Source organism: Styela clava, chromosome 5 (assembly GCF_964204865.1).
Source record: "Styela clava chromosome 5, kaStyClav1.hap1.2, whole genome shotgun sequence".
NCBI lineage: Eukaryota > Metazoa > Chordata > Ascidiacea > Stolidobranchia > Styelidae > Styela > Styela clava.
The window spans coordinates 16,668,308-16,726,311 of record NC_135254.1 but is presented as its reverse complement, the minus strand read 5'-3'; the positions used below and the strand labels follow the sequence as shown (position 1 = coordinate 16,726,311).

The 58,004-nt window shown below is 33.9% G+C and overlaps 5 protein-coding genes across 6 annotated transcripts; 2 read left to right on the top strand and 3 right to left on the bottom strand.

Annotated features, from left to right (window-relative positions):
* Positions 1–3,995: 3,995 nt before the first annotated feature.
* LOC144423006 (macrophage mannose receptor 1-like) lies at positions 3,996–12,793 on the top strand. The gene is made up of 15 exons (XM_078113156.1): positions 3,996–4,101; positions 5,424–5,590; positions 5,979–6,100; positions 6,662–6,801; positions 7,004–7,106; positions 7,581–7,689; positions 8,737–8,816; positions 8,970–9,082; positions 9,334–9,469; positions 9,661–9,833; positions 10,729–10,863; positions 11,101–11,274; positions 11,930–12,133; positions 12,605–12,643; positions 12,720–12,793. Exons 1-15 carry the CDS (start codon positions 3,996–3,998, stop codon positions 12,791–12,793), a joined length of 1,875 nt encoding a protein of 624 aa, XP_077969282.1.
* Positions 12,718–50,198, top strand: LOC120344806 (macrophage mannose receptor 1-like). The gene is made up of 42 exons (XM_039414117.2): positions 12,718–12,787; positions 13,002–13,110; positions 13,586–13,732; positions 14,641–14,824; positions 15,530–15,660; positions 15,867–15,982; positions 16,287–16,424; positions 16,876–17,017; positions 17,548–17,649; positions 17,846–17,963; positions 18,237–18,370; positions 18,957–19,036; positions 19,511–19,627; positions 20,245–20,407; positions 20,987–21,093; positions 21,200–21,333; positions 21,844–21,884; positions 22,435–22,614; positions 23,121–23,239; positions 23,768–23,933; positions 24,478–24,605; positions 26,121–26,262; positions 26,860–27,048; positions 27,452–27,606; positions 27,839–28,052; positions 37,081–37,177; positions 37,441–37,570; positions 37,790–37,990; positions 38,451–38,547; positions 39,168–39,311; positions 39,407–39,534; positions 40,181–40,330; positions 40,701–40,941; positions 43,055–43,173; positions 43,716–43,849; positions 44,453–44,618; positions 45,269–45,443; positions 45,647–45,817; positions 46,396–46,542; positions 47,536–47,668; positions 48,657–48,765; positions 49,380–50,198. Exons 2-42 carry the CDS (start codon positions 13,077–13,079, stop codon positions 49,395–49,397), a joined length of 5,541 nt encoding a protein of 1,846 aa, XP_039270051.2. The 5' UTR covers positions 12,718–12,787; positions 13,002–13,076; the 3' UTR covers positions 49,398–50,198.
* LOC120344976 (uncharacterized) lies at positions 28,939–32,103 on the bottom strand. Of its 2 annotated transcripts, none has more exons than XM_039414327.2 (5): positions 31,930–32,103; positions 31,399–31,481; positions 30,579–30,752; positions 29,918–30,106; positions 28,939–29,315 (listed from the first exon to the last, which is right to left on the bottom strand). In XM_039414327.2, exons 1-5 carry the CDS (start codon positions 32,024–32,026, stop codon positions 29,061–29,063), a joined length of 798 nt encoding a protein of 265 aa, XP_039270261.2. In that variant the 5' UTR covers positions 32,027–32,103; the 3' UTR covers positions 28,939–29,060. The 2 variants fall into 2 exon arrangements, with proteins under 2 accessions (XP_039270261.2, XP_039270262.2); XM_039414328.2 differs by having other exon boundaries at positions 31,408–31,481.
* On the bottom strand, positions 33,823–35,768 carry LOC120344977 (uncharacterized). Its single transcript, XM_039414329.2, has 3 exons — positions 35,385–35,768; positions 34,674–34,862; positions 33,823–34,077 (listed from the first exon to the last, which is right to left on the bottom strand). Exons 1-3 carry the CDS (start codon positions 35,727–35,729, stop codon positions 33,823–33,825), a joined length of 789 nt encoding a protein of 262 aa, XP_039270263.2. The 5' UTR covers positions 35,730–35,768.
* Positions 50,199–50,245: 47 nt separating the features above from the next.
* Positions 50,246–56,875, bottom strand: LOC120344978 (uncharacterized). Its single transcript, XM_039414330.2, has 6 exons — positions 56,562–56,875; positions 52,406–52,539; positions 52,238–52,311; positions 51,767–51,835; positions 51,144–51,221; positions 50,246–50,802 (listed from the first exon to the last, which is right to left on the bottom strand). The coding sequence occupies exons 1-6, from the start codon at positions 56,694–56,696 to the stop codon at positions 50,666–50,668; spliced, it is 627 nt and encodes a 208-aa protein (XP_039270264.2). The 5' UTR covers positions 56,697–56,875; the 3' UTR covers positions 50,246–50,665.
* Between the last annotated feature and the right edge of the window lie 1,129 nt (positions 56,876–58,004).

Sequence of the window (58,004 nt, the reverse complement as noted above, 5' to 3'; positions counted from 1 at the left end):
TAACCAGAAAAATCTTTTGACATACTGTTACATCACCAATCTTACTGAATTGACTAGTGTTATGGCTGAGGCAACTTGCGTAGTTGAATTATGTGCTTGGCAGTCTAAGTTGTTATCTGACTTCCTATCATTTTGATCGGGAATATATGCTAATAATGTTGGCATCATAGAAAACTAAAAATTGAATGCGGATTCCATCAGGTTGGCTATGCCTGATTAATAAATTTTAATGGTGTGTCCTAACGAGGTTATTCATTCCAGGTGTTTTTTGCAACCAACCCAAACGGTATTACAAAAAATGCTGACTATCATGTGTCAGAAAATTCAGTAATCACCCTTAAGTATATAACATTTGGTAATCAATCAATCTGCAGTCATTTGTAAATTATTTTGTAAACATGAGTTTGGAAAAAAAGCTGACGAATTCAAACAGATTTTTAACTGGATGTGAGAGGGAAAATACCACAATGATTGCTTGATATCTCGTCAACCTATGTCGTGACATAAGAATACAATTTGAAATCGCAATTTAGAATCTTGTGAGTAATTAGCAATTTCGAAAGTTAAGATTTTGCTTTGAAATTCTTATCGATGACCGAAATCACTTATATTTGCGAAAGCCCTTTTTCCGTTATGAAGAGTTTAGAATCTCACACTAAATGTAAATATAGAAAGACTTTTACAGGCTTTAGTAGGTTTTTTGGTGGTTTTTGCATGTTTCAGCTTGATAAATGACAAATACTGATCAATCTATTAGCACAATCAAAGCGTTTGTTTAGTATCGCACTGTTTACATATTCTTGGCATTATTGTTGCCCGCGAGCAATGCAAAAATAATTTTTGTGGCCCCCGAAATAATTATTAGTATTTTCAAGACGTAAAAAACGAGGCAACAAAACGATTTGATAATAATATCTATAAATAACAATTTTGGAAAACAATAAAATCACCGAATATATATTACAAACTTTTTATAAAGCACACTGAGTAAGACATGTCTGCATTTATTTATGAAATAAAAATGAAAATATAGACAGTTATTCATCCATACTGACATACTCACACAATTTTTTTTTAGGTATTCATCCTTCTGTTAGTTTTTAATTTGGTATTAATACTGAGATGCTAATATTAAAATTGTAGGCTGTAAAGTAATCTGGTGTTAAAAGTTTTATTTTGTAATGATCAATAGATCATATTGTAAAATTCTTTTGAGAATTGGAAATAATATTATCCGTTGATCAAAGTTTATATTTGACGCCAAAGATCTACGGTTTGTCACAATACCATTGAGGGATGGGACAAAATAAACATTACTTTAATTACCAACATGTAGCAGTAGCAGTGTAAGTTTCAAATGATTGAAAATTGAATTTATATTTCCATCCTTTCAAGACATTTAAATTAAGGCATATACAGATATACTGTATCAGATTGAATTAGTCATCAATACTGTAGCTTGAGTGTTTTAAAAGTATAACAGCCCGAAAGTTCAATACAGTCGCATATCTTTTGTTTGGTCATTCCTGGCCCAAGCCTCGTTAACTAGGATTGTGTGTGCTAGGGGCCGGGCACATGATATTTCTCATCTTTTAAACTTTTTTAAAGGTTTTGCCCTTTCTCTTCTGCCTATTCTCCATTTTTCAATCTGTATGTTTTATGGATTTTTCAAAATATACCATTTATCTAGGTAAGTTCACCAAGTCTGTAAAAATTTCAGTAGAGTCTGCGCTTTGAAAAGACGTATAGTATCATTATATTTAGGTTCGACAGACTGATGACGCAACTAAACAACTTTCTTATACGGCAAAAATACACGGATTGAACAGATAAACAGAGATCTACGAAAACAGGACCAATCTCTATGACGGTCAGACAAAGAAAGAGATGGCGCAGACCTGAAGTGGGAAGAGTAGTTACGAGCCGACAAGAATAGTGGAATCTTTTCCGCGTACTCCTGTGAACGACCGATAACATAAAACAAAACGATAGAAATCGAATCTTGTCATAGCAGCCACCTTATTGGACACGCAAAATCGTTTTGTTGTTGTTATCGTTTTTTTCTATAACTGCCAATTGCTTCGAAATTTTCTATAGTTATAGGTCGTTTGTCGCCAGGAGGCTAAATGAGGAGGTGTGTACAACTCTGTTCGTGCTCTCATGACCCAGGTATTCAATCCATTTAAACGTACGTTTATTGTTAGCACGTGTACTGCATACATACATGTCATATTTTACTAATAGTTATTTCGCGTCATTGCGTTTCGGAAGATCTCACCGATGTCGCCTTAAACATTGAGCAAACAATGCAGTTTAATATTATATTGACGTGTCAACAATCCCCAAGGTTTCTCCATTTCGGATCGCGTTAAGGGCACAGCTGTAACGCGGACCTTGCTCAGGTGATAATTTTTGTTAGATCATTTTTAATCACAAATCCTCGGACATTTATCATACATATGGTAGGACTTGGGTACAAATGTTATGAAGCCAAACCGAATCAAGCCAAAACCATTATGTAGAATGCATACATTTCATAATACATTCTCGTCATACTGATAATGCATAGAGACTGGTGGCGCCAAACAAGAAATTACTTATTAATTAATCATCTCCTAATCAGGTGAATAAATTCTTTGGCAATCGGGCAATCTTAATTAATAGAATACATGCGGAAAGGTTCTTCACACGCGAATGGTGTGTTCTGCAGGTTCACTGATTGCTGTGGAGAGCCGCATATTTGTTAAAAAACTTTTTGAGATTAAACACAAAAGTACTGTAACTAGAAAAAAAAAGTTGATAATTAGAGAAATGAGAACATTAAGTGTTAGTAATGAATATAAGGCGACAGCGATGGACAAAAAGGCTGGGTTAGCAAAAGTAGAATATTGAGATTGGGGATAGCAGTCTGTCGCAGACCATTGAGTGTTAATGCAATGTGACTGAAGTGCGCGGTGCCCGGTGGGCAATGCAACGGCATCTGCGCAATGAAAAAGCAGAAACGGTATCCCCCCTATCAGAAGACAGAATTACGAAAATGCATGCTTAAAAGAATAATATACATAATATATATTCACATAATATCAAATGGGAATACAACAATACACAAACTTACGTATGGAATATTTAAGAACATGCAAAACATTGGATTTTGTACTTGCATAGCTCTAATTAAATTTTTTCGCGCAACCAATTTTGTTGTACACGTGTAATGAAGTCAAGGTTACACCCTCTATTTGGTTACGCTTCTGAAATTTGCTTATATTTCTATATTTTTTTGAAACAAGTAAAAGAAGAGCTCGGTTTCAACAAAAAAATGGTGAATGCCAGTGCTCTTAGCAAAAATATTATTGATATTTTGTGGAAAGAAGTCGATACTTAAATTCGGAGCTCCAGAAGTATGTGCACCAGGATGGCGCACAACCTGCACATAGTACGAGTAACAGGTTAGGGTTCAGGTTGTGCGCCATCTTCGTGCACACACTACGTGAGCGCCTTAAATTCTTCTCTGGATATGGCTATCAAACCCATAAAATAGTACCAGATGCAAAAAAAAACATTTTCAAAAATTTTACCTATTTGATTTATGAAAAGTATTTGATTATAATTTTATTATCATTGTAAATATTTTTAGATGATATTACAAAGTCTTCGTGCCTTCACAAAAAGCAAACCATAAACTTTTTACCAGCTTAAAGGAAACAGTAGCTGCTAATTCTCAAACATTGCATGGTATAATTTTATCTGTCAAATTATCATTTCAAATAAAATGTACACAAATACTTTGAGGAAAGTTTTGTTAGAGAGTTCAGAAGTTCAATTAACTTCCTATTAGTGCAACATCAGGCCAGCTATTCTTAATTATAAACGTTCAAAATTTATCTAACAAAAGCAAACACCTCAACTAGACAAGTACTTCAAAATACTATGCGCAAATAGTGTAGGTCAAATCCACACGTTACCGCGCTATCCTATGCTCGTGTGTTCAGAACACAATGCCCCATTTTCAAGAAATGTCATCAACATATGAAATAGAATTATGTGCCTTATCTCTATTCCTACTTTGCAGGAAAACAACTCAAACCTTGCTAGAAATGAGTGGTATAATCTTATTTGGTATCACTCGATACCATGCTATCCAGAGAACTCCCGATGTCACGCTACATTTTATTTTGTATGGCATATTTTAGGGACCATAAGGTACACCGTATTATAGGGCGCACTGTCTTTAAATTGCTCAGATTGGATTTTAATTCATACATAAGGCGCATCGGACTATAAGACGCAACGGTTTGTTAAACCAATACCGTATTAGTTTTGAATGTAGACAATGAAGCACTGCCTGATCCATACATTAGGCGCAACGGATGATAAGGCGCAGGAACAATTTTCAATATAAAAATGAATTTATAAAGTGCGCCTTATGGTCTCTAAAATACGGTACATATACTTGTTTTTAATATACCAGTGTATTTATTAATATTTCTCCAAATTTCAATTTAGTTAGTTCTGTAATATAACAATACTTTTCCAAAAGAAAACGACATAGCACTTCCAAGGATTGTGCCGGATCTTTGATGATCATGGGGAGAATATCCTGCATTTTTACATCCATATTTATTGTACTTGCATATAGTCCCTACGGTAATATTATTTACATTTTTGACTATTACTAATGTAATTATTACATCTATAATAAAGGTGGAAAAGAACTTTGTGTTTAGAACTAGTTTACGGTGCGCTAATGGCTCGTATAAACGGGGTAAATCAACTTACATTGGCGCCTTGGGCTCAAATGCTGGAGTGGACTCAGATGTTTCAGTTAGCACCAGACTAACACGCTAGGAATTTATGTCATAATGAGACGTTTATATATTTTCAATAAAAATAGTTGCATGCCTAACGAGAATTTACTGTCAAATGTCTTTCAGACGTCGTTGTTTATAGATATATTATCTTTGGAATGTATCTTAATTAATATTTATTTTTTTACTTTTTTCTTCAAGACAGTAGTGTTTTGTCAAGCTTGCAATGGGCAGTCCTTCGATTCTAATTTTCTGCGAGTCTTCATTAATACACCCGATATTTTTGTGAACATAGGTCATAGCTCTACAATTCATTTTTTGTCTATAACATTATGTATAAGAAAGCCTGATTATTTCATTAAATGAAAAAGGTTGAGTGGCGTTGTGCAATCCTAAACAATTCTAAAATATTTTACGCATTTGTGTATACTTAACAAAAGGACATTGAAATGTCAAAATAAAAGGATTTGTTGAGTACACAATTTATTTTGGTATAAACAAATGAACTAATACGGGCAATGTGACAAAGTTACTTTGGCTTTTAATACACTTAAAAATAGCTTCTGCCTTCTGCTTTTACTAGATAAATATTAAAGCATGTTATGTTTTTTTTTTCAGTTGCGCCTCAGTCATGTCCTACAGGTTGGGATTCATTCAATGGTTTTTGCTGGTATTTTTCTAAGGCGGTAAATGGACTCGACAGACGCGACACATTCACATTCGCTTCATCTTTCTGCCAGGAAAATGGCGGTACACTTGCTATTTTCACCACAGTGGAAGAAAGAGTAAGCAGATCTTTTGCATACACGATAATAAATTTAATTCTTTTTGGGTCCACAATGCAAACTCTTTCCCATTGCAGAAATGTGGCTGTGTTTATTTTATATATTTCGGAAATTGTTCAGCCGTCGTAATCCTCGGTCGGCTGTGAGGTCTTATCGGTTTATTGTCGTGTTTTCTGGGATAGTCTATCCTGACATGGGTGAACTACGGCCCGCGGGCCGAATCCGGCTCATTGGGTGATTCAATCTGCCCCCATGATGCTGCCACAACCAAATCAAACTCAAATTTTAATTTTTTAGATAAAAAATAGATCGAGGAATTTGTTTAGACTAATTTGTTTAGACTGTGATTAAATTTTACCATTATATTATTTGCAATTTGTTTTTCTAGGATTACGCGTACAGCAAAATTCAAGTATTTCAAGATACAGACTGGTGGATTGGATTAAATGATTTTCAACATGAACAGACTTTTACGTGGATTGACGGCTCGGCGTTAGATCCCGCAGTTGCGTAAGTATATGGAATACCACAAATAGCTGTTGACGTTATCAGTGCTTGTGTCTTCCTCGGATCAAAGATCGGATCATCTCAACAAAAATTACAATTGAATTCCCCTTTCTTCCATGATTCTTTAACAAAATCTGCATCCATACCCTATGAATTCTTGAAATTATGACTGTATATATATAACTTCGAAACCACTACGTGGGGAAATATATTAATTATCATGAATTCGATTCAAAAAGTGTATATTTTCAATTTAAGCAATATCAATAAAAACACGATCAATAATCTTTTTTTAAGAGTGTAGCCTGCGATTTCGGTGCAATTGAGTCTGACGCTTTAATAGTGCACGTTTCGTAACTCAGAAAAATAGTCATTGAAAACTAGATACACATAAATTTCCTCTTTTGCATTTTCGTAAAATTTTGCTTGTATAGCGAGAAAGCATTTTAAATTGATATTACCACGCAGTAAACAAATTCATTCAATCATTAATTTCACACTTTATCATGTACGAAAATAAAATATTATATAATGGAGATAATTTTCAAAATTATATAACTTTAGAAATTGGAAATTTGGAGAGCCCAGTAACACAAACGGTGAAGATTGTGTTGAAATGTGGGTAAATTTACCGTTGTATCGAGGAGAATGGAACGATAAGAGTTGTGACGCCAAAGATAACTTCATTTGTAAACGGGCACCTGGTAGGTCAAGTTAATCACAAAACTCACTATTCAGTAAACATATAGTAGGAACCACAAAGAGAGCAACTTTAAAAAACGCGATAGTGTGTTTTCATCAATGAAATTTACTTTTATACTCTTTTCATCAATATTCAGTAACAGATTTTGAAAGCTGAATAATTCCGTGTTTTTCCAATTGTATTTCTTTATTTTTATATCTCAGGAACAATTGACAGCTGTGAACAAGGCTGGATAGACGGTGGCTCAAGCTGTTATTACGTATTCAATACAGAACTACAGTGGTTTGAAGGAGAAGCATACTGCAAGTACGATTGTCTGTCTAGCTAGTTCATTCTGTTGTGGGTTGATGACGATGTTATTTACGCGAACTTTAAACTCTGGATAATATTCACATCTCTGTCAGCCCTACAACTCCATCCAAGCATTTGTTTTAATAGTTAACTCTGAATAAGTTTTTTGTGCAAGCATACACGGCTATATAAAACTACTATTTTTAAAATATTTTTGGTACTCCTGATGTATGTACACCAAGATGTCGCATAACCTAAACCCTAACCTGGTACACGACCTGAGTTCAGGCTGTGCGCCATCTTGGTGCTCATACTTCAAGAGGTCCATATTTTTAATGACTCTTTTTATCCATGAAACGTTGATTTTTCTGTTTTATTTTTCAATCGAAATTACAAACCGCCTCATGTAAGGGTAAACTTACAGTAAACAAAAATTAAATCATAAGACATCAATTTCTCAATTCGCTCCAATGTTTTCAATTACAACAGAGCGTCGGGTGCAGAACTGGTTTCCATAACTTCATCAAGTGAACAACAGTTAGTGCAAAGTCTCGTAGAACCATTTTTTAAAGACTTTTGGATAGGATTAAGCGATACGGTATGTAAATTTTCGGCTTTTGATAATTTGAATTAATGAACCAATTAAGTCAAAGCTGAATAAATATCATTAACACGAACCATGCGCACATGTATGTATTCAATGTAAACCCACGGAATCGTATAACAAATTTAGTTTCCGAAGGAATTGCAATATATATCGAAGCATTGAAAAAAATATATTTAAAATGCCTTCCGAAACGAAACTGCACGTCTAACTCATTTTGTATATTCCGCTACAATGAGCTATGTGATAACCGATAATTCTTTTGGGGTTCTGATTATAAATTTTAAGACATAGTTCAAATTTGGTACATTGCAGTGTTTTATTTTGTTTGATGGAGCATTGCTCTCCTAACTTATGGATCGCCTGGAAACCTTTATGGGGCATTTGTTTTTTTCAACGAAAACATAAATGTTACATACCGTATTTTATTTTTCAGTAAATTTTATTGTATATTTTATATTTAGTATTGAGGTGCTCATTAGTAATTGAATAGCGCAAAAACATGGCAGCATCTATTTTGCTTAAGTAAGGCCACGCCACGATTTCAAAAGCTCGGTGGTGGCAAACAGGCCCAACTATCTCACTTTGAAGTATTTTCTGAAAAAGAATTCTTATATAAAAATTTATGTGAAAATAAGTATTAATTTCGCGTCCATAGTAACAGCACATGCGATCAATGTATTTGAAAATATTCTTGGGTCGTGGGATTTTACAAAATTTATTGAAATTTTATTCATTGACCATTTTAAAATGCACCTGCCCCTGTATGTTTTTGTGTTGTGTGTGTTTACAGTAACGCTACATTATATTATTCTCCTTTTACCTTTTGTTAAAAATAACTGTGAAGTGAAGTTTTTAAGTAAATATTAAACACACATATCCGAATAAAATTATGTGTATGCTGTTTTCAGACAGTTACAGTTTTCGAATTGTCAATGTAGCTTTTCAACTCTTCCATTAATAAATTTGCATAAAACGATTAAGGTCAGTAATTATATGTGTGGGTATTAAATTAATAATAACCGTTATTTCATTATATAGGATAATCCTGGTACTCTACAATGGACGACACACGATCCTGTCAGCTACAACAATCTGGCGACGGGACAAGTTATCTCACCGTAAGTGCAATATTCTTATCTTATATCGCGTTTAGTGTGCGATTAATAAATGATTGATTGAATGCATACGTTACGCCACCCTTAAGTAATGTTGTACTATCGAATAATGTAGTCCCGTATAATCTACGTTACAAAACTTTTTTCTATCTTCAGAACACTGTACACCGGAAGTACGTGTGTCGCCATGACACTTTCAAAACAATACCAATGGGATTCAGTCAAGTGTTCAAGCGAAAGAGCTTTTGTTTGTGAAAAGGGATACAAGGGTAATTATAGACTAAGGAATTACATTTTCTCCATGCATCTGAAACAAATAACTGGCTAACTTACCCCATGCCCGGCATGAACTGGTAACCGGACGAGAGGCCGTGGGTCGCCATATGAATCTACCTTATCGGCTTTCCTCTCCTCTTGGATGTGTATGTTATTCTTCTTATTATTTGTAACTTCAGTCATCGAATTTGGCGCAAGAAGTTTTGTTTGACTTTTTTAACTCGAATATTTTTCTTTTTTTCAGCAACTTGTCCTCCATCATGGATATACTTGGCAGGAAAGTGTTATGAATTGGTTGTAAATCCCAACAGAGCAGCTACGTGGACAACAGCTATGGAAAAATGCCAAGCTCTCGGAGCAGGATTACTCAAAATTGAAACGTCAGTGCGGAATTTTTTTTTACATAATATAAGATATAGTTTCAGTACACGGGGTGGGAACGAAAAAGTAGGATAAGAGTTATGTCCCATCCCATTTTGTTTATGCAATTCTATCGTCAATTTTTTTTAGGTAGAATACATAGAACATGTAAATTTAACATGGATGTATTATATTTCACTATTATTTTCAGGCCAGACCAGCAAAAATATTTGGCAACTGCATTAGAACAATACTACAATTCCGGTGCGCACGAGATATGGATCGGGGGTTCAGATGTAGGACACGATGAAGAATTCAGATGGTGGGATAACACAGAAATAAAAACTGCATATTGGGATACTAACATGCCTCGATCTACACCTGGTGAGGCGGTTGTATTATTGAAAATGCTTTTAACAGTTACAAGGTACAAAGTCCTTTAATAGGTAGGCTTCTGTTTGCAAAGTCTTACCGCAGTGTTGTCGCGGTGGAAAAGTAAATACGCAACCACTATAATATGCAATACTATGCACATAACTTATATGTAGTCGTCTCGCAAATTTGAGACTGCTCGAACATTATTAATTTGCATTCTCGACGTTGTAAGTGGGAGATCTTTTAAAGGCAAAAACAAACCGGATAAGGTATCGCAAGCTCGAACCTAATACAAGTTGAATGTTGTAGTCACACCATAATCGAACAACTTGAAATCATAATTCAATTAATAAATGGATATCGTTACATCAATTTTGACAATGTGCAGTTATCGATGATGACTTGATTATGTGAAAAGATTGCATGTTCAATTTAAACTAAAGCCAAAACGGGAATAAAACCAAACACGAATTATTTTCAAATACGTGCCTCAGCGTATAGTTTACCACAGGGGTTTGCAACCTTTAATACAGAAGGGCTAGATGAAAATAACTGGGTGAAACCGCGAGTCGCACCTTTATTTAATAGATAGATAATAAATAGGCATAGATAATAAATTGGAGTCGGGTATAGGCATCGCAACGCCCAAAGGGATTGGAATTACTTGCACGTACCGAATTAAATTAAATAAAAAACTCGTCTCGCAGACCGCACATCATTCAAAATTGGCACTTCTCTGTGGGCCCTACAATTTTTCTTTTAGGGCCGCATTTGGCCCGCAGGTTTCACGCCCTGTTTTCTGATTTGTCTGATTCTTGCATGTTTTGAAACTTCGAACATGTCAAATATTTTTATTTATACAAATATCAATTAACATATTGCGCATATTGGTTTTTGTTTATAGGCAGATACGACTGCATGGCAATGTATTCAGGAAATAAGAACACAAATTGGGAAACTTCAAGTTGCTTTCACGAGCGACAATATATTTGCGAGCTACCTGAGGGGGCAACTCTCCCTTCAGTTCCTGTTGTAACAAGTAAGTACAATTGTGAAACATTTTTGTGTTGTTCTCTCGTGGCCGAGTGAATTATTAGCAGTGTCTGTTACGAATCTAGTCTTGGGCATTTGCGGGAGCTTTAAACGAGAGCTCACAATGAGGATTTTCTTTCACTTTTCGCCCAATTTAGTTCAAGTTTAAATATAAAATATCAAAAGTTAATGACTTAGTTGAGCACGAGTTATCAATAAATTCGATAACATCAATCAATTTTAGTTGATGGTAAATGCAATGATGGTTGGAGATGGATGAAAAACAACTGTTATTACTTCGGAAATGCAGAGAAAACTCAAACATCAGCAGCAGGATATTGTACCTCCTTATCAAAAGACGGACACCCATCAGTACTCGCTAGTGTACTATCTGCTGATGAGATGTCATTTGTACACGGTGGGTCAGATATGTTTTTTTTGTCATTATTACATTAATTTTGTTGCTTCTGGTTGTACAGCAATTCGGGACTGTCACTGTACTATATTCACATCGCGCGTTGAAGATATTTTGTCCGATCCCTCCACGGTCCATGTTCGGGTGTATATTGTACATAATTGGCTCGGAGACGGCGTAATGAATAGGCTCGCCACCGCACCTATGATTACCCTGCATGGGTACGAGGGTTCGAATCCCGTGAGGGGATAATTATGTGCCGGAGTATTTCTGGACTCCTCGTCGCCATATGGTGGTTCACGTAACAGCTGGTCGGTTAAGGCTTACTCAACCGTCAAGTCCATGCATTTGAAACAAGTAACTACCTACAACTAACCCCATACCCAACATGGGCTGGTAACCGGGCGAAATGCAACGATTTGCCATATGCTTAATCCATCTTATCGGCTTCCCCCCCCCCCCCCCCCCCCCGAGATAAATATGTAAATTCTTTTCTGAATCCTAACATTGGTCATACATAATAAATTGAGTACGCTTTCAGCTATCTACCTACCACGTGCATAAATGCTTACATGTAGTTTGGAACTAAGACTCAATATTTATTCTAGTCATAACAGAGATTTATATTCTTCGTTTAACTTGGATGATATTTGTTAAGGCCATATACAGCAAGAAAGTTGGATTGGATTGAGAAAAGTTGGTAGTTCATATGAATGGATTGACGGAGAAACGGTAGAATTCGAAAATTGGTCGAATAGTGCATCAAAAACACAAGATTGTGTTTATATGTCGGAAAATTCTGGAACATGGAGAGATGATTCGTGCACAATTTCCAGAGTATTTGTTTGCAAAAGTCCAGAAAGTAAGAATCTCTATCATTTCAAATTTAACACTATCCATAGTGTTCCAAGACTAAGTGATATAATAAGATCATTGTTGCACACTAACACAAAAATATTTTTGTAACGTTTCAGTGATAGTGTTAGACCATGCATAAACGCATGTTAAAGAAACAACAGAATCAGCAATTGCTTAATTAATTAATTACAATTAGCAATTGCTCAATTGATTAATTACAATTAATAAATGCTTAATTGATTAATTGCAATTACTAATTGCTTAGTTAATTGGATACAATTGGTAATTAGTTAATTAATTAATTACAGTTGATAACTAGTTAATTTCGCTCGAATGTTGAATGTGACGATTAAGGTCAAAGATAATCTATGGTATTCATGTCCGTTTTGTTATCTGTTTATTGGTCACTGTGTGGGTTATCCAATTTAAATACCATTGTTCTGAGGCGATTTCAATACAATATTTTTTCTTACAGTCAAAGTTACACCCTACACTCCAACACCACCCGTTATCGGTGAGAATTTTCAGTATTTTTGTTGTATGATTTAAATTTCTAATATTTAATTAACATAATATTATTGTTTTTATAGATGGTGATTACGAGAAATGTGGCGGAAATGGATGGTTTTCAAACCCAGCTAACGAAAAGTGTTACAAGGTTTGACACATTGACTTTCCACACAATTTAATTGCAATTTGTGTTGGAAAGAGAATTTTTTTTCGAAATATATTTCAGTTTTTTAACTTTTTCTTTTTTTTGAGTTTTTGAATATATTCATTAATGTATTTCACCGGCAAACCGGTATATTGTATGAAAAGTTGTTGCACTCCCGATAGATTGTATCTTCTTAATTAACAAACGTCATATTTAGATTGATATAGACAGAACTAGGAGTTGGAACGATGCCAGATTCAAATGTCAACAGGAAGGTGGAGATTTGGTTGCTATGAACTCACCAGATGAAAACAGCTTTTTGGCAGGTCGTTTGTTATATATTTTACATAAGTAGCATACAATAAAATACTATTGAAATGCTATATACATCACAACAGACTTGAACTGATACCTGTTTACTATTTTGATTTGGAGAATAATAAAAAATTAAAACCAGGTTCAGGTTTAACTCCATAGTTGTTCATGTGTAACTCCTTTATACCTCATTTTTTTACTTACGTTAACAGTAAAGAGCGCAAGATTGGCATCTAAGATGTGGGGGTCCTAGTTGGAAGCAGAAAGATATTTCAACACTCGAGATAATAACAAAAACTTTAGATAATTACTTTAAATTCGACTGTAGTTTTTTTTATGTTTGTATACGTTTTAAAAATCTACAGAGGGTTTTAAATTTAAAATCGATACTCAAGTACACTAAGTTTGATACGCGGAAATTTGAATATTTATTCACAAGGTGATGCTTATTTTATTTTAATCGTTTTTGGCATTTACTTGTTTCAGGCATTGGTCAAGGTCTTCCGTTTGCTGCAAACTTGTGGATTGGTGCTTCTGACAAAATGTCTTTCCAGGATGACGTATTAGATGTCGTAGATGGAGGATGGTCATGGTCTGATGGGTCTCCATTCTCATATGTCAATTGGAATTCAGGTAACCTCATAGTCATATGTTGTCATCATCATGATGTAACTAACTGAATGTCTTTATGCGCCATGGTTACTTTGACGTACGTAAGCAAAGTACGAAAACAATATACTAGGGAAAACATGCTCCATCCAAAATATTTTAACAACACATTTTCATCAGTTTCAAAATTTGCCCATCCACCATTGAGATACTATATATACATTATATAGTATATATATATATATATATACAGGGTGTCTCAAAAGTAAGTAACACTTATAATTTTGATTTGCTTTTCAGGTACTCATCATAGAGCGTTCATTTATTTGGAAAACATAGTATGGATATGTAGTAAAATTTAGGTATTGTTTGCATTTTTATCAACCCACAGAATGAAAAGGTGATAAACCCAAAAAATGAGGTGCAAAATTGCTGTTTGGCACGAAGCGTATAATCGGTAAGGCAGAATCATCGCCTCTTTAACGGAGAATTTGGTATTAATTCGGCTCCTTCCCCAAGAACAATTTATGCAATTCATCGTAAATTTATGGAAACTGTGTCTGTAGTTGATGCACAAAGATCAGGAAGATCAAGCAGCAGACGCGCTAAGGAAAACTATCCGAGCCGAATTAATTCCAAATTCTCTGTTAAAGAGACGCTGAGTTTTTCTTACTGATTTATATGCTTCTTGCCAAACAGCAATTTTGCACCTCATTTCTTGGGTTTATCTCCTTGTCATTCTGTGGGTTAATAAAAAATGCAAACACAACCTATGTTTTCTGAGAAAATGAACGCTCTATGATGAGTACCTGAAAAGCAAATCAAAATTAAAAGTGTTACTTATTTTTGAGACACCCTGCATATATACTGACTACAATCGTTTCAAGTTTGGCTAGAATTATTCGGTAGATTCAGACCGAATTATCTTCCAGGCGAACCAAACAACGTTGGAGGAGAAGACTGTGCAGAACTTTATCTTGAAAATGGGAGATGGAATGATCTTGATTGTTCTGCGTTCAGACATTTTGCATGTGAAAAGTTGGGAGTCACCGATAATATTGTGGGAATTGATGTCGCACAATCAGAGTGCAGAAGTAACGAAGCTTGTTGTTTCAAGTAAGCAAACTTGTACGAAATTTTGCAGATTGATCAAGTATTTTTAGCTCCATCGGTGAATATTTTTGGATATTTTGTTGAGGGTTCAGGTATTAGTTTATCCGTTGCTATCATATTCTCTTCTTAATTAAGTTTTGCGGGTTATTTTCGTAAAGTGTTTGAAAATTACTTATGAAATTTGTTAAGATGCAATTTGTCGGAGTCTCTGTGGTTGCACGCATTAACTATTTTGAAAAATGCACTTCTCAGGTAAAAATTGCCAAATTTGTATTCATGCTTTATATATTTCATCAATAACTTTGTAAACAGCATAAGCGGTTTATTTTCTGTTTCATTTTTGAGGACGAGCAAAACCAGCATAGAAAATCTTTGCTTCTTATATTTTGAGTTACGACTGTCCCACAAAACCCATATTTCACCATAAACTCGGCACTCAGCAATAATTAAAAAATGCGCCAACGTGGACATAACTAATTTAATTAGATAACATTTTCAATCTTTGATAGCATGTGACAATCTGTTTTGCACAGGCAATATTGTATTGCATAGAAATACTTATTTTATTTTAAGTTATATCTAAACCCGACCTGAATCCGACATACAATTCTATACTAATGATGGAAAACATTTTGAAATGATTCAATGAGCCAACAGTGTTTATGTACGTCATGTCCTGATGTGAATTCATTCTTTCATACTTTTCAGACATCTTGGAGTTGAAAAGGGAGGAATTGTTCCAGACTCGGCATTGAGTGCTTCTTCGATAAGAAATCAAAACTACAACGAGACAAGAGGGAGACTCAATACGCAAGAAACTATTTTAATTACAAGTATCGGTAGGTATACCTGTTGAAAAACTTGTCATTATTTCGTGGTACATTTTGGATAAACTCTCATGACCTCTAAGAGTCTGTTTGGTTGAAAATCACGACCAAATTTGCGATAAAATTTACCATGCTGGACACGAAAAAAAACTTCAATTCACAATGTCAAATATCGAAGCAACACGATTAACAAAGATAATATTTTAAAATTTACACAGGTGACGTCAGAATTGGATATCATGGAGGATGGATGCCAGATTCAAATGATCAAGAAACATCTTGGTATCAAGTTGATTTTCAAGTTCATACGGAATTCAAAGGAATAATAACACAAGTCAGTTCTTGAATTATTCATACCTCGCAATTTAAAAAAAAAGCAAAAGAGCTGTTTCGTATTAAAACATGATATATATACAATCTTCCGTTTATTCTTATTATAAAATTTTTTATGAGGAATTATAGTCTAAATCCACAATTACGCGTTAGAAAATACCTTGAAACGAAACTTTAATTAAGCATCTTTTTTTTTGCCATGTATATGTACTCTAACTGTAAATGGTCGAGAGTTGAATTTAACAACTGAAGTTTTATTTTTATTCTTTACAAAAACATTCAAATTGGTTAATGTTGTTTTACAGGGTCGAAACGGTTATGAACTTAACAACGAAAGACAGTGGGTCAAAAGCTTTAAAGTGTCCTACAGTCAAGATCCATACAATACAAAAGATGATGTCACTAACTGGGAATTTATATCCGATAGTAGCGGGAATCCGATTGTAAGTTGGAAGATGATTTAATTTACAATAATCGTATCTATTTACGATAAAGAATTTCTGCAGCAATTGTATTAATACGTACGAGTTTGGTTTCAGCAGTTGCAAGTAGTCGAAAGTAGCCATTCCAGATTGCTGAAAACAAAACATTTTACCATTACACAAATATTTTGTATTTTAAATAATTCATTTTTCAGAGATTTAAAAGTACCTAATTCAAAAACATTGGCGTGCACCCTGTGACCTAGCATCTGCAATAGTTTTGTTTTCATTTTTATCAAAGTAAAATTACATGAAACAAAATACGATGAATTATTGGTCTTATGCTACTAAATATATCTTCTATTATTCAAAATATCTAGGAGTTTATCGTGGATTATACTTTAAAAATAATTCCAGTCAACTAAAATTCCACTTTGAATTGAGCAACAATTTGTTATGTTTTATTTTGTAGATATTCCAAGGAAACCGAGACCAGGACACACAAGTAACAAATTTATTCCCACGTCCAATAATAGCCCGTCATATGCGTTGTCATCCACTAACTTATTACGATCGTGTTTCGATGAGATTAGAATATATTGGATGCAGAGCAAGTATGAGTTTTATCGATCAATATGTATTATTTATTTAGCATTTGACAGAATACAAAATCACATATAGTTTTATGGGAATAAATCCTAGCTCACATTTGTTGAACTTAAAGTGGTTGAACTTGGAGTAGCCACCGGAAAATCATTCATTCCAATTGTTTTATCACCTTTCAAACTTTGGACTTTCATGTCGCTTGTAGATCAAGAATAATTGTGTATGAGATTGTTCTTATAGCATTTTTAGTACAAGATCGAGCAATTGGGGTTCATTACCTCAACGGCCAGATAACTTCGCAATTCGGCAAAATATTATACCTGGGTTAAGTAATGAGGAATATAAATATATATGTTTAACTTCTCAATCACCAACCTGGCTCTGGAATAAATGTCTGATTTTATTCGGCATATTCCGACCCTCGAAGTTATTGTCGTTTTCTCAACATAAATAAATGTGTTGATTAATTCCCTAATTGATGGGTGCAATTGAACATTGATTATAGAAAACAGTTGATTGTTTTTCTATTTATATACAGCATGCCTTAACAAAATTGGAATGAACTCTGGTTACATATCAGATGAACGTATAACAGCATCACAAGGTGATGCCAAACAAGCAAGACCGGCGGTAGACTCAGGTATGTTGTTCTTTGTTGTACATTGTACATTTTTCATAAATTGGAATATAGCAATTTAAACATAGGTGCATCGCTTTGTACATTTAAATACTGAAATTACCAATCAGGCTGGCACATCTTGTTTCCATAAAATATTTTAATTTGTATACATTCAGGGTACAATACATTGATGTAGCATTTTATACGTTATATTCAGATGAATGCAGAGCAGATTCTTCTGATACTGGTGCTGATTACAGAGGGTGGTTGTCAAAAACAAAAGACGGCATTGACTGTCAGCCTTGGTCGTCTCAGACTCCTCAAGCTCACGACAAGTAAGTTTATATCTAACAATGCATAGACCGTTGGGAAGTGAAAGCGTATTTTTTTTCTTTTATACCCCCATATCATTAACAATTCATTCTCAATAAAATTTTGCATAACTGTAAGGTGGCTAACTTTTGTATATCAATACTGGCATTTGAGCATAATCTATTCAAGACTTGTGGTAAAACAAACTTATATTGAGTCTCAATTTATAATCCACGAGCTAATTATTGCTAAACTTTGAGAATTGATTATTTTTTTTAAAAACTACTTATTTTTAGAACACCTCAAAACTACCCAGATTCTGGCTTAGTCGGAAACTACTGCAGAAATCCCGATGGTGAACCCCGGCCATGGTGCTTCACAATGGATCCCAAAGTAAGATGGGACTTCTGTAGTGTTCCGATTTGCCCAGGTGAGTTGCAATTTCTTGGCATTCAATTTTTGTCTATTCATAAGTGTTGCACAAATTCATGAATCTCGCCATTTGTTATAACATGAAGATGTATCATTAAACCAAATTTTATCTAGCTTATTTTGTAAAATGTCTATGCACCAAACCACCCTGCTAAAAGGAGTACAACCAGACTAGTTTTCCAATATTTTCTTGAAGCGTTTTTAAACCTTATCAAACCTATGTACAATGAGTCAATGATTGGTAGGCATATACTACTCTTTCTGATTTTTCACTTGTTTGTCATTGCTCGTCTAATTTAATACACTCTGGGTGAGATCGTTGTGTGGACATGACTATGTAACTATGACACCGATAAATATAAATAGATCCATCGTTCTTACTACTTTCTGAGTTTTCTAGAATACGTCCTGTTTTTTCTTTATCCAGTGCTGTCCTGCAATTTTTATCTTGTTGTATTATTCATATACCACACGGTATATATATTATTTATAAACTATATTGATGCATTATACTACAGTCCTATAAACTTTTTGCAAGAAAAATAAGTTTTTCAAACTAACAACGTGACTAACACTTTTTTAAGCTTATATTCCAACTGGATGGTCGCCATCTTCCTCAACTACAAACCAGTGGGTCCAAGTTATGTTTGATAATTACTTCAAGGTATATAAGTTACATTGATTGTTAACTATTTAATATAGACTTTTTTGAGAAATCAGACATAGACGTAGCACCATTTATACAACAATTGATGTATTAAAATGAAAAATTAATGCTTTTTATTGAATTAATTCATTTGAAAAAATCATTTATTCCATGTCTCTTGTTCCCGACATATTCGCTGATTTTTATGTGTTGGAGGTTATAAACTATGAATAAAGATTCAGGACTATGTCTAGAAGATATCCATAGATCTGTTATTTAATGCAGAGCTGACGTAGTTTTGGCGACACTCTCTTATAATCTATCAGAGATGAGTCTCTTTTACCTCGAGTGAGTGTTTGTGACCTTGAAAATTAGAACAATTTTAAAGTATGTATGTATGTTTGATATTCCCTTTTTTATTTAACGATCCACAAACTAGTATTGGTATCAATAATTCTGAGTAATTATGTTAAAAATCTAAATATCAAATAGGTGGCTGGAGTTACAACTTACTCCTACTCAACATCTTATGTGAAAACATATAAAGTACAGTTCAGTGATACAGGAGTTTCATTCCAAACATATAGAAACCAGAATCAAGATGATCACGTAAGTACTTCAAAATGCTAATTCACTATTTCTCACATACGTTTTGATCAAAAGTAGCAATGCCAAATCATAAGCATTGAGAAGTGCATTATAAAGGAAATATAATTTAGATGAATAAAAGTGTGTAATAATCTACGATATTCTAGAATAATCCGAATTCAGGGTATCAGATAGTTATAATAACACACTGTTTAAAAAAAATCCAGAAGCCAAAAAAATTTGCATTGTGGGTATTCTGTATTTGGTGTTTTGATCCTTCTCCAATTTGTACGTACCTGAGGTATTTTACTGAATTAATTATTTTCTCCATTTAGTGACAGACATGGCCAGAACTTGATCACACAAAATTTATATTATAGTACACAAACTAAAATTTTCTGAATTGAAAATACATATTCGGAGGGTCACCAAAATTTCATTTTAGATTTATCGACTTTTACCATATTTAGCAAGCTAGTTTCATGTGTATTTGTGAGTTTTTATTTTCCTATACGCTAATCGAAAAGTGCCAAGATTAAACTTATTTTTTATCATATTATCATATATCACATATTTTTCTCTCATTCACAATGATAACTGGTAAATAGGTACCATTAGAAAATGTTTCTTATATTCAGATATTCATTGGCGTAAATGAACCAAACGCAGAATACACCGACATACTTCGTGAACCTCTCACTACCAGATTTTTACGAGTTTTACCACAATCATGGAACTCAAGAATTACCTTACAATTTGAAGTAAATGGATGCTACGCTGATAGAAGAATTACATGTGCAGGTCAGTGACGTACTAGCACAAAAACACAATCCAACAGCGTCATAGTATTGAACAGCATAATTGAAGTAGGGGAAAGTGGGGAAGGTTGGGCACTTTTTTCTTTTGCATCTTTTGAGTCCTACAACCTGTACATTCATTTTACATTGCGGGACTAATGCATAGGGGGGTAAATGTAGTTTTAATTCGACGACTAAGAAATTTCCTAGCGACACACATCTTACCACCAAAATGCTTTGAAAAACGGTTGTCAAGCGTTGCGCTGCACACCAATTGTGGTAAACATTCGGACACACCCTTTAGCACAAGGGGGCTATTTATTAATTCAACGTGTATTCTGTTAAAAATAACAACATAATGGTATTCGTGCGTTTTTTTACTTCAGTTTTGAAATACGATCGTTCACACTATCAATTGACTCTTTAGTGTTATCTGCACTTATGCTGAAAATATTATCATTTCGCTACCGATAACTATGAAAAATATTTGAAGTATTGAAAGGGGTATTTTCAGTTTAGTGTACATCATTTACCAGTTGCCTTGTAAATGTATACTATTATCAAAATGCGACTTTTTTTCCAGACAAAGGTACACAATTTGAAGAGGATTCTGTTACAATTGCATGTCCAGGTGGATGTGTCGAAGATTTGGGAAGTGGTATTGTATACGGCACTGATACATACACAGAAGTAAGTATGTTTTGTTTTTATATGAACACATCTAGTAACATATATTGATGCTTTGTCATAAAGCGCAGATAATTTTTTAATTTGTTTCTTTTATTTATTTGTTTAGTCCTCAGCAATTTGTCCTGCCGCTATCCACGCAGGAAAACTTTCTAATGCTCATGGTGGAAGCGTCTCTTTTGCCAAAATAAATGGCAAAAATTCGTACGATGGTTCAACAAGACACGGGATCTCTAGCATATCGTAAGTTCTTCATTCTATAATTCAATATATAAAAATAATATAAGATGAGTATATTAAACAGCGACAGTATACATGTGCATAATGTTTCTAACCAGTACATGTAATTATTTTCTTTATGTTTTTTGTAGTTGAAGTTATGTTATATCATCACCGCTACCGTATAAGCTACACACAAAAAAACATACTCAATGCGTCATGGCATACTGAGTGTCGTCTTGAACAGAATATCAAATTACCCTTGCATTAAAATAAGGAAACAAAGATTTTGGGATGTCTAACAACGTTTTTATTGGACATTTATATATTGTTACGTTTATTTTGTCGCAATTTTTATACTATATTATATATACCGGTACTTTGAAATGCACAACTTAATAAACAGTTTTTTTTTAAAAAGATTTCACTAAAATGAATTTAAAAATATACCCTGGAAGATATAATAATCTACAACTATAATTTTCTCTTTATCTGTGTATACCTTAATATTTCTCATGTGTTTCCTATTTTTAGATTCCAAACTGCAAAACACTCAATGATATTCAATGGACTAGGTAAATATAATCTTTACATGATAATTTAAAATTTCAAGTTTTTCATTCATTATTTGACATCATACAGTAAATAGATCATTTTGTCTTACATATAAAAAAGATGACTGGTACATATAGTTAAGTTTATTTACATATATATTTTCAACTACATAGCATTTCTCGATAATTATTTGTTTGCTGAGTCTAGTATCCAAGAAAATATAATTCAATATCCATTTACTTGAAATTTGTATCTGCGTTATCAAGATTTCTAGATGTATCCCATGTCATTTTTCTTAAAAAATTCAATAGTTGAAAATTAAATTTTAAAACGTATCAATGACTAATTTAGGCAAAATAATTTTTCCATATAAATAACGTAATAATAATAACGTATGATAACGTGGTGAAGCTGTACATATACAGCCACAGCCAGATTATGCATATCCAGCCAATCATATACAAATACAACCAATGTCATATGTATATCACATTACCAATCCCACTCAATTTTTGGAGGTAATAATAAAATAATGAAATATAAATGAATATTCGTTGTTATTTACCTCAGCCTTCAGGTGTCCAGATAACTGGTACCCATGGAATGATCACTGCTACCATTTCTCTCCTCCTGGTATGGAAAAACCATGGACAGAAGCCAGGGCAGATTGTCAAGCAATGGGTGGAGATCTGGTGTCAATTTTAAGCCAAGCTGAAAACGACTTCGTTCTCGTAACTATTGTGCAAGCCAGTAAGTTATCATGAATTGCGTAGTTTTACCAAAATTGGAACAGTCAAATGAAACAATGTTTTTGGAGATGTCATTATATGAGTTAAATTTATTAGATTGTTTTACACTTTTTTACAACTTTATATGAAATACAGTTTAATAATAAAATAATAATACACGTTTAAATAATTCAATATATACATATTATAGTTCTGATTTGACTTGAGCACTGAATTTGCCCTCGTTAACCTGACTAACGTGCTTTAGACACATTGAATTAGTATAGCAAAACTAGGAGGTATGAAATAAATGTTAGCAGGTCCAGATTGCAAAAGAGTCGTAGTTTCTAACAGTGACTCGTGAAAATCTATATTGTTAAATTACAGAAAGTCAAGGGCCCTTGAGAGCAGTGCTTTTTTTTTTTATCTCGCATGGCTTGTCGCTCTCATTGTTCTGGCAATATGAAATATATAATAATAGTGAGATGTATCATCATATTATCATAATCATATGATGCACAATTTTAGTCAATGGCAATCAAGTTTGGATTGGATTGAATTCTTTGGACACATTGAATTGGTATGAATGGAGTGATGGATCACCTGTAACATTGACGAAATGGTATCTTCATCAACCAGATCATGATGTAAGTATTTTTTATACGAAATAATATAAGATTGCAAATGTATATGACAAGAATTTGGTCCCTCTTTTAAATATGGATGAGTAACTATGTCGCATTTGAACTTCGTGAAAATGATTCAAATTAAATATGTTGAATAAATCAAGAAATTTTCTCATTAAGGACTTTCCTCATGTTACAGCTGTACATGTACACATGGTGTACTGTGTCTTCAACTATATACCCGTATGTCAAACCGGAGATTAACCAGCCCAAAATTTAGGGGGTGGGGCAAATTCATTTATTCCTTTTTAATATGACGTTTACTCGTGCCTTCCGCTTCGAACAAGGCAGGTACAAGCAGTCACTCATATCTAACGATTTCTTAAAAAACCTTGAAATTGTACCTTAAAATAGGTACAATTTTCTTTTCGCTGCAAATACCGCAATATCCTTTTTTTAGATATACGTTGAAAACAATTTTGGGTGCAAACCCTTCTATCCCTTGGCTATGTCAAGATGTGTTCAATATCTGTTTCATATTTGTTGCAGAGTGAACAATGCGTTAACATATATCGAAATGGTGGATACTGGAACGACGCATATTGTACCAAAAACTATGCTTACATGTGCAAGAAAGAAAAGGAACATCTTCCACCAGTGACCACCATGTTTCCTCCGACAGACGACGGTTGTGAGCTTGGATGGAAAGGAAGCGGTAAATAAACATGTTTTTTTTTGCTACAACTCGCTACCAAGTCTCCGCCACAGGATGGAACTCAACAAACATTTGTTTTATTTATTATCTATTCGTTCAGTTTAATAGGGATATGAAATTGGTAGAAGGTGTAGTTTACAGCAGTGGTGAAATTCAGGGGGTTTGCGGGGTCTCGTTCTTGAAGTGCCCGGGTAATCGGCGAAGCTTTTCGTTTTGTTTTAGTCGTTAAACGACTGCAGCAAGTGGGTGCATTACTGCTGACGACTAGCGTTGTATTTGTATCATGTTTGAGTAGATTACGTAGAGACATACATTACTAAATATGCCGTTCAAAATGTTCCTATTATGTGATCTTATGTAACGAACTCGTATTGTTATAGAACTATAAGTTCGACCTGGTTTTCTAAAATAGAGAACCCGTTGTTACCGAGTTCGACAACCCGTTCTTAAAATATTGAATCTCATCACTGTCATTTCTGAAAATGAGAAATTTATTAAAAAAATTAAATTTATGCAAGTTGTAATGTAAAGATGATTTTTGCAGGAAATTCCTGTTATTGGACTAGCAGCGACACTGCCCCGTATGCTTATGCCAACCAATTATGCACAGAAATGGGAGCACATTTGGTATCAATACACGACCATTATGAACAGGCTTTTGTGCATGCTCATGTAAGTTAACATTATTTAATTTAGAATACATGAAGAGGTTTAAATAGCCATCACATATTATTTGTGATCTTGATGCATACCACATAAAACTATTCTCGTAATCCAATATTTTTTTAAAATATGTAAAAATTATGATAAATTTCTTCAATTAAAGTTTAGCAGCGCTTTTTGGAATTGGGTTTACAGTTCAGAATTCAATACCCGATTCAATGCATATAAAATTCAAAACATTCATGAAGTATGAGCAAATGAAATTTGTTGATAAGAAAAATACTAAATGCTATGTCGTCAATCCAAGCTAAGCTCTAGTGAAATTGATACTAACTCAGTGCTCTTCAACCTTTTTGTTATTGCGGAACCCCTGATATCATTTTTCGTTTTTTATGGAACCCCAAATAATAAAAATAAAACACGAAATACTCGTGACACAAAATATTTGTAATTCAAATATTTCCACCTCAACAACAAAACAGAAAGAAGGTAACAAGCGTGAATTTCAATGACTAGGTTGTTCTTGCATTTTCTTTGCAATATTCTTGAATCGTGGCTCCACGGCGCTCAAAGCAATTCTCATACTCATGTCTGTACTCTTTAAACAACTTCGTTTTTGTTATTAATAGTTGTTAAAGCAGAAAATGCTGATTTACACAAATTGACACAGAAGTTTCAATGCATTTTTGCAATTGCTGTACCCTCTTTGTGAAGAGAAATCCAAAAATATTCCTTCCCATTTTTTTCGAAGGTTTTCTCAGAATTAATATCATTACGGATATCTAGGAGTCCTTCTTGCTGTTGCGCACTTAGAAATTCATCCAAAAACGGAAAAGAAGAATAATCATTTTTTGCAACTTTACTGGCCCAGCAGTCATTTTTTCCTTTACGCGGAACCCTATAAACCCACGGAACCCCACTGCATGTGTTGCGGAACCCTAGGGTTCCGCGTAACCCCTGTTGAAGAGCACTGTACTAACTAGTATAAATTGTCATTCGCCTATAACAAACATTTTGTAATATCAGATATTCTTGCCTAATTTGATTTTGGTTCATGAAATGTTTGTTAGATATACAAATAATGTTAGGTGTAAGATATCCCGAACACCCGGATCGCGGTCCGAATCCGGACCTTTCGAGTATTTGATTCGCACCTATTTTGGATCATTAGCCCCATTTTTAAAGTTTCATTTTATAAAATGATTTTTATTGTTTTGAATCTATATGAAAATAACTATAACACCATAATAAACGATCTTGATTAGCTGATAATCATTAGCCGGTCGATGAAGTGTGTGCGTTTAGGGATGTAAAAATATATTTTTTGGAAATAATTTTGAAGTTTTGTATCCGGATCTTTGGTGAAAATAGTTGAGTAGCCCTGCTCTATGACATCATAACTGAAATTGTATACATAGTCAGTCTCCCGAGTATGATATTGTTAGCTTTTTTGTTGTTTTCGTAGATACCTCAGTTGAATTGTAAATTATATTTTGGACATAGCCTATATGATTCTCTTTTTAGGTCACATCTACTGTGCCTCCTACCTTAGGATACACATCCTGGATAGGTATGGCAGCTACAAATGACGATAAAGGAGCTCAGATATATTACTGGGTATCTGGTGAAGAAATTAGTTACACATTGTGGGATCAGTATCAACCAGGTATCGTATTCCTATCATCTGGAGCTATGACGTAATAAATGATGACTTTATCACGTTGAAAAAAAGAAAAAAGTTTAATAAAAGTTTCGGAAAATAAATTTCCAGTCTTTTTTGCATGAAATTTGCAAAATTTGCATTTTTAATGAATGTCTGTATATATATTCCCAACACATATAACCAATTTTTATGCAGTTTTGTTATCCCACACAAACTTTGCGGAAACAACGACAAACACTTTTCCAGTGGAATTCTATCATTTCTGTCTTTTGATCAATCTGAATATAAATTTTAAAACGATTTTCTGTAATAATTAAGTCCAAGTATACTTATACTTTTTAAAACTTACAATTTCATTATTTTTACTGCATTGCGTTTTTGCACTCATGCAATATCAAGTTCATTCATAAAGTTGTATTAATATCTAGACTTCGGAATTCATAAATCGATTTACTTAAACTAAAAATAATCTTACCATTATTCGGAAATCTGTTAAAAGCTATGACGTATTTGCCTTTTTCTGGGAAAAATTTGCTACATGAACTATCTTTACTCACTTCGAACAATTCGAATTTAAAAACAGCGAAAAATTTAATTTAGACGTTGATATGAAATGTTATTTCCCATTCGTTTACAATGGACAAACTTACTACGAATGCACTACAGTTAATAATCCTTTCGTTTTGTTGGATCTACCATGGTGTAGTATGACACCAGTTTTCGCAGTTGCTTATATGTTTTGTGGAACTGGCAATGCTCAAGGATGTGGATACATGGATGACAGATCAGGTTTGTTTATTCATATTAGGTATCAAAGTTTAGAAATTTAGTCTAGCATATCTGACGACCAACATTCTTATCATTGAAATGCTCTAATTACTAAGCAACCTTGATGCATATAGTATGCATTTAATCTACTAAGCACAATTTCTGAGAAGATTTTGGCCAGGTATGAAGAACTTGTAACTTAGTAGTGAGTGATAAATTTGATTATAAAGTCTTGTGTGCGATAGTTGCAAGCTGAAAGCGTTGTTCGGTTTAATATTGACTGTAATTGGATGTTTAAACGGGTGGGTAAAATTTAGGATCGCACCATATTTATCTTCCTACTATTCTGCCTCTGTTACAGAAAACTACTAAGTCGATGCTCGAGGAAATATCTGTAAATATTTATTCGTTGTTTTGATCCCAGGTTACTGGTCAATGGACCTCTGCACTTCCTTACGTTACTACACTTGCGAAAAGCCTAGAATTGGATACACAGAACCAGTACGTACAACAGAATCTCCACGAGGATCGTGTTCAGAAGGCTGGATAAAAACAGACAACCTTGTAGAATGTTACCAGGTAGTTTCAACAATTTGTTTCATCTTTTTTTGAAAGTTGAGTACGTGAAAAAATAAAATTATGTTATATTTTGAATAAACTTTGTAATTCAAATTTTGCAGATGGACAAAATTGCAAAATAAAATATAATAGCTACTAAATCGTTGAAATAAAGCATATCTACAACGTTTGGTATTTTGTAATATACACTTGTTTCAACAGAAAAGTTTTTATTTCTACTTATATTTTTCAGCTGAACGAATTTGCGGATTTATCTGGACGAGCGACCTGGCAACAAGCTTACGATCATTGCACGTCACAGAACGCTGATCTTGTCTCGATCCACAGCAGCGTCGAAGAAGTGGAGATTGCAAAATTGGTTCAAGATTATGGAGTGAATTCTTATACTGACTTTTGGATTGGGCTTAACTCCATTAGCAACAACGCAGGATATAGCTGGTCGGATGGTAATTATTACTCTTCTTACTTTATATGAATAAAGTGAAAGATTGATGGCACATGTTTTCTTAACGTAAAGTTTACTCTGTTCCTAGCCAATTTTCAAATTCCGGAATGCCGTGAAAGTGTTTAAAATCGCTCAATTTTTTTAATCTATTGAATTCAAAAGTTTAACACAATCTTATCATATTTATCAAACACAACACCACAGAGGCTTTATTAAAAATTCCTGAATTCAAACTTTATAGCGACTTATTACTCGAAGTATTGTTCTTAACAACTCAACTCTCATTTAAATCTCATCAACATCTGAAATACACTTTGGCATCATTAACTTGGGTACCCAAGTTGAATACAAAAAATTGCCTTTTCCTTATAGCTGGCATTTCTTTTACATCGCCAAGAAAAAGGGGCTATACAGTAGAGAAATATTATACTTAGAACCTATAATCATCCGAAGATACTGTGGATTACTTGGTCCACATTTGTCTTCTTTTAGCACGCTTGGCCCATTTGACCCGCACTTGTCAACCTGTTCTGAGTTATGATAGTTAAATATTGTGGGGTATATGGCTAAATCAAGCATATTAAGTGGGAATCGTGTTATGTTCTGAGTTAGAATAGATACAATACTTTAGCAGAAAGTCAGAGTATTCATACGAAGTGAGATTTATACAATTGAGACAGAAAATTTTGTGGAACCCATTCAAGTTGGTCTATTAGTTAAGTTCTACTTATTCGTCTCTGTCGAGTAAAGGGTGTTCAACGAAATCAAATGATATTCAATTTTTGTGATATTAATTAATCGACATGGGAAGAGCTTAATAAAAATGATGGTGGACTTGTCAAAAATCCATAAAAATGGTTCTAAAACAATTTTAAATAAGAGACAAATTTTCTTCAACAACAAATACAATATTAAAACGTATTTAGGAATATTTTTCCTTGCTTATCGCCTATTATATATTCACAACTTATTTGCAGTGATACTTTTAAATAATTTTCAGTCTCCATATTTAATGTCGAAAAGCTGGTATAACAGGTATTGCATCGATTTCTCTCTCCAAAGCATCTTTCCAAAACTCAATTACAGTTTCATAGTCGGATTTTCCCCCACTTTCGCTAATGATGATGTAATATGATGTCATTCTCAGCAACTGGTGATAGATTTTCACTCCCTTTCTGTACTTTTCAGCCTTTTCGTTGAATTTCAGGTATAACTGTAGACCAGCGATCACTCCGGTGATACCAGTGAAGACGTTTTGTAATATCTGTGAATGTGATTCAGTATAGCTATTATTGCTATTGTGGTTATTCTAAACCCCGTCGGCTCACTAGATATTATTCCCAGCGAAAAATATAAAACGACTGGGCGAAGGGAAGGAATAGATTTTGATATCTCCTTCATTAACAAACGTCCGCACGCGTCCACACATGCAACGTTCACTTGTATTTGCGATATTTCGATCCAAAAATAATTTCCGAAATGTTATACATAATTGACGACAAATTAAATGTTACAGCGACGATTGCTTTGAATGTTACATCAATATCTTGTGACAACTCGATGAATTTGTTTTACGTGCAATCTACGAAATGTCAGTGATTCTATTTTATCAATGAATTAAAATCACGTATAGTTTGCGAAGAACTACTTAAAACATGCTTTTTTGTTTTAATGCTGCTAGCACAGTTCATACATATATACATGAAAATCTTTTTGGCAATTTTTTTTCGGTCACTGGTATTAGACAAATCGTCTTTCTTAGAAAGTTAACGTTACGAAATATCACTAATTGGACTTTGTTAAGGTACAGTAAAATACGCATGAATTTGGTTATTTCTATTTACTACACAAACTTATCGAACTTACTATGAGAGTTTCGTTGGAGATTGAGTCACCTCGGAATGGCTGCAAAATCAGCTGGGTAATTTGCAGCAGCAATATGGTGAAGCTTATGACCGGGCCAGTGCTGTAATACAATTTTGCTCGAAGTTCCCACTTTTTGACTTTCTTTTCAAATCGTTCTCGTAACTTCATTATCAGATGAACATAATCAATCTGAAGCAATAGTTGTAAGTCTTTATTTAATAAAGCTTTCCGAGATGTCATTTTTCAAGAAAACCGTAGACAGATTTGAATTACGTCTATTCGAAGTAAATATGGTTTGTTGGTATATTCTCACCCAGGATTGAAATAAAATGAATCTGAGATAATTATGATGATCACTCTAGGTGATTTGATAAATTGAGGAAAATATTTCTTAAAGGTGACAACAAAATATGACTACGCGCGCGAGAGAGGGTAGTATAATAATTACGCGATGCAGGTGAAGTGGGATTGGTCACATTAATGCCAGGTGCAAAGGAAGGCCTGTAAATTTGATGGAGAGAGTGAGAGATTTTTCGTTAGCCTATTGGTATATATTCACTTCATGAAAGGTGAAATACAATTAAATAGGCTACACCTATTTGAAAACATGTCAGCATTTGCAGATTTGACGCTCTGTTATTTGTTTTATCAAAAATCCCACCTCTTCTGGATTGGTAATATCGACAATGTGATGTAAGGGTCCATATTTATGCAAATCCTTTAATTCGTCTTCGCTTGGTGGTGGAGGTTCCTTTTCATCTTCTGACATTTCACTGAATACGTCTGGTATTTGATCCATTGTTGTTTCACTCCTCACCTCTTGATTTTCATTTTCCTGTTTAAATGATATTTTTGAAGTTTGGTCCTCAGCATGCGCCGACTCCGAGTTTAAAATTTAAAAGTTCGGTCTCAAATTAAGTAGATTCACTCACATGTCACAAATCTGAGTCATTTCAAATTTCATATATACAACAGTGAAATAGATAAGAATGAATACGAGTCATTGAAACCATCACTTCACGTTAATCACGTATTGACTACATTTACTATTTCTATTATCCTTATTATCTATTTTGGCTTATTCCAACAACAAGATAATTTTCCAATACAGCATCAGTGAACGTGTTGTATTTAGGCGATTTTTTTTTACTTTTTCACTTACGTCCCAAGTCGTGCCTTTCAGTCGATTCCAAGTAGACTTTTTCGGATATGTAACACAAGTCATGTCGAATTTTTAAAAAAACAATGTTTTCATAGTCATTTACGAAGAATATTCAAATGCTATTTAAAGCTTTTTCTTAAATCTATTCATCTATGACACTTGCATGTAAAATTGTATTTTGAATACGGTATAATATAAAATCTGGCAAAACTCCATTTTTATCGTTAAACAAAATGTGAATCAATTATAGTAGTAGACTACTGGTTCATTGGCAGCACGGTAATATAGAGGAGAAAAATTTCACTTTAAAATTACGCACCGCACTCACATTAACTTTTTCAATCTTCTCTTGAACAACTGATTGTAACAATGGTGCTTTTTCATCGGTTGATCTTCCTACATCTGGAATTAGATTATAAGTTTATTTACTGATGGAAAAGGATTTGGTATAAATTTAGCCATTTTTGCCAATAATGTCTTGGTGTGGCATCGACTCTCATTCGTAAAACATAAATGCAGTGCTGTAATGTAGTATTTATCATTTTTTTTCATCAAGTCGGTTTTTAGTTGTTTCATATGTTTTCCAATACCGTAGATACAGGAACTTTAACAAGATTAGTCAGAGCTCAAATCTCGAAGGCTCAAATGAATTAACGAATTAAAACTGACCATTTGGATTGATTCACGTCTGGCAAAATCTTTTGGCAGTAAATCACAATTTCTGGCTTTGAATATCGCATAATAAATGCTATGAGCATAAGATTCCTTGTTTGCTTACGCTGTGTTAGGGTGACATATTCGGAAAAATTAGAGTGTAATTAAAATTGGAAGTACGGTAAGTTTCGTTTACCTTGTTTTCCTTTACTGGTCGATGACTTCTTTTGACTATCAATGGTACCTGACTGCATTTCCATATCTTTGAATATGCGTAGAGACGATCTGAACATTCTTTACATTGAATAGATACTTATTATTTCACCTTTTTGCTGTAACAACTTATTTTTCTAAACCCCGTACAGACTCTTCATCTATAATAGTTCATAAAAGGTAGTTTTGAAATTGAAAAATGGCTCAATACCCGATTTTGATGGCTTTCTACTTATTGATATTGAAAAATTCGAACAAAAATAGATTGGGGATTCGAATAAATTGGACTAGAAATATCTTCTTTCAGCTTCTACTGTAATCCAAACTAGCTGTAACAGTCTCATTTCGGTATTTTTTTTTCCAGAACTACAGTGGTATACCCATAAAGTCTCCTTACAAGTTAAATAATTTATCATCATGTATATGATTTTCTGCAATAACCAATGAATGTATTTCGTGAGCTCTTGTACTTCACTTGGGCTACATTTTTGTACAAGAGCTAGACCATTTCGGTTGGCTGACGAAATTCCCTGCGATTTCCACAATATTAAACTGCATAATGAAACGGTTTTTCATTTTTTGATTGAATATTTATCTACTTTATTCAAATTACTAAAAATTACCAAGCTTTTAGGGTAATTCAATTGTGCGATTTATTCATTACGATTTCTAATGTAAAACTTTTATATTGTTTGTAAATTCTTTATCAAACTCAAAACGTCGGGAACACAAAAAGTATAATACCTACCTCCCATATCGAGTACTGTACGTTCTTGGGTCAGGTATACATGGCAGTGAATGACTTTAAAATTTTAGTGTTTAGTCTGAATTTCGTTAAACTTTTGATTAGCAATGGGAAATATCAATATCTTCCATATAGTTATAATCTTAAATAGAGGAAATGATCTTCATTTAATCCATAATAGTATTGTGTCGAGTTGAACGGCTATTATTCTGTACATTGCACTGTTGAATATTTGTGTAATTTAACTCGCATTTTTCGGTTTTCAAAGCCTGATTTAGTCTAATAGTTATGTAGCCCAGATGCGTGTGGCCAATTCAATCTGAGTTCCACGCTATTTTCCTAGTACTCTGATAACGATGATATGCTAGTAACTTTTATGATTTGTTTCAACACGCAGCAACATATAATATGTACGAAACAAATGGGAGTTGGTTATGGCTGTAATTTAAAAATAATTTACAATTATCGTGAAGATAAAATGCAATATGGAAGATTTCCGGCAATTAATCAAGTTGTAATGAATATATATGTTCAAAGATCGATATAATTGCTGTGACATGTTCTTCCAAAGGCAATGTTTCAATGCTCTTTGTTTATTTCATGTTTTTTAATAATAATATAGCGTATGTATGATTGCCATCTTTGCCTTTAATATGTTCGTCAAGGTTTTTTTGATCATAGGCACATTCAGTTCCGTGCTGAGTTTTTTTATAATATTTTTTTTTCATGAACAAAAGACGTCTTTTTTGTACACATTTTTCATATATTTTCACTACGTTACAACCCTGTAGGCGTTTTTTCTAATTATAGGCAAAATTCTATCACTCGATAAGGCTTTATTGTCTTTTTCTCAAAGTTGACGAAATCCGCCATAACATACATCATAATGATCAAATTTCAAGTTTTTAGTTGCCCTCATATTGAGAGATAATACACTTCTTTACCTAAAATTATTCTTCTGTGTTTTGAAGCTAGTTCATGGGTTCTACTACACACTTTCAACTCCATGCCATGTGAGCAAAAATTATGTTTCCATATCTCCCCATGTATATTTAAAAGATGAAAAAATAAATATTGAAATCTATAGTGAAAAAATTTCACTTGCTGTTGTCAGAGTCCAAATAAATAATTTTAAGACTTGAAAGCTTGCATCACTGGAACTGATTCGATTTCTTTTTTCAACGCTTCCTTCCAAAATTCAATTGTGTTTTCATAATCTGTTTTTCCTCCGCTTTCGTTCATTATTGTGTAGTATGACGTCATACGTAGAAGGTGATAGTAAATTTTTACTCCTCGTCTATATTTGTCTGCCTTTTCATTATATTTCATCTTTAGTTGAAATCCAGCTATTAGTGCAGTGAAAGCGACCAAAATATTTTGCATCACCTGCGATAACAATAAAATATAAAGCAGATATAATTTGTCCGTTTAGAAATTTTGATTCTGGCTAGAGTTTCCTTGTACTTAGTGCATATTGGAAAGCGTTATAAATCAGAAATAGTTAGTTAACACATCGCTAGACTGACGCATATTATTATGAAACATCAAATATATTTATTACATACCGCCAGATATATTGGTATTGGTTGGTGGTTTTACCAATCGTCCTACCGCTGGCTCCGAGAACTGCTCAAACCAGATTATATTTTTAGATTGGGATCTGATTTTAGTTGGAAGAAAGATTGTATTGAATTAATTAAAAATTCCATTAATTTTTAAAATACTTCTACTAAAAATGAACGAAATTTATTGCACTTGCACTTCTGTTTGTCTTTGTTTGTACACAAAGTTTTCAGTAATTCAGTCCGCTTCACACAAAAGTTATGTTCTCTCTAGAATATGTTGTAAATGACGAGGGCTTTGTTTTAGTGACACAGTCTATTTTTGTACAGGCTAAAAATTCATATCAAGAGTAAAAGTAGATGTTACAGAAGTCTGATATATCATTAATCTTCAACATTTTTCATCATGAAATAACATACAATGAGATTCTTATTTGAAATCCAAATGCCGCGGAACGGTTGTATTGCCATCTGTAAAACTTGCAATGTTAAAAGTGCAAAGGTCATGAGAGATGCAATGTTCGCGTAAAGGTTTATTCGATATTCCCATTTCCTGACTTTCTTCTTAAAACGTTCACGCATTTTTCTAACCAGTTCATCGTGATCAACCTGAATTCAAAAGAAAAAATATAGTTGTGATAATATATTGGGGACGGTGATGCACAATGCCCCCGACCTAATCATACGCGAAATTACAACGTCTTGCCCGGGTTACGTGCAAAAAATTAGATTATGTTACGAATTACGTGAAACGAATGAGTCCATCAATCATCATTTTGTGCATAATCATGTGAGAATTGGCAGTAAGGCTTGTTCAAGTACAACAACCCCAGTCTGGTTGAAATTCAACCGTTTCTGTGGTGTCAAGAGTTTTCAAGATGTTTCCACTGGGTTCGGAGCTGGATTCGTATTTTTAAACTATCCGAATTCGAAGTCGGAATTTTGATTTCCGGGAGACATGGTTTAAGATTTTTGATGGTGATAAAAGAAGTCAACTCTTAAATAAAATCATAAAGTTTACTTGGCGTTTTTAGAAGTATATTGAAGAAGGAAATAGGAGTTGATGGTAAATTTTCCCCGAACCCAAAGCGATGATTTAAACTTGATAACAGTTACTGAATAATAACTTACTGATTCTGGGTTGGTGATGGTAATTGAATGGTGTAAAGACTTTTTCTTTTTCTTCAATTCTTTCTTATTATCTTCACTAAATCCTGGCAAACCGCTCTCTTTCGATAATTTTATATTGTCAATCGACATTTCTTCATTTCTTGTATCGCTTGATGGTCTATTAAACTTCTCAGTTATTGATTTGTTGTCTTCATTCTCGGTGCCTTCGTTGTCGTGTTGTGATTTAATCAACGGAAGTTTTTCTTTAGAAGAGCTATTTTGTTTAGACACAAACTTATTTTCAACGTTATTGTCATTGGACTTCACTTCTTTGTCTTTTATTTTTCGAAGAGAATCCCGAAACATATTTGAAATCTATTTAAATTAATAAATCTGTAAAACTAAATAAAATGAATAGAGAATTTTATATTATTTTTGGAATAGCGTTTTTAATTAATTTTACCATATAAGGTTCCTAATATTTCGGGTTTTGCTATATTACCTCATACTAGGAATATTTAAATATAATATTTGTTTGAACCAAATTCAATACTGTTTTGAAGGAGGGCGTTTTTCAGATCAAATAATGATAATCAGCTGGTAACTGTGAAATTTCTAACTTTACTACAACTTGAGACGTAACGAATCTCTCACTTGACCTTCCGCGAATGCGCATATTTCTGCTGCTCTGCACTGTCTTGTTCCCTATGGACAATAGCCGATGTGCAATGCAGGGCTGAAGAAACGGGGAAAATTCAAAATCGTCTCCGACTCTTGCTCGAGGAAAATTTGATTTCAATTTCAGCAAGCCGATAATTTAATCATTGTAAGACTTATGATAACACGAAATCTACACATGTTCGAAAAATAACTATATCACGAAATATTAACCAACTAAAAACAAGAAATCTTGTATCGTTAGTGCTCTGACATATCTGTGAGTATACGAACAACATTGTTCGCGTGTAGTAGTTGTTGTCTGTCATCATAGGAAATGATTAGCGTTCGAATATATTTTGCAGTTCATCGATAATTGCTTTTACTTATATAATTTTGATGTTATTATTCATCATGTCACAACCATATCTTATTATAATGAGTATGGGCCATTCATGGTGCGCCTTATATTTAATTTTTTATGTGTCATAACAAAATAAGTTCAGTGCTGCTAAAATTCTAAACGCAATCTTTGCGTTGCAGATCTATTGCAACTCCAAGTTTTTTTTTACATGGAAATAATCATTGTAAAAAATAAATTCAAATTTGAATGGGGATACATACAAGTTGGCCTAAATATTCCTAATACGATTTCAACAACAACGACTTTACTTTAATTACACGACTTTACAAGTAGTTAACTCGAGTTGCTTTTCCGTGCATGCAACCATTGATATTTCCCTTTTTTAGAAATATTTTCTTACAGGCGACCCCGAATTATTGTCAAACATGACTTTTTATAGCAATTTTAATTTGATTTGGTAGCTTAAAAACGTACAAATGTATACGTCTACGTGGAGTTAATGAATTTAACAAAAATGTGTTCAAAACCTTCAATAATAATCTTACAAATCGTCGTTCCCCAACGGCCGCCATTTATTATTAAATAAGTTTGCGGTTTTGAATTCAATTTTGCAAGATAACCGAGACAGAAAATTGGGTACTTTTTTACAAATGGATGATAAATTACTTTAATGTTTCAAATTGTTTTTTTTTCCAGGATCACCAGTAAGTTACACAAACTGGCGAGCCGGGGAACCAAGTGATCATAATGGGAGAGAAAACTGTGTCGAAAGTCAAATGCTGGAATATTCACAGTAAGTCACTTCTGATTAGCCTTTCGGCTTGTCGGTGTTGGATAGAACCCCAAACCCCAGGTCAAGTCGAGTCACAGGTCATCCAAGTCTCAAATCGAGTCAAAGTCATTTTCATATCACATACCGGTACAAGAGTACAAGAAATTTGCAACGAAGGATAAGTAGTTTGTCATACGGTGCCACAATACTTATATTGATAATGCTTCATATTTTACAATTTATGGATTTGGAAAATCATTAAATTATTTCTTCTTGCAAAATAGGTGGAATGATATTAATTGTGATGCACTTCGAAACTGGATTTGTAAGATCGGACTCCATAGAAATCCGGTACCACCACCAACGCTCCCTCCACCACAAGGAACTGAAGACGGAGGGTGTGGCGAAGGATGGGTTAGTACCGAGTCATTGCATACCCCGATAAACAGTAAGAGTATATAAATATGACAAATAGTTTAATCTTATAGTGGTTGATAAATATATCATGCTGCGAATAAATGCCAAACAGCAACTATAGACAAATAAAACTAAATCATACTGCGACCAAAAAAAAAATATCCTTCGATAACTTCTTGCGTTGCTTTAAATGTTACTTTTTACATCAATTTGCAGATTCACTATGTGACCAATTATGGATCTGAAAAATGTTACATGTTTGTCGCTGACGAGCAACAGTCGTGGTCGAGAGCAGAATCGAGATGCCGGGAACTTGGGGGCGGCCATCTAGTGGCAATACACGATCAAGATGAAAACACTATGGTATTCAGTAGAGCAGCACAAACAACTGCCGGATCATTGTGGATCGGATTACGAGTGAGTTGGAAAATTATATAGTATAGAGAGGAAAGCCGTTGAGCCGTTTTATTTATATGGCGAACCCTGACCTATATTTGGTTGTTAATTCAACTTGGATTTGAGAATGGTTTACCAGTTACCAGATTTGAAAGTTTACCATTTTCGAAAGTGAGACATGAGGAATTGATGATAATATATCATCTTTGTACTGAACCATTAGTTTCAGTCGTCAAGTGTGATGGACCGGGATTAAATGACTTGAACTATCAAAGAAAGCGATACTTCCAAAATTGTTTATTTTATTTTTATTTTTTAAGTAATATGATAAGAAATGCAATCGATCGAAGTATTGTCGGTGTAGAATTAGATTGAAAAATATCTTACATTAATATTATCGCCTCCCGTCCAAAATTATTCCATTCTTTATTATTTTATTGCAGTTAATTTTCTGATGACCAATTTCTTCATATTTTTACAGGACATTGGTGGAAGAAGTTTTTACTGGTCTGATGACTCATTATTGGATTATGTTAACTGGGGGCCTGGTGAACCAAACAATTATCTGAATAATGAAGGTATTCGAATATGTGATACATTGTGCGGAAGATTTTATAGAACCTATATGAACTAAAATAAAAGTTGCAACATAACAGGTCGTTACTGTTCTTGTAAACTTATAAGATTCGATAGCACTGACTACAGAAAATAACAGGTTGCAAAGCTTATTTTCCGTTCTAAATTATCGCTTTTCATAATGTGAATCTATTTAAAAAGGTGAAATAAAAAATATTTTGAGGGTATAGTGTAGCATTTACAATTCTATTATGAAGTAACTCGGTATACGAAAAGTCTCTTTATACTTATCTACAAACAGAAATTATATTATTAGTTTGAAAACAAGAGAGCCATCATGAGATATATGGACGCAAGGGTCAAATGACTATCAAAATCTTAGCAAACTAGAGCCAAATGTTAAAGGTATTACACTGAACGTGGTTTCAAGGTTTGCCTGTGAATTAAAACTAAAAACAGGAAAATAAATTTTGAAAATAAATAAATTAAAGAATTTCTAGGATATTTAAACCCGGTTCCGTTATTCTGAAAAAGACGTCTTTTTAAACAGCGCAACAAGTTGTCAAAAAAATTCCATATATTCACTTCGTGCCAAATAATTTTTTCTGTTTTCTCATTACAGATTGTGCTGACATTGCTGCAGATCGGGGTTTATGGAATGATGACAACTGTGGGCTGCGAAAATCATTCATTTGTGAGAAATGCATCGATTGTCAAGCTATAGAAGTTCCACCTACTGAAGCGCCTACAGGAGGATGTCCTGACGGTATGTTAATTTCTCATTTCGGATTTCTAACTTATCTATGTATGGATTCCTCATTCGTATCTTCCCTCTAATCTTGTAAATTCTCATACAACCAGGCTTTGCATTGTACGGTAATAAGTGCTATTATTCATCCCGTGACGTCACAAGAAAATTTCAGAATGCATCGGATACATGTCAGAGTATGTCTGCTGAACTGGCTGTTATTAACAATGAATATGAACAGGTAAGACCAAATCATGCTAACATATATACTCAATCATTGCTTTTCTGATAGTTGGGGAGCTTGGGCCATTTCAATGGCAGTAAAACTGTTTTTCTCTTTTCGATTCCAAATCCTACAGTGTCCAGACGGAAAGACCATCATTATTTCATGTTTCCGCACCATGGTGTGACTTTTAAAGATTTTCTGTTGCCAAATTTTCTATTACCAAGCGGATGTTCTTGTCGCTGCCTATATACTGGCCTATAGGCTAGAGCAATAATTTATGACAAAGAGCCAAAACTATAACGTCCCACGATGGAGAGCCTAACAGTCGTACCCCCAGAATGGTAGTACGAAACCAAAGGACTACATAATCCTTTACATTTACATGCATTAGTATTTTATACATTTTAAGCTAGTTATTTGAAGAGGTTTGCTATTTATTTGTATAGTGGTGTTTTTCAATTATTTTTGTTTTGATTGGTATTTGGTACACAATATTTTGTAATACAAGGCATTTTTGTGGTGCATCTGTGGGATCATGAATTGTGCTGCTTATATGTGTATATGTTATTTGGTATACTGTATAATATAGTATTGTACTTTAAAAGTTTTCCTAAAATTTTTGTCCCAATACCTATATAACTATGTTATTATTTTTATATAGGCCTTCCTTGCTAGTTATTTGTCTGGTATTACTTCAAACTGCTGGATTGGTTTTTATCACCGAAATACCGGATCATTTGTGTGGGTCGATCAATCTCCTGTAACATACGTTGCATGGGATGGTGGACAACCAGACAATTGGAATAATGAGGTCAGAATCGATTGATATAAATTTCACTTAACTATCTGAAGAAGTTTTTTAGACATTTTTATCTAGCTTAAAATGTCTCAATTCTATAATATTAACAAAGACCGAGAGCGCAAACATTATTAAACGGCAGAGGATTTTAGAATCAGTGGCAGAGGCACATTTTAGAATCTGTGAGTCAAACAAAACGTAGGTTTATATCGTACAAACTTTAAGTTGGAGGGTTTTGCCAAAAGACGTGGTATGTGTTCACTCACCTAAAAATATTAAATTTATTCACACACAAACAAGCACAGAGATTTTATAACAGTTGGCTAACTGAATATAGATTTTGTAAACGAGAGTTTATGTATTCCATTCACTATATTTTTAGGAAGGATGTGCTGAGATGTGGTTGGGTACACAATCTACTGGAAGATGGAATGACGCAGATTGCAATCAAGAAAAATCATTCGCTTGTTATGTACGTAGATCAGAAGACTATCCTTCAATTCCAACTCAACCCAATGACAATAACTGTCCGTCAAATTATTATTCATGGGGCCGAGGTTGCTATCTTCTCGTCGTAGAATCCAAAACATGGCAAGATGCTGACAAATATTGCCGTGATAAAGGTATATTAGAATCCTTTTTTACTTTACATGCATCAATATTTTAATCATTTGCATGTATAACAATAGTATCACATTTGGTACACCTGTACCAGACGTGTCCAACTTTATATGCTTACTCTAACTATTTGGGAGGGGGGTTGGGCAAAATTGGAAATTCCCGGTGTCGTCTGTAACAGTCACCACGATACGCGCTCGTTGAGAGAGCCACCTTTTTAGCGTATAACGGTATTTCTGTCGGTAAAAAATTCAATCCATGACAACCATGAGATTCTAAAATGCCCTTATATATTAATTTAATTGTGTCCAATGTCACTGCGACTTCTTACGTCAAAATAAATACATTAACTCGTTATCGCCGTTAGTAAAATCTCGATATATGATATAAAATCCCGTTTAGTACAATTTTATTTCATACGAAAAAAATACATATAAAGTATACCAGTAAATCCAATATGCAAATTTTTCGCCTCGAAATACACGCTGAACAGTCGTCGCGATTACGCACGTCACTTGTTAAAAGAGCCGCTTTTTCAACGAAAATGATTTTTCTCCTGTGCAAAGTCATCAATCCATGACCGATACGGGCATATTTAAAAGGTTTTGCTACATTAATTTAATTGTATTCAATTTAACCTGCGGTTGCGTCGACTAAACAAAAGCCACTCTAAAACACCACGGCAATGCGCGGACATAAAAATATAAATTTGTGGTAAACTGCATGATTATAGATTGTTTTGATCGTATTTTTGCTACTTTGCGAATTCGACAAATTTGAGATGTACTTATAACACTGACTCCGCTCAATTGCAATGCTGCTACTCCGATTATTTTTAAAGATAAAACCTTTTGAAAAATCAGTAAATCTGCTGTAAATTTTATAATTTATTTCAGTACAATAAAAATTGATTGAATAAAGTCGAGTTGTCAACCTTGTGATTAAACGAAAATGTTCTAAGGCAATTTTAAAGTAATGGATAAAAAGGGAAATTCCACCCATTATTAATCGTGTTTCGATTTTAGTGACGATATGTTTCTAAACGCCGACCAAACATAAAGTGTGCCGTAGCCACATGCAATTTTGCGATTTCCAATGCCTATAGAAATTCGTTTTAGACAGTGGCGGGCCTCAACAAAACATATATTGTTTACGGTTTTATTTTCAGTATTTTATATTGTCGCTTTTCAATCAAAAAATTTAAATCGCTGATTTACTCCTTCATTTTTCTTTAGAATCTCGCCGCCGATGAACGTATAATAATAATAATAATAATTCCGTGCGAGTACATAAATAAATCAAGAGATCTATGCTCAAATATATGGACACGTCACAAGGTGTCGCTCTTTTTTATTCTGACACAAAAAAATGAATCTCTGGAAGTCCACAGAAATTTTGGAAATAAGTTAAAGTAATAGCTTTCTGGCGTAAAAATCAATCTTCAACCCTGAAAATTTCAAAGCAATTGGTCCAGTTTTCAAAGAGAAAAGCGATTTTATGGTGACGAAGAAGAAGAATACCAACAAGAACAACAACATAATATTGAAACGATCGTTATGTACACTGACGTGTCTAATAATTATTATCGTTATCGTGGTACAAATTTGTGATTTAGAGAGAATAAACACCGATGTAAATGCGTTTACGGCCTAAATAACACGCCGTGCTGATGAAAACAATCGGCGATTTTAGCAAAATGCAATCGCACCCGTTATTAGCGTCTTTTTCAGTTTTCAAAAAAATTCAAAATGGGGGGGGGGGGGGTTCAAGTGTGGAAAAGGTGAACAAGTGTGACATACGGTACAGGTGTGGAATAAGTGAGACAAGTCGTACAAATACGGTACAAGTGTGGGGCGAGGGACAAGTAGTACAAATACGACACAGGTGTGTAATAATAACGAAGTCGTACGAATGCGGTACAATTGTGGGGTGAGTGGGACGTGAGGTACAAATACGATACGGGTATGGAATAAGTGGGACAAGTGGTACAAATACGGTACTCGTGCATGTGGGACAAATGGTACAAATACGATATATGTGTGAACTAAATGGGGCAATTTGGACGCTATATTTTCAGACACTTATATTTCTTGATCAATTTTTTTTTTCTCCTCCCAGGCAACAATTTGATGAGCATCGGCCACGTATACGAGAATGAATTAATTCATAGCTGGTTTTGGAAAGGACAACTATCATCAAATGACAAGTTATGGATAGGAATGTCGTATTCTGTTTCTGTAAGTTTTCTCAGTTCACATTCATTAATCTTTTTCACATCATTATTTTAAGCACACTCTGACACTATTTATTGATTTCTCCTGTTGGGTGTTTTTGAAGACTTATTAAAATCATTATTAAATTAAAATCAGTTTTGGACTACATTTTCTTGTTTGAACAAATGTTTTGCTTATCACTTAATTGCCTCACATTAACCCCTTTTGGAGGTTTAAAGCTACCCCAAGAGCGTTACACGATGATGTCAGAGGTTAAAGATTTGGGGTTTATCGCACCTAGAATACATTTGTACGTACCAGTGACCATTTGTACAAAGCCTTGTTCAGAGTGAAATCGCAAAAAAACTCATAAACAAACAGTTACAATTCAATTAAATTCTGAGGTATTCAGTTACTCTGGAATAACGTAATTTTAAATACTTTTGTCACACTGCAAATTCTAATGAAATGAAAATTGAAAACCTTGAGAAAATCATTTCACACGCTAAGACGAGTTATCAGAATTTGCAATTATTCTATAAGATTCAATTATTTTGTTCTGACAGGTAAATAACGACGACTCTGTCAATACGTCATTTTCCTGGACAGATGGATGGCCAGTCCAATATACAAACTGGGGACAAGGAGAACCAAACACAGCACAGACTGCTGGTAATCAAGGGTGTGTGTACATAAATAGGTAAGATGTGGTAAAACACCAGTTAAAATGAGAGCATTTTTTTTGTTTCGAGTCTTATGAACTTTTCTGAAGTTTTTTCTATACGCATGTAACACTAGTTACTCTCAGTCCAGAGGAAACGCAATCAATTCGGTAGAGATAATAAATCAAAGGTTTTTTAATCAGCGATGCCACCATATTTTTTTTTTAAATAGTGTACTCACTATTAATTAATTAATAGCAAACAATCGCTTTTAATTATTTTTTCTGAAGAAAATCTGGAAAATTGTATTAATGTGGCAAACGTGATGTAGGTGGTCTTAAGAATTAGAATACAAAACTATTATATGAATATGATGATTTTTCATATTTATTTTCACATTCCTATAAAAAAGTTACTGCTATTAATATAGTTATATTGGTGACAATATTAAATTGTATTCATACAAATATATTTTTTAATAATTGACTCGATTTTCAATTCAAATACTAGTTTGTTGGAGTTTTATTTTTGCTTCCGCATATCACGTCTTTTTTTCCATGAGCATATAAAAAAAAGCATCGAGCTAAAACGCAATTTCGTTATATTTCACGATTTAAACTATCTTATTATATTTCTTTCAGTAATGGCCAATGGAGTACGACAGGGGGTGGAACCACAACTTGTGACACGACGGCATCTTTTGTCTGTAAAATATCCCGTGATCCTATTCCAACAGAACCACCAATTCGAGAAGGAAATTGTGATCCAAATTACGCGGAATTCAATGAGTTCTGTTATTATATCAATGTAGGTTTTACTCATTTATAACATATAAGGTTAGACACAGCCTTTCTGAAAGGCTCTTTGTAAGGACGATAAATTTCAATATGTTTTTTTTTGTGTTTTTGAGCTACGCGATAGATATAAGCGGTAGACGTAATTAGGTATGAAAATATAGCTAATGTAAATGCAAAGTAATGGTGAAAGAATTTTTGTGAACGATGCATTTGTTAGTTTTGTTGTTTGAATCCCACATCTTTTACTGCCATTTGAATAGTTCAGATGGGATAAGACATTGTTCTCTAGCTAGATAAAGTTGAAAACGAAATAACTAATATTAATTTGTCCCTTTTATCAAGTCAGTTTTGAATTACGAATAGCAAGTAAGAAAACTTGTAAATAACTAACTGCGTAAATAAGCATAGAAATGACTATCCAATACAATTATTTAACATATATCATTTATTTATTTCGTTACTCAGTGTTAATTACGGTATTGCTATAAAAAAATGAATCATAACATCTTGAAAAAGTCGATCGAGATAAAATGATAAAAATTAATCTTTGTCACAATTAAATATCTACCACTTCATTTTTTTTCTGGTTTCAATATTATTAATTATTTGGAGCCATAATTTTTTTTCTCAGTACTTTATTTTTCAAATATTTGTCTTTAGCCTGGTATTACTGACGAAACCTCAAGATCATGGTTTGAAGCTCGACATGAATGTCAGGTGCATGGTGGTGAACTTGCATCGTTTCATTCTGATGATGAAGTCAGTGCTTTTATTGTTTCAATCGCTGGAGCTTCGTCACATAACCTATGGATTGGGTTATACAGCAATGGCTATGGTGAGAATTTGTCCAATAAAAGTGTTCTGGTGAACGATAACTGCTTAGAGCATGAGAAAATTAAATAACTTGGAGGATTTCGATCTTTTAGGTTTTATGTATTTGGGTAAATTTTATATTTAACTTTTGTAAAGGAGATTATAACGTTTGAAAACTCATGATCTATAGTATATACTGTGTTCTAATTTGCTCTTTTATTTCAGATGGTTGGGTCTGGTCCGATTCTACAGCAGTCGAATATACAAACTGGAATGACAATGAACCAAATGGACAAGGCAATGGAGAAGAATGTGTTGAAATGTATCCATGGAGTGGGGCATGGAATGATGTTAGCTGTTACGAACACAGAGGATATGTGTGTAAGAAACCAGCAGGTGATGGGAATATTTATTTTTTGCATTATTTGTACCGAAATACTTTTGTTGAACATTTCAGCTCAACTTTTATTTCTCATTCTATAGTACTTGGAGCTGTGGGAATAACTTTGACGTATACCAAAAAGCCTTTTTAGACAGATCAGAACGTTTGGTGAACTCAATGCTTTTGATTTTTCTTTTTTCCTTATCACCATGGAAAATTTGCAATTCCGACTCACGATTAGGGGATGTTTAAAAATATGACTTTTTATGTTAAAGCAAGACATAAAATGAACATTGCGAGTTTGTTTGGTTATATGTTGGATTTGGCTATTGTGACACAGCAGGTTATAAATCTGATGCCATCACCACACCAGGGGCGTAATAAATTGGTGCGTAAGCAATTGAGACCGGAAAAATTTCGGTTTTTCTAAAATAAAAACTTCCTACATATCAGTGGCTCTTTGTCCAGGGCGTTGTTCTGGGCAAAAAGAATTATTAATTTTTCTGATAAAATCACAGGTATTACTCTGTTCCTCATTTCCTGTAAATATTGCGTATTTAAATAGTGACAAAATGTAAAATGTTTCTTTAAGGATATACACGATGCTATGTACCATCTGCATATAGAATAGAATGTGGATACCAAGGAATATCAGAATCATTGTGTGTAACTCATCGTGGATGTTGTTTCGATCCTACTTATGTTACAGCGAATAATTCCGGCTGCTATTATGCAGAAAGTAAGTGCTTATAGATTATCAGATATAGATTAATAGTGTACCTCTCTGTGTCAGATAACGGTCACAAGATATATATATTGTAACACAAAAAAGGCTTAATAGGTCTATAAAATGATATTGAAGTATGATTAACAATAATAAATTTATATTTTCAAAATTTAATCCCTTGAATATAAAATTTTGTTTAACTCTCTCATGTGGTGAGATTCAGCGCAAACCCGTTTTTGTTTTTTGTCTCAGACGTTAGAAGACCGCAGCAAATGGTTAACGGGCACCGCCCTTGACTACTAGTGTTGTTATATATATTTGACGTTTCGAAAACTATGTATTAGATTTATGTAAAGCGTGTCATAATTATGTAGCTTACGTTGTGGCATACATACATTTTCGGAAATAAGGGAACCTGTTGTTTGTAAGTTCGATATAAAAAGAGAACCTGTTCTTAAAATTTTGAGTCCCAGCTTTGCTGTGTGATATTTAATATGTGGGATCCTTTTATTTATCAATATACTCAAATCTTTTCCTGTACTGAGATTTTGAAAGTGCAATAATAAGAAGACGTAAGGCTCATCGGAAGCCGAATCCACTCAAAAAATTTGGAAATTTTTTTGTTTTGAATGCTCAATCGTTCAGTAGCAAATGAATTGCAATGTAGTTTAAATTTTTGAATTTTAAATACAATAATCAAACCTGGTAAAAATGACGAACAAGTCGAGAGATAAGTACAACTGAGAATATTCAAATGCGTTATGATATCTTATACAAAAACAATCTTTTTTGATTATATTATGTGAATGTGCATATAATAAAACGCTGCCTTATAATAAATTAAGGTAGCGAATTGAATTTTCTTTCCAATGCATCGTAATTTGCATTGCAGAAAGTAAATGTGCTGTGATTTTGAAAATTTTTGGCCTCTGACCTAAGTTATACTTAATGTGCAATTGTATATGTACAACTTATGATAATCACCAACCAAAACGTTTATTTCAGATGAATTCCCATCTGGTTTTCCCCAACCACCTGAAGAAATTTCTGGCTTGTCAGGAGGTGCCATAGCAGGAATCGTTATTGGAGTAATAGTAGCTTTGGTTCTAGTGGGAGGAATTGTATACTACATGAAAGGGTAAAATTTAACAATATTTTTTTTTTATTAATGAATATTTATTTCGTTGCTAAATTTTCATTTCTAGTTTTAGTCGTTATCCACCAAATTGAAAATATAATTGAAACGCGAATTATTTATATTGTTCTGTGTGCAGCTATTGATTCAACGAATAAGGTATTTCTTGAAATGGTCCAAAATATTTATCGTTTCGATTTACAATTGGTATAGTTGGAAGCGATTTAAACTTTTGGTAAAACTAACTTAATTTTAATTCATAACATTCGAGCAATATTGAATATTTCCATTGTATTGTAGCATAGTCAATGGAATTCACCTTTACTCTAAAACTCATAGTTAAATTTTATTTTACAAATTCCAACTATAAACCGAAAAAAATATTCTATTCTGCCTAATCCAATGTCTCTCGTAAACTAATCAACGAGATGGGTTTAGGAATCCTTTACAGCAGGGATGTGCCATACTTAAATAAAGGAGGGCCAGATACAAATAACTGGGTGAAACCGCAGTCCGCACCTTTATTAAACATAGGCTTTCTGGTAGTCACGAAAATTTTGGTTATTGATCTTATGTCATGCGATGTTCGCTTCACACAAGCTAGCTGTTAGGGCATTGTAACGTCATAGGCCTAAAAAATAAACTGAAGGCTTTGCATCGCAACAGGATTGGAATTACTCGCACATACCAGATTAAACAAATTTAAAAACTCGTTTCGCGGGCCACATACAATACCAAATTGGCACTTCTCCACGGGCGCTCAATTTTTCCTTGTGGGCCGCATTTAGCCCACACGCCGCAGGTTGCACCGGCTTTACAGCATTGATTAATCCGTATACTTAGGTACCAAAATGTAATCCGTAATCCATATTTAATCACAGACAAATTGGTTTTACTTGTAAATCTTCCGTAACAATATAGAAATGTATATTTAGATTCTAAATATTTAATAATAAGCTGTTATACTATTTACTATTTTCGATTAAACCAGATCTGAAAAAAGTATGCCATCGATGCCAACATTCTCGACACCTTCATTTACATCTAAACCTAAAGCTCCTACTGAATCTCAGGGTTTTGATAATCCTCTTTCCCATAATGTAAGTTGACGTTTATTTTTTCAATTTTACTTTTCTAATCTTACTCAGTTGTAAGTGAAATGCAGCTATTTTTTTATTCAGTGAATCATTTAATGGTTAGTTCTGTCTTATAGGCGTGACGTGATGTTAACTAGCAGGATAATTGATTTAAATAATGTTATTGAAATTTTCTTTTATTACATCTTAAAACACGATAACGTGAAATCGCATGAAAATGTACTCTGGTTTGATTATTCTGAATGGAGTACTTAATATTCTTAACCCATTTTAACGTACGATAGGATATTTCATATTTGTTCCAGGAGAGACATAGGTCGATAAACTTGCTTATTAATTAAACATATGGCTAACAACGTTCTCTTGTCCCGTTACCAGTCCATGTCGAGTGTAGGAATGGTAAGCCTGTTATACGTTTCCAGATGCATGGACTTGTCATTACTTAACTACTGTGTGGTAGGTATTCTACACTCACTATTATACTTAGAGTAGCTTGACTTGTGTAAAAGGCTAATTGTATCAAAATTGCTTTGAATAGATTGATTCTAATTGATTGCTCGATTTCTTTTTCTACTCAATTCAATATAAAAACTAACTGTTAACATTATTTATTTCAGCCGGACTCCACAGCATAATAAATTTTTTGAAGAATTTTTGTACAAATCAATTTTTAGTTACAGATGAGCTCATATTATTTTGTATTATTTAATTGTAAAACAGCCAGTCTAGAATTATCTAAAATTAAAATTTTTGAAGACAGTTTTGTATTCCACCAATATCAGCAGATTCAATGAAACACGTTGTTTCATTTTTTTTTGTTTTCTTGCTTCTTCAACACTGAATTATTAATTTTTCTTTTTTTGCCAACCGGCCACCAATTTACGAACTAATGATATTCTATGCAATTCCACGTTTTTGTGCAATATTTATCTCTATTTGACCAAATCATACAATTGAAAAATATTAGTTATCATTACACATCTGATTTTGTTGTTAAATTACTTCGATAGGGCAATTATTATGGTTATATAAATTTCAAATTTTTCATTTTATTTATGCGAAAGATCACTTCTTATAATTAAATTTTTCTTCTTCTTCTCGAATTCGATGTTCTTCTATTCTTATTTTAATTTTTATCCATTTCATTACATTTTTAATTTCTGAAAAGTTGTTTTATAATTATCTAGGTGGTATAGTAAATTAAATCATGGATCGCAAGATTGTAAAATTCAAAAAAATAAATAAAAACTTAATGTGAATTATCGTGTTCAAAAAGTCAGATTTTTCGATCTTGTGCAAAATGTAAGAAACGTGATCAAAGCAACAAAGTATGCGCCGACTCTAACGTCAAAATCAACACTAAGACTAGTTCTTCGAATCGAGTGTTTTGGTTTACGATCATATTTCAATGGTCGTAATAAGAGCCGGCCTTGGGTCAGTTCAGCCCATATACGGTGGACATGGTACTTCCATGGGCCCCGCGCCAATTCCAGTTGATACATCGCTTTCCAAAAATTTTATTGACATCTGATGAAGGAAGCTGTTTATGCCTAAAACTGATCAAGTATTACTAAACGTCGAAAAGTCACCATTGATCTTGGCCTGTGTATGAAGCAGAATTTTGATGATATATTGCAGCGCTTCCCAAACTTTTTTTGTCCCGGAACTAGGGTTGCCAACTATGAAAAGTTTTATTAAAGGACATAGGACCATAGGAGAATAATATGTAGTAGTTGGTCCCCCAAAAAGCATATATATAATAGCTACATTAGAATGCGGTACTTCAATTATAAATAGATTAATTGCAATATAATGGTATAAGTTTCATAATCGCTAATATTGAGCGCACAATATAATTTTTGTGCTCCGCGTATAACCATGCTCCGATATCTTTTTGGTCCAATTATTTATTTGCATCAACTTGTTGGCAAGTATACGTGTCTGCATTTATTCTATATTTATCCAAAGCCAGTTGGAATTTATTAATTTGATGTTGAGTAGGCGTGGATGTAGGAAATAGCGTCCACACGATCCATTTATCTGAAAAATGAGCGATGGTCAAATGATGTTTGTGGCAATTAGGAGAGTTCGTGGCAATTAAGTAAGTCATTGGCGGTTAAGTAAGTCGTGGCAAATAAATAAGTTGGTGGAAATCAAGAAAGGCGGCGGCGATCAAGTTAACCACTGAAAAATTCGAAGCAATATCACAAGATCAACAACAACAAAGTAACAAATTAGCTATGCATGACAGAAGTAAGTAACAGAAGTAATACAGTAAGCAGTATTTTTATTTTTTGTATTGATGTGAATAATTCAGAATCTCCTGAACGATGTCAAAATTCAGGACAATGATTAAAATATAAATTTCTCGTCATACATACCAAAGACACACCATGCAAATATCAAGTAGTTTTTTCCGTCACTCAGAACAAGGGTAGAAGAATTCAACCTGGCATTGTCTACAGTAAGAAGTAAATTTATTAATTCGAAGTAGAACGCTTCTATTTGGAATATCTCAGCCTTGTAGTAAGCATATAGAATGTAACTAATACAGCATAGAACAATATTATTCGATGCAATTGCAGTAGTGTTGAACGTTTCAATTTTTATTAAGTTTTCTGGACGTTTATTGCCGACAATAGGATATCAGTTTATCAACACTAAATAAATTATGTTCCATGTTTTTTGTTGTTTGAATTGATCACGAGACAAAGTTTTATATAAAAATAGACGTTGATAAGATTATTTTTGAAAGAACTGAAATGCAAAAATATGCAAGCACATCGCTCTCATTTAATTACTGTTTTTAAATATTTTTATTATCAAATTTTTCTTTAATTTTATTTTAGTTTCTGGAGCTCTGGAAAAAAGTGGTTGTGCCAGTGGATCGAGATGAAAAAAGTTTGAAGAACACCCCAAATGGCCTACCCAATTTATTACCCTTAGGCGAGATGGTTGGGGTGGGGGTTTAACCTCTTGAGATATGTATTGAAAATTAATTCACCAAATCTGGCAGCAGTTTCGTTGGTTTTTCCATCAGGATACCGAGATTCAGCTTCAATTATCGCATCATCTTAAAATTACAATACAAAGTGAAATCAGAAATTTCAATTGCAAATCTGAGTAATCGAATTTGTAAATAATTGATCGCGCTCTGAGTGCATAATATAACTACCGGTAAATCAAGTGGAAATTATTGCTTTTACAATTAGAATCGGTACTCCAAAGTCTCTTTTAAAGCTTACGGAACAGTATTTATGAATATTATAACGGAAGCTGTTCTTCTCAACTTTCCGACTTGGCCTCACTTGGTATGATTTATACAAGTAACATCAACATTGTTCCATCGAGCATTTCAATAAGTAGTTTATGAAGACTTATAGGTTTATTTAGAGTTTAAGACTGGGCCGGGAAGGCAATCAACCTGTGCTTATTCTACAATAATATTATATCAGTTGGGTAAGGGTGTACTCACGATCATTTTTATCGACTGCGTAAACACCATTGTCTTGTCGAATGAAGTGAGCAGAAAAAACGATTGCGGTTGAACTAAATAAAATTTGCAAATGAAAGGAAAAAATATGAACACACCTAATTCAATACAAATGATTCCAATAACAGAGAAATTTAGGGAAAATATTACTTCTGATGATATTCTGTGATCATCATAGAGCCGCCGTATGATGTCGATGTAACATTTTCTATTTCGCAGCAAAGAACATTCTTTGACATCAAAACATCGTTTGTGTGTAGACCCAAATACCATGTCTTTGGCATCTAGAGTAAAACGAATAAATATTTATCACATATTTTACATGTGTTGTAGGTAGACGATGAGGGCGCTTTTATATTCGGCTATTTATATCTTCGTCTTACTACAGGGTGGTCCAAGATTGCGAGGTTGGAGGGCTGCAAAAACGTTTGACGAAGGTCTCGCGGGCCGCAGTTGGAGTAAACCGAAAAGTGATCAAAAAATCGCGAGTTTAGTTTCTTTAAATATATTAAAAATGAGAGCTTACTGTTCTAATCAGCATATTGTTATGTTGCATGGGTGGCGTTTTTATTTTCATTCTCAGAAAGATATATGAATCTTTTAAATATTTTAAAATTGCTTTCAGAGAAATAACGTGGTATTTCTGTATCTTTTCTCGTGTTTGGTTTTGTAATGTAGCTTCAAAATATATTCTTTCATGACAAATATTACTTGAAAGCACACTGTTTTATTGTTGTTGTGAGCAAGGAAATACGTTTTCTTTAAAATTCCTCTGTCACCTTTCTTTAAAGACTCAATTTATGATGAATTGCGTATTTGACTGATTTTGTAAATTGCAGCGTGAGCAAGCCTAGTGCTATCGTCAAAGAATAACCAAGTCAGTCTAAGTTGGGATTTCGGGATGTAAAAACTTGATTGCGCGGCGCCAAGTCAGATCAGCGTTTCGTCACTGCTTTCACATTGTCCACAATTGAAAATAGAGGATTGTTTTACTAAAATAAAGGCACAAAACATCTTTCTAAAGGACGAGTTGCATGTGAGGCTCTTTGTACCGATCACAGGACGTCATACACATATCGACAGCGTCTCGTATAGTTACAACATTGAAATACTGTGATTTTAACAAACATCATTCTCGACATTAAATTAAAAAAGGGGTTTGTTTAAATCTCGAGATCCAACCCAAATTGGAATAGCTCAAAAATGTTCTGCCATTAAATACAAATACGGGACAATGGTTTAGTTATTTAGTATACGCTAGAAATAAAATGGTTCTGCGGGCCGCATGCGGCTCGCGTGTCAGGGTGTGGACCACCCTGTGATAGTCAATTCCAGGTATCTCGAAAACCCTAAAAATGCGAAAAGAATACTAAGTTGAGACAAATAAAAGGGAATATTAAAACGGTCAGGTTCGTGAGTGATATGAATTAAAAGTCAGACTTCCTTTCACTTTTTTACCAGAAAGCTGCTATATCTTACCTACCCAAATACTGCCATGGTATGGTACACAATGATTGTGGCTAAACAGCTGTTACGTCACACAAAGACGGTTTTCGCTTTGCGCGTTATCGCGCCCTACAAGTAGGTTATGAAAAAGTAAAGTCAGTGTATTTTGGAGGTGATTTTCAGCTTTTCTACAACCAACTTATGCAATACCGCCTGGTTTCTTGGATTGGCCGGTTGTCTATAATTTATTTATACGTTTCTGAGATTACAAGACCCTCAGGACCCAAGGTATTTATGTAATGCTGCGCACCTGTCTGTTAACTCAGATTTTATTTTAAAAATTCCGAAACCCATAAAAATGGAGATTTAGTATGACATGCACATTTGTGCAATTATTTCGTCATAATGAATTATCATTGGTACCGCTGGACTATTGTGACGTCACAGCGGTAAAATAACCTCGGCGCAGTATTTTCGAGTTTTTGCATCTCGGATTCTAGCTTAACGCGTATTAATTTGAATTTATACTACAGTATAGGAAGACGTACATTTGTGATATTCACTGTCCGAGTCCAATTCACTTTGGTTGGCCTTTATATTGGGTGCATTGCTGTTTTATTCTTTATATATATTTAATCTTAGTCTTATTTCGGTGAGTGTGCAGAACGTGTTATATTGATGAAATGTATATGTTTAAACTTAAAAATAATGTAATTGAAACTGATTAGCTATTTTGAGGATTAGACATTAGATACTGAGAATTACATTCGTTTTTGAAATGTTCAGTTTTCAGGACTGGTGCATAAGGGGAAGTTGCAAAATTGCGTATGTCCCAAGTCATAGACACATTTCTGTCCAAGTCCCAGTGCGCCATTATGACGTCACTTAACTGCGTCATACAAATCAACTTAAATCTGGCTACGATCAAAAAATTGAACCATGGCAAATTATTGACTCTCAATGGCATAACAAAGTCATTAGAAAGTTTTTTACGTTTTTCTCAAAACTGCTAAAAATGACTTACACAATTCGGTTATTAGCGTGACGATTAAAGTTTCTTCGACGTCACCCTTCTGATAATTACATTAAGAAACAGACACTTTATATTAATTTGAAAGATTTCACTCGATTCTTAAATTCTTCACGCAAGTTTCAACTACTGTAGTTTTCCAATAAGATATTCTTTATAAACAGTGGTGGGATTCAGATTTTTTGTCAGTCGGTTCCCTCACAAAAGTTATATTTTTCAGCCGGTTCTGTTACAAACAGAACATTGACAGTAACCAGTAATGCCAACCGGTTCGTTGATATCATAAAATTCCGTGAAACGGTCTATAGAACCGGTGCGAACCGGCTGAATCCCACCACTGCTTATAAACCCACGCGAGATTATAAACTTTAAATAATTCGCCATAACGACTATATTTGTGTATATAGCAGTGTTTCCCAACCTTTTTTGGTCGCGGGCTATTTTCTCACTGGCGAAAACCTTTGCGGACTCAAGGTATGTTTATTGCAACCGTACTCTGTGTGAAGAAGCAATACAACCAAACACAACAGAATTTAAACAAATTTCAAAATCGGAAATTCGTCGTAATTACGCGTTCGTTAAAAGAGCCGACTTTTTTAGTGTATAATGGCCTTTTCAGTCGCACAATATTATTTCCATGACAACGACGAGAATTTAAAATGTCTTTCTATTATAATTTAATTGTGTTCATGGTACTTCGCGGTTGCGTCGACTTGGGACAATATGAGAGCATTGCTTCTTTAAAATGCCACGGCAATCTGCGAATATAATAATGTGAGAATATATTGCCCGATTATATTTAGTCTTGATACATATTTTTTGCGATCTTGCTAATTTGTTATCGCCGTTAGAAAAATCCTACAATCTGTTATAAAATTCCAGAAAGGACAACTTGATTTAGTACTTATTCAAAAATATATTTAAAGTACACTAGTAAATCAAAAATATATATTCATCGCCCTGCTTTATTAATATTAATTTAATTGTGATCCTTTCAATCTGCGGTTGTGTTGACGAAATAAAAGCAATACTTCTCAGAAAAAATTGTGACAATCCGTGGACACAAAAATGCGTGGCAAAGTGCCAGATTTTATTTTGTTTTGATTCGTATTTTTGTGAATTCAACAAATCTGATCTGTTCGTACAACACTTACGGCGCTCCAGTACTGTACGTACCAATGTGGAGGCAGTAAAGCAAAAAATCCAAAGGGAAAATGCCCTGGTACTATACGTACGGTAGCAACCGAAATTTTGCGATTTGCAATGTCTAAAAAAGCTATTTTAATCGGTCACGGAACATCATGAAACAAAACTTATGGTGTTCTCCGTTTTATTTTTAGTATTTTGTATTGCCGCTTTCCAATTTAGAAAATTTGGGTTGCACCAACCAGAAATTTTCTTTATTCCACGTTGTTCAAACTCGCGAGGAACACCACTTAGGTATTTGTCGAAAATCCGCAAGTGAGTTGTGAAATCCAATCGTTTGATTTAGCGACGCGCAAGTGACCTGTCGCGTCATCTGTTATAAAATTTTCGAATAGTAAATTGCTATTCTAATAGTTGAATATACGCTCAGCCCTACTCAGTAACCAGTAACTATTGACTCGATTAATGTTATGTGAATAAAATTGCTTTTTGTGTTTTATCTAAATTCTAACGTAAATCGTGACTTGGCTGATAGTTAAGTTTCGCGAATACGTTTGCGGCCCGCAGTGAATTACTGGCTCGTTGCGGATTTATTCAAACGCACCGCGGACTCATTCGAGATCGCGGAGTCGGGTTGGGAAACACTGGTTTATAGTCTTTAACACTGACTTTCTAGTTTTTTACCTCTTTCCAATTGATGTCCTCATTTATTTTCGGAATTCTGCATGACGCCTTTCCTGCAATTTGTCTCGCACAAATTGAAATTACAACCATCATGAAAAAGGTGCTGGTTTTCGAATTCCACCAAAACAACGCCATATTTATAGGATACAACAGATATATATATTTAAATGCTTTTATTCTATAAAGTGGATATATATGACTAAATGCGTTGCTCTACTGTCTACTCTACTTGAATATACTCCCTGAAAATATTGCGGCCGTACACACTACGAAGTACATCTAACAACTGTGCCTAAAGTGCACATACTGGTCCCCCTATACAAAAAGAATAATGTTCGTTATGCCATCTATCCTAACTGATGTCTATACACGTTCGGTAATGAGGCAATGCAGTATCAGATCATTCAGAAAAAGCTAAATGTCATATCCCGCTGTCATTAAAGTAATCAAAACGTCATATCATATTTCAGATTTATATTTGGCGATTACTGCGAACGAATATAAAGTATAGCATTGACACACTTTACCAAGCTTCTTTTTAGGCTTAACTTCTGTAATTTAATCTGTTCTATAAACTTCTATAAAGTGGATTGACTGTATATGAGCCACTCTGGAGACTCCAGCTTGTGCAATAAATCCTTGCTTGAATATTGTTCAAAAATCATAACGTAAAAACAGGCCATTAGAATGTTGACTAGATTATATTACTCGAATAGGTCAAACACGAGTTACAATATTATAAGTTATTGGAGGTAAAGATCACAAATGCGTCCAGTAATAACATTGCGGCCATGCCACATTTAAATCGAACAAAATTTGAGTTATTTTTGTTGTAAATTTTTCGTCTTACAATTTTTTACACCGGTAAGGTAGCACAAGAACCAAATGTTAGGACTAGGAATGACACCCTCGCGAAATGAATCATAAGATACGAGGAATCGAATTGATATACGAGTAAATTTCACGTGCAATTTACATCACACCTAGCGTTTTTCGTTTATACTTAATCATTCGGCATTGCATTGGAAATTTGGTATAACATACAGCAATGATTGCGACACAATGTTTCATAAGAATGTTTTAGTCTGAATTTTGATTGTTGGAATCATTCTCCGACAAGCTGTCGTTAAGTGATAGACTTATGTAAAGAAATGTCCAGTCGGTGCCTTTCTCGTATGGGAGTTCATTAAAACATTGTTGCTATATCGATAATGTGTTTAGAGCACCTTCTTCATGAGCGAAGGTATGAAATTTATCCTTCAAATTACTAATCAACTGACAAAAAAATATTTTTGTATCAACCTTTCTCTCTGTTTCTCAAAACCGGTCTACTACTACCAAGAATTATGGCATGCATGGAAACAATCAAAATAATCAAACAGTTCACATATAAAATTAGAACTTTTAGTGTCTTGCTAATGGTGATGGTACCGTACTGAATAA

Coding starts and splice junctions, on each gene's coding strand:
- LOC144423006 (XM_078113156.1), top strand. CDS start 3,996: ATGCCCCATTTTCAAGAAATGTCATCAACATATGAAATAGAATTATGT. Junction 9,470..9,660: donor GGATTACTCAAAATTGAAAC/GTCAGTGCGGAA, acceptor TATTATTTTCAG/GCCAGACCAGCAAAAATATT. Junction 12,644..12,719: donor TCCAACACCACCCGTTATCG/GTGAGAATTTTC, acceptor TTGTTTTTATAG/ATGGTGATTACGAGAAATGT.
- LOC120344806 (XM_039414117.2), top strand. CDS start 13,077: ATGAACTCACCAGATGAAAACAGCTTTTTGGCAG. Junction 17,018..17,547: donor ATATATTGGATGCAGAGCAA/GTATGAGTTTTA, acceptor ATTTATATACAG/CATGCCTTAACAAAATTGGA. Junction 23,240..23,767: donor TTCATCAACCAGATCATGAT/GTAAGTATTTTT, acceptor TATTTGTTGCAG/AGTGAACAATGCGTTAACAT.
- LOC120344976 (XM_039414327.2), bottom strand. CDS start 32,026: ATGTTCAGATCGTCTCTACGCATATTCAAAGATATGGAAATGCAGTCA. Junction 31,482..31,929: donor GACCAGTAAAGGAAAACAAG/GTAAACGAAACT, acceptor ATCTAATTCCAG/ATGTAGGAAGATCAACCGAT. Junction 29,316..29,917: donor TCTCCAACGAAACTCTCATA/GTAAGTTCGATA, acceptor TCACATTCACAG/ATATTACAAAACGTCTTCAC.
- LOC120344978 (XM_039414330.2), bottom strand. CDS start 56,696: ATGGCGTTGTTTTGGTGGAATTCGAAAACCAGCACCTTTTTCATGATG. Junction 51,836..52,237: donor CGCAGTCGATAAAAATGATC/GTGAGTACACCC, acceptor TGTAATTTTAAG/ATGATGCGATAATTGAAGCT. Junction 51,222..51,766: donor CGAAACTGCTGCCAGATTTG/GTGAATTAATTT, acceptor TTCTTACTGTAG/ACAATGCCAGGTTGAATTCT.
- LOC120344977 (XM_039414329.2), bottom strand. CDS start 35,729: ATGTTTCGGGATTCTCTTCGAAAAATAAAAGACAAAGAAGTGAAGTCC. Junction 34,863..35,384: donor CCATCACCAACCCAGAATCA/GTAAGTTATTAT, acceptor TTTTGAATTCAG/GTTGATCACGATGAACTGGT. Junction 34,078..34,673: donor TTTCAAATAAGAATCTCATT/GTATGTTATTTC, acceptor TTGTTATCGCAG/GTGATGCAAAATATTTTGGT.